Raw genomic sequence first — 71096 nt, forward strand, 5'->3', positions numbered from 1 at the left:
ACTAATTACTTGAGACGAGTAAACATTGTTTGATTACCTGTTTGCACCGAAAAGAGAATCAAATTGCAAATTTGTATATGAAAAAAAATAAAAAATCGTGGCGCTACTTGTTATAGTTTTGAAATCCGGTCCGACCCGGCGGGTCAATCTGGGACCCGGCCGACCTGGGGCTGGAATCAGACTGGGTTGAAGAAAAATAAAAAAAAATCATGACTTGGTGTGACCCGACCGACTCAACAAGTTGACCCAATAACCTGATTTTTTTATACATGTACGTATAAAATATGTCTTGGACCGAAATATATCTTGGACCGGACCGGTCATCGACTATGATACTTATAATCCCATATAATTGTGACTCTCTTTCACTCTTTACCACTCGAAATTAATATTATACATGTATGTATTTCTCCAATTTGATTACATTAATCGATTTGAAAATTGACTTTGACATGGGATGGTGACAACTCAGATGTTTACAACACGAGATGTTGGAATTGATGTGGAGGTGATAAGGACTGGAAACAAAAGAATCTGTGACTCTTATATCTTAAAACAAAAAGATAAGAACACCAGCCACACACGTGCAAAGGCCTGATTAAAAGTCTTACTGATCTACAATAGATACTTGGCATCCATGGCAGTAGTAGCCCATAGGTCCTATTATGCTATGCCTTCTCTAGCATGTCATAGGTCTTAACCAAAAGGCTTGCCAGGAGCTTGGTGGGGGCAAGAAGGCAGTACGAAGTATCTGCTTATTTTTCTATTTTAAAAAAATTTGATTAAAAGTATCTGATTATTTTTTTATTTAAAAAAAATATATTTTTTATTTTAAATTAATATTTTTTAGTATTTTTATATTATTCTAATGTACTAATATTAAAAATAATTTTAAAAAAATAATATATTTTTAAAAAAGATATTTTAAAAAACAACTCATAACACTTCCGAACAATATTGGTCGATTACCCCCTTGAATTACTATCTTAAAACCCAGTATTTTGTTGTTCTCGACTTTGTCTCTTCTTTAGGCTCGCCGACACCCACCTGAAATGGCACACAAGTTCTCTTATATTTTACAAATTATTCTAAAGTCAATTATGCATGAAGGTACTGCGTTTGGACAGATGCCAAGCCACAGTGCCGAATTAGATCAACCCACATCAGCGGACTGTGGGTACATTATGACATGTCACACAGAGCAAGATGTGGGAATTTGTTTTTGGAATCAAAGATAAGATATTGGATGCCTCATCATAATAATTTGTCACTAGTTTGATTACATCTTGAAGGGTTAATGGTCCAGATACATTTGCGGTGGAGGAGTTTCAGTGGATAAATATTACAAGTTTCTTGCTATATATTTAATTTAATCCATTTCCTCCGTGTGGTGGAGGGGTTTCTATTCAACATAGTCCTCCAAACAGTGTTTTTTTGTTGACCCAAGACAAGCATTGAGACCACCATTTCATGTGCTCTGAAAGAGTATTCAAAGTAAGAAATCGAAGTCCAAGCCAATGCCTAGGGGGTTATTTTAGGCGAACTATGGAGTATTTTGCGCTAGTTTAACTTTTATTTGCTATTGTTAAACCTATAGTTGCAGAAAAAGTTCCCCTAGCCATTAACAGCTAATGGAATCTAATGGTGTGCCCTGTTTTTATCACTTACCCTCTCTTTTACTATCTCATATATCTTTCCTTATTCAACACTGCATTTGGTGTTGTTGTTGCGGTTGAACTGTATTTTGTAGCAAATTCATAAGTTATTTAAGGTAAATATTCACTAACGATGAAGATGGATTAGCAACTGTGAGTCCTGTCTTGTCACCCTCCTGTCTTGCCCAAGATTGCACTTCTAGTCGGTCTATGAGACAACTAAATCATTATAATTTCCCATTTGGTTTGTAAATCTTAAAAGAAACTTGGGAGGAGCTATGATTTCCCGGGTTATGCATGCAAAATCGTCAGAGAGCTGGTAGACAAACCACTGAATTACCTTCCACTTCAACAAAATTAAAGCACGAAAGTCAATGGCTTACAGATTCCAACATGCAAATTTCTAATCATAAAGTTGACAACGCAAAATCAGGGACCTTTAACCACGGGTTTTGAAGTAAGTTAATATATATTTTTCCCCCTTGGGTTTGGTATACCAATCAGGCATGGAAGTCGTTGTCCAACACTCAACCTTGGTGCCTCTAATCAAACATTGAACAATTAATAATATATATATTCCTTGACCTTATGCAATTTAATTCAATTTTGTTAAACTAGTATTTCTTTTTTCATATGTGACTGGATTTGCGCATGCTCTAACCCGAATTAATGGGTAACATTTGGTATTATAATAGATATTTCATCTAAAAATAAATTAAAATAATATTTTTTTTAAATTTTTTAAATTTTATTTTTGACATCAGCATATTAAAATGATGTAAAAACATAACAAACATTGATTTTTTGTATAACGTTGTTTGGGTTGCGTTCCCAAACAACACCTTATTGTTTTATGCCTTATTGTCTTATACCTTATTTGTTTTTACGGTTGGAAATTGTTTTTGTAAAAAAATTAATTTTTTTATTGTTTTTAAATTATTTTGATGTACTAATATTAAAAATAATTTTTTTTAAAAAAATATATCATATTTTAATATGTTTTTTTAAAAAAATTAAAATATACATCTTTGCAGGCGTAGAAAGTGAATTCAGCTTTTGACATCTCCTATGCAACTTTAACTTTTTAAGAGGGCAAAATTTCAACTGAGGCAAAGTAGTGAAAATTTTGAAAGCTTCTTGAAATAGCGTACAATATGTAGTGCTCAACAAAAGTTGTTTTGGTTTCATACCATGTGTAGAAATTTGAATTTTGTACCTTCTCTTTATTAACCATTGTTGATCAGCTTTAAACATTTTTGAATCAGCAGCTTTTGTTCTCTTTCTTTAGTGTTCTTCTCTGGAAAAGGGAGTGTTATGAAAGCTGAATATACTGCCTAGAGAGAGATAAAAAGAAAGGGCTTCTAAGAAACAATAAAGACTGAATCTTGTCCTTAAAGGGTATCTTGCAGTTCTTGTATCCATTTATATTGTCTATGATTTACAGTGTTATCATTTGTTCTTGTGCATTGAAAAAAGAAAATTTATTGTCACACATGACGATACTTCTTCTGGAATAACTAGTAGGACTCCGGGGAGCTAAGCCTTAAGCCACTCTTAAACCAAGATCTTACCTTTAACTTGTAAGTAGATTCACATGTAGTCGCGCAACTACTGAAAAGACACAGAATCAAAGAGGAAATGAACAGTAAGGCTGATTTTGGGACAGTAATATCTAATAACTTGTTGGTTTGCTGGAAATTAGTCAATTGAGGTGGTTGCTAGCCAGCATGCATGATATATCAGGGCAATCTTGCGTTTTACCTTCTTGTCCCCTTTGGAAAGTTAGGGGAGCAAACAAAATATGATATAACTACATTAAATCTAATTTATTTATGCTAATCTCAAGAATTGCTCATGATAAAACTATACACTATGTACTTAATTATCTGATATTCGATTTGGATTATATAACAATGACAACATGGTTATTTGGAAAAAATAAAGAAAAAGGTAATATACAATTGAAGATCTATCTCACTTCAACTTGATGTCTGTAAGATCAAACCAAATTTGCTTGAACACCTTGATAATAAGGTCATGATATTCATCAGAATTGAGTGAAAGATAACAAGCGAGAAGGTCTTCTAAGTCCTTTGATGCCTTGATATTGTTCTCCACTATCATCTCCACCATCGATTCCCTGAAATCTTTCTGGGGATCAAAAGAAGATTTCACAACTGCCAAACTATCCGAAAGGCTTCTTCGCGACCGCGACGATGAACTTGTCGTCGATGACACACTCTTTCGACCATTATTATAAGCCTGGATTTTCTTATTTGAGATTCTTGGAGAATTGACTCTTAGCCTGACTCCTGGTGAAGTCACAGAATTTCTCCGGACAGAACTGGTCTTGTATTCTTTCACTGCAATGCTCTCTTCTTTTACAACCTTGACAGATAAAGAGGCATGAGCATTTGTTTCCTCGTATTTAGCTGGACTCCTTCTATACTTGGTTGGTTCTTGGGTTTCTTTCTTCTTGGTATCTTCAAGTTGATCATCAAATTTAGCAGGCTTTGTTACGATTGGAGGAAGATCAAGATCAGATATGCTATGAAACACTTTCGGATTATCTAAATTCCTAGCAGTAGACTTCTTATCCACACTGATAACAATGCCATCATTGTCAATAGAATCAAGTTTGCAGTCACAAGAGCTTGACCAAGACAACATTTTATCAAATGAGACGGTAGCAAGAGCACTGTCCGACTTGAATTCTGGTGGAAATGAGTCAGAGAAATCTGTCTCCTGGTCAAGAGAACCATCATAAAGAGAAGCTGAGTAGTCTGGAGGAGAATCTGATTTAGTCCAGAGCGTAGCACGGCAGTTACAACCTGCAGAGACATGCTTAGGAGAGGCCTTGATGGTTCTTCTCCTGTTTCTTTGATTCGATGATCTTCTTGGGGGGTCAGGAAAATTGGTGTACGTGGATTTTGAGTTTCTTGGAGAAGTGTGAGGTATTTGTTCACTTGAGATAAGCTCTCTAGTGATGTAGTATGATTTTCTTGGATAAGGATTGTATTGAGGATGTTTTGGTTTGGATGGTGGCTGCTGAGTTTCAGCAGCTGATGTAGCTTGTCTTTTCTTTATGGAATGAGTGGTGGTGTTATGGTTTCTTGTTTTGCCCATTTCTTTGAGCTTGTAAAACCAAGCATTAGGCATCATATCTGATAATCTGAACCTATTGTTGCCCATGAAAAACCCCTCCCTTCTCTTCTCCCAACTCGTTTTCTTTTCTGTGTTTCTGTGTTTGTGAGTGAAGATAGTGGCTAGTGGAACAGAAGAAATTGTTGGATTGTCTATGCCTCTGCTTTGGCTGAAACTCAGAGAGTGTGGAGAGGATAAATAAAGAGGGACGGATTGGAATTGAAGAGAGGGTGCTGTGGTCCATAAATGGTGAAAAAGTTGGCACTAAAGAAATGGGAATGGGGCCCAAGGGTTAATGACTTTCAGTGCCTTATTAAAATTAAATTAAAAATAAAAACTAAAATTACATGTGTCGTTTTCCAACAAAATCATTTAATATTTTAGATGTACAGTTAAATGACTTAAATATTTTTAAAAATAAAAAATTTAAAATTAAGGTCCAGAATTTTTTCAGTATTTTAATGTTTTGATTACACAATAAAATGATTATACTACTCTTGAAAGCAAAAACATAAAACTAATATCCACCGATTTTTTTTTAATTTTCATCATGTTTTTTTAATTGTAATTAATTTTTTAACAAGAATAAATGTAATTAAAAAATAAAAGTGGCACGCATCACTTAATGGGATGTCAATGTTTTTTTGGCGATGCGTGCAACGTCTCATGACGATCAAACATGACCTTCTGCATCAACGTTGCGTTATCCTTTTCCTGTTGTTAAGACACATGTGCACGACGGAACAATGGTTGAGCTCTGGTAGACTTTGTTTTTTACTTTTTCTTCATCTTTTCTCTCTCTTTACCTCAGATTTTACGCCAACTCTTTCAAATATTAAATGTATTATGTAAGTTTGTATTTGTATTAATTTTGGTCTTCATTCTTTTGATTGTTATATGTTTTTCTTTTAATGCTTTTTAAGTTGATATTTCTTTTCAATTTCATCCATCAACATTTTATTTCATTTAATTTTTTTATCCAATTTGATCCTTATTCTTTTGATTGCTATTTTGTTTAGGTTTTTTTTTATCATTTTCTTGATTTATTTTATTTTTCAATTTAGTCCCTCATTATTTTTTTTATTTAATTTTTATACCATATTTGGTTATTGTTTTGATTGTTACTTGCTTTGTTTTTTTTAAAAAAAAATGGATAATTAGGAGTTTTCTTCGTGATTTTTTTTTGTCTTTGTCTTTTATGGGGTAATAATGGTCTAATGACCTGAGTCATAAGTTTTGTTTAACTTTAGTTTTTTTTTATGTCCTTTTTATTAAAATTGATTTTGTTTTCAATTTTATTATTCAACATTAGGTTATTGGACCTTGAGCTTCGTGATTTTTTCCGCTTTTTTTTGTGAGGTTATCTCGATCTCATATCTCGAGTCGTGGGTTAGTCGAGATGTGGGTTAATCGAGATTACTCAAGTTTTTTATGTTAATTTTAATTGATTTTTTTTAATTTTTTTAATTATTTACTTTGCATGAGAATATTTAACTTTCATTGTTTTATTTAATTTTCTATGTGCGGGGTTTTCTAGTCTCACGAGCGGGCCGTGAATTTACGATTTTAACTTGAGTTAAGTGTTTTTGTTATTTTTTAAAATTAATATTTTTTCAGTTTGTCTTTCAACATTTACTTTGCTGGTAATTGAGCTTCAGATTTTTTTTATTTTTTTATGAGGTTATTTCATTCTTATTTAATTTTTGATTTGTTATTAAATAAAATCGTTGAAACTTTTTAAGAATATTTAGAGGGCATCTTTTCATAATATGGAAAGTGTTTTTTTATTAGTTGTTGGCCTTTTTTATTTTTTTTATTTAATCATATTATTAAATTATCTAAGATTATTGAATCAATGATCAAAGTTTTAGATTTTTTGTACTCTTTTAAAAATGCTATTATTTTCTAAGCTTTTTTATTTTCATATTAGGAAGAATGTAGCCTTGTCCATGGCATATCACGTGACATCTATCTGGTATATTACCAAAAAAAAAAAAACAAAAACAAATTCAAATCTGTATCGGGTTAGTATTTGATCCTTTGTTACCAGTTATTGATCACCAATTTAAACCCAGTGATATGTTTACTTTTATATTTGAATTATTGATGGGTCTCGTGCAGTGAACCTCTGGTTTGGAGAGAAACTAAACACACTCCAAGTATAGTTTACAGCAAATGGAGAAGCTATCTCGTTAACAAACAAGCTCTCAGTTGTATCATCTACGTTTGGATGGACACTCTGATGTTGTGTTGTTTATCAGTTTTGTTTGTTTTTATGAATGGATGTGAAGAGTAGAGACCATTGTTTTCACTAAAGTAAGCACTGAGGACATAGTTTGAAGTTGTATCATGATCATTGGCGGACATGAAAGAAACCTAAAAAGGCAAGACCTTACCTTACTTTTCAGGGCTTCAAAATAAGCACTGAGGACATATCTTGGGCTTACCTTACTAGAGGGCTTCAAATTTATTTATATTTTATAGGTCTTGAACATCACAATGGATTAAAGTAGCCCATGCATGCCTAAAGACGGCATGGACTGTTAACAGGGACTGCGCGTCCTAAAGACGGCGCACGCATAAACTTATGTTCCTTCTGCTTCGTCGGATTGCCGGTTGCAATTCTCCTTACTTTAAAATGTAAAATTGGTTTTCCGGGGCTACTCGCAGCACAGATTAGCTGCCTATGCATGATGTTGTGTACAGTGACTCGAACAGATTGGAGGCACCAGGCTAAAACGGCTGAGGAGCTAACTGCAGCTGTTGGAGATAATGATGATCATGGGGATGATTTGGAAACAGGTTTATTTTCAAGCGATAATTGAGTCTCCAAAATCAAGTGGGTGAATGGACATCATCTAACAAAGAAAGTTAAGAGGCTAGATTACGGCATACAACATGAGCTAAACATATTCCTTATGTTCAGAAACTACTGCAGGGAGATATTCATTGTTTTTGATAGTGGAAAAACACAAAGAATTACTCTGTTAGAAATGGTTGAATTATTTATTGATTCATGTCTTAGAAGCAGGATCATCATTTACCTCTTAACTGATACCACATTTGTATACGGAAAAGCAGAAAGCTACAGCTTCTAAATCCCACGAATTCCCTACAGACTATATAGTATACGGCACACGTTCATTGCCCACTATAACAAGGAAAATCAAGAAATATTTCCTTTTACTTCCAAAACAAATTAAAACAGCAAGAGCATGCATGAAATAATTCTTAGCATGCACGACGAGCAATTCAGCAATGTCGCCTTTGAAAACAAAGAGACAGAAAACAGAAACCGCAAATGATACTCAAAACTCCTTAATTGCTCCAAATTCATTTTCTGAATTTTAAATTAGAAAGACGAATTTCAGCATCACAATCCCTTTGATAATACAGTCAAAATATTGGCTGTGTTCACAGACGGTGGCATTGATCAAGAAAACTAGTGTGGTTAACAATAAGCTCGGATATTTGTATTAACGTTCAGACATTATTCGAATAATGAAAAAAACATAAAGCCCGGAATTGATTGACTTGGATTTGCAGCATTCTTCGAACTCCTACCATTCATCTTTGCAGAGAGTGTGTCCGACTTCCGATCTTTCTTTTACGAGAGAGGTCATTCAGATTTTGAAACGCTGCGGTCACTTCCTTTACTCCCTTTTAAGAATGTTTTTAAGATTCAGGTAGTAGTTGTGATTTAAAATGTTTTTATTTATAAATATATTAAAATAATATTTTTTTATTTTTTTAAAATTAATTTTTATATAGTGAATTAAAACAATCTGAAAATATAAAAAATATATTTTTTAGCAAAAAATACATTCAAAATTCAAGGGAAAATAATTTGCACTATGCTTCCAAATAGAGCCTAAATAATAACATGTCATGCTGCAACATCTTATTTTGATCCGACCACATCGACCAACCGATTTTTTTTTGGATCAAAACTTAATATGCTTTTGTTTTTATTTTTAAATGTATTAGTAGAAAAAATAGTAAAAAAGAATATACATGCAGTTCAATAATATACATACAAAACACATAATAAGAAAATAATATATATAACAGACCTATTATCCTACCACGTAATAAAGTAGGTTTGATTTGGATATTTTTTTTTTGTGCCTATCTAATTTTGTAGACTTGATTTGATTTGGACTTCTTACATGGTTATTAAATAATTTTAGCCCAAACAAGCAACATTACAAGAGGGGTTGTCCATGAATCAGATCTTAACCCAAGTTTTATGACTTACAAGAGGGGTTGTCCATGAATCAGATCTTAACCCAAGTTTTATAATTCAAGTCTAATAATGATTCGGATTCTTTAACATGTTTACTAAATACTAAATATAGATCAAATATGAATCTAACTTAATCCGGTTTGATAATGATCCGACCCAAAACTAATATTAATATTATTTTTAATAAAAAAATATTTTTAAAACATAAAAAAATCAAATATAAAAAATAAGAAATAACTATGGCACTGGTTTTAGAGTATTTATTTATGTGGTTGCTTCTAAGTTTGAAGCAGACCACAGAAAAAAACTGTTTGGTTAATTACTAAACATAATTTATTGTTTGTGGGATCCAGTATTTTTTACATTCAAAACGCAAGTTTACTGAAAGCAGCTTCAAGCTGCTTCTCCTTCTCCTGCCATCTTCACAATGGAGAGTGAATTAATTCACTCTTCAATGTTCATAGTCGAACAGGGTCTGGTCCAAACCTAAATGCATTGGACAGGGTCCGACCTAGTAAAAAAATCCAATTATTTTTTTATTTTTAATTGTTTTTTATTCAAAAAACTAGTATTTAACGTTATTCAATGACACTACATAAATTAGAAGGAGATTACATAATGACGTAGCATTTGCAGAATCTGATCGCAATTCCAATTTTATTCCTAATGATATTTTACTTGATATTGTTGCACGCTCAGGAAACCGTAAAAACTGTAGTCCTTGTTAGATGGATTTCGTACGTGATGAAATTGTAGATAGTTTAATGGAACAATAAAAAATATTTTATATAAAGTATTATTTATTTCATGATGTAACAGCAGTAGTTAAATCTACAATATTTAAATTAAAAACCATCATTAATATATATATCTTTTTTAGTTATTTTATAACCTCAATTTGAAAAGTATTCTTAACCAAACACATTAAACTACCTTTTGTTCAACCTCAATTTCAACCACAGTTTTAACCAAACATATATAAATATCAAACCAACCTCAACCAAAAATACTTTTTATAAAATAATTTTTTTTAAATTATAACCATAAAAATTACCACAATATCAAACATACATGAACTCTAAATAAGAAACGTTCGCGGGGCGTATAATTTTACAACTTTACATAAACAATCACGAACCTTCTTTCTTGGAAAAAACCCAAAAGTTTTTTTTTTTATATATCTCTAATGATTTTAACATCAAGTATATAACTTGCTTTGTTTTTCATTTTAAAGCTTGGAACAATCTCAACTTTGTTAGGTAATCATTTTCAGCAATGAATGAGTCATCCATATATAATGACATTTTTTTATTATTATTTTCAGCAATAAACATATCTTTCATGTAAAATGATAAGATGATAAAACTTATATTGGACTATTTAACATACACACAATGATGTTCTTCGATTATTATAAACCCGTCAGTAATGATGGCTCAATAAAATTAAAGATATTAATTTTTAAATGATTGTTTTAATTCATAGATAAATTTGTGAAGTCTGTAATTTTTGCATTTCTGATCTTTTACAACGAAACCAACTAATTGATCCATATAAATCTTTATATTTAATTTTCTATTGAGAAGTTCATCAAGTTTCAAATCCAAACTTACAATGATCACGAATTAAGGCAAACCTAACTATTGAACAAAAACTAATTAGATGTTGGGTTTGAAATTTAAATTAAGCTAGAGCTTCATTTTGAACAAAAACAAACTAACCTTCAAACATTACAATAAATAATCAAAGGAAAATAACGATCTTATCCCATTAATTCCCACCACCAGTCAACCGAAGGAAGATTGTCTTTGGAGAGACATGAACATCGCCATCTGCATTACTGGAGCAACACACAAGTTGCATATGAAAATCCAAATTCTGTTAATATATATTAGACTAATATTTAAGTTTATCATCATGAAAACATGTTAATTAAAGAATATTCAACAAAAACCTAAAGTTTATAAATATTTAAAACTATAAACATATAAAAGCATATTTAATCTTAAACATGCTTTCAATATAAAAAATAATAATAATAGAATTGTAGCATGCATACAAGGAAGTTTATAAATAACAAGAGATGTTTATAAGTAACAGAGATGCATTTGTTATAAGTTTTTTTTTTAAATGTAATTGTCATAATTCTTTTAATTATAATTGAGTTTTTTTTAAAAAAATATATATATAATGCCACAATGTTTGAAAAATATGGAGAAGACGTTGTCACCTATCATTCTCGTGATCTTCAGTTATAGTTAGATGTTAGAGCAATTAATAGACCCGATAGAAATTAGGTTTATAAAATATCTATAACATCGGCTAGAGAAATGAAGTTGGGTCGTAATGCTTCAACTTTAGACACACAACAGTTCAACCCAGACCAGTCAACGTTGAAACTTAAAGCGAGGGTCCTAAAATAAGTCATAAAGATAACAGTAAAATTAGAAAAAGAAAGGAAAGCCAGATAATAGGCGAAATTTGGAGAAAATGATGGAATATATAGCTTTATAATATCCCACTCCTCATCACAGTACTTTTAGCCCAGGATTTCTCACATCGACCTTCATCTTTATATGTGTAATGATGTATTTATTGTTATAAAATTAATATTGAAATTAATAAAATTTTGATATTTAATTTGTTTGGTATTATTGTGATTTTTGTTGTTTTTTAAATTAACATCTATATAACTAAAAAAGAATTACTAATTTTTCAACGGGATTACCGATGATTTTTTTTATTAGTCGATGATTTCATCGGAAATGTAGGTGAGTTACAAAATGGTTAAGAAGTCTTATTACCTATTTGAATCTTTCTAAATATCATCTCGCGTTGAAGATTCTCTAATGATAGTCATAAAGTAAGATCAGGAAAGGAACCCACCATGCAGCACTCACCATTATATCTTTTCAATAATGAACAGCTTTTCTTCACTGACAAATTTACTGCTGAAACAACTCTATATACATAGCTTCTGCCTACGCTCTTGTCTAAATTAGAACATTGATTGTGATAGTGAAAACTTTAAAGGTGGGCTGTCTTATAGCATCAACCATGGCCCCTTTCCCCTGATATATGGCTTTCCCTGACACATCCAGAACCCTGCTTTGTGTCTGCAGCATGTTTTACTGACTTGGAGATGGGTAGTTGGGACAAGTGTTCAAAGATGACGACGACGACAATGGTGAAAGTCAGCAATGTGGTGTCCTCTGGTATGCAACTCTTTTATCATTGTTCAAGAGGGAGATGCCATTTCTTTGGACATGCGGCCATGACTTGGCGATATGGAAATTAGAATTACGAGTGTGTATTGTATTGCGGTAGCTGTTGTGGTTGTGGTTTGAAAAAAGTTGTTTTATAAAAAGTACTTTTAGTTGAGGTTGGTTTGAAAAAATAGGTGTTTGGTTAAAACTATGGTTGAAATTGAAGTTGAAAAAAAAATAGTTTAATGTGTTTGGTTAAAAATGCTTTTGAAATTGAGGTTATAAAATAATTTTATAAAATATATATTAATATTGATGGTCTTTAATTTAAATATTATGGAGTTAACTATTGTTATTACATCGTGAAATAAATCATACTTTATATATATAAAAAAAAATTATTGTTTCATTAAACTATCTACAATTCCATTACGTACAAAATTCATCTGACAAAAACTATAAAATTAGGTAAAATATTATCAAGAATAAAATTGAGATTATAGTACAAGTAAATGTAATGCACCTTAAACTAAAAAAACAAAAAAAAAATTGTTGTTTACGTTCAGTGCGAGTGAAATTAATTAATTACACTGATTAAAAAAAACAAAAAAAACTATTCAGTGAACAGTGGAGCCATGCATCCATTGTTCACTGAACAGTGAAGCATGGTTCTTTTCTTGCAACGTGCAGGAAGCAGCTCCTAGCTGCTTCCTTTGTTCCTGCGTTTCAAACGCAGTATTGCATGGGCCCCATGTACAATAATAAGCAGTTGTTACTTAACCACACAACTTGCACAATTTAGCCGCAGGAAACGTGGACGCCACCACATAGCCAAACAGGTTCTATATCTGAGATCAACAACTATGATTTAGCTAATTAATTGTTTTCCTTATTTGTTTTGTTGGATGCCACTTCTTGAGCAATCTACTTAACTTGTAATTTAAGGGTTGATTTGTTTTGAGTAAAGTGTTTTATAGAATAATATTTTTCAGATTTTTCGTGTTTGTTTCAAGAAAATATTTTCTTGTGTTTATTTCTAGTAAAATATTTTATGGAAAAACCGGTTAATAAAAAACATTTTACAATTAATCTTCAAACTTAATTCATTTATTAGAAAATATTTTCAATTCATGAAATTTCATAAAATATTTTATGAATAGTAATCTTCTTACAATATCATTTATCTAATTATTTCAACCACCATCTACATCTCACAACTAACATTATTTCACCGCCATCTCACCACCACATCCTTTTTTCTTTATAATCACTACCTCCATCTCATTACTACCACTACCATCTCCTCCATAATCACCACCATCATCTCATAACCACCTCCTCTACAAACTATTATTATCTTATCACCATCATCATCTCACAACCACCTTCTTCTTCATAACATTATCTCACCACCACTTTCTTTTCCACCACAATCACCTTTAAAAAATAGTTTATATGTAAAATATATTATAAAAAAATATTGTAAAATATTAAAAAAAAAGACATTTAACATTTAAAATATCCAACACAAAACAAACATACTCTTGGTATTCATGATTTTGTTGAGATCAAAAGGAAAACAATATCCCGTGCCCTATATGCCATATCATTTGACAAGCGGATCATAACAGACAAAGGGTAGAACAAATTCCAACTAATGTAACAAAACTTGGAATCATGATATCAAACTAAAGAAAATATGTGGTATGATATTTAAGTTTTGTGGTTGCTAATATAATAATCACTGAAAGCTTATATGATCGTTAATTTTAGAGCTCATGAAATTAATTAAAATACATGTAAGTTAGCTTGAATATTCATATTAATAATAAAAAAAAAACCACTCACAAAAAAAAAAAAAAAGCCAAAAGAGTTTGGATATTTGGTCACCTTCCCTCGTATTAAAGTAATTAGGCTAATGCTTAGCCGGCAGGAACCCAGTGCACGCATGCATGAATTTGATATTTTGTAAAAGCAATTACTGTTTAAGAAATAATTTTGGGAACTAATCTTTTGATAAAAATAGAATTATTGTATACTTTGCACAAATATATGCATTATAATTGTAAAAAGCTTTGGCATGTCCTTCCTAATCAAATGGTTTCAATCATCATAAACAAGCCTGACATGATAGTTTTGAAACCTGATCTGGTGGGTCGATCCGGAATTGAAACCAAGTTAAGTTGAAGAAAAAATAAGAAAAGTTTATGACTTAGTATGACTTGGCGGGTTGTCCCGGCAAAACCCGGTCAAAAACCCGATTGTAACCTGTTAACTTTTTTTTTTTTTTATCAAAACGACGTCGTTTTGATTTTTTTAAAATAGAAATTGACCCGGACGACCTGGTCAAAACCCGGAACCCGAGCTTTGAACCAGACCGGGTTTAAAAATTATACCTGGAACTACTAGAAGGACAACATGAATTCCATCACTCTCTAGTAGAGATGTGAAAAAATTCATTTGACTATATAATCTATTGAATTTGCCTTGCATTATTATTTTGAAATTATACTATAAAACAAGATTCCCATCAATGCTTTAATTTAAAAAGAAATAACTTGATTAATACTCGATCACATCATTTCGATACACTAAACTCTAAAACTGTTCAGAATATCCTCTAATTGTTAGGATAAAAAAGAAAAAGAAAAAGAAAAAAGAGTACGATATTGACTGTCAGACTACCTATGTCCTATGATTTCCTTATCAACACGTAGCACCATCGGATGGATAAATTACCATCCACATGTCAGAATCCCAAAAGAATTTGGAGCAGTCAGTTTCTTAGGCAAACCAACACGCTCACATTAACATTCCCTTAAAAATTAAAGCCTTGGAGTCAATGCCTTACGTTAGTGCATTACATAACATGGTAGAAGTAGAAGTAGAAGTAGAAGTACAAAGAGAGAGAGAGAGAGATAGAGAGAGAGAGTTGCATCGTAGTTAGTGGATTCATTCAAGATTACTTTTTTTTTACTACTTTCTTTTCATGGATTCAAGATCTAGAGGATTAATCCATTGAAACTTCTTTGAAGACTTCTTCGCAGTCAATTCAAGAAACTAGAAAAATGGGTTTTGAGGAGTTTGACCTTTCGAGTTTCTTGAAAAACCCATAAAAAATATGAAAGGAAAAGATTGGTTTTTGGGTTTCTAAATGATTATCAAAGAATTGGGTTCTTAGCTCAAATGGGGGAGGGTGTAAGTGTTAATGCGGCAGCAATGCACACAGCTATGAACGCTGTGCAAGCACTTGGGAGAGGATTTGATGTGAACTATGATACAAGGTTGTTGTATTGTAAAGGAGTTACTGGGTCTAAAGTGGTGGAGATTGATCAGGAACATGCTAGAGATCTTTTGTTGTGTGGTGGGTTTGTAGTGCCTAATGTTTCTAGGGACATAAAAAACTCTTTGGTCCCAATTGGACGCCAGAGTTCAGGTGTTCGCACTTTTCAAGAGGTTGGTTAATTTTTTTATTTTTTTCTGGTTTTGATTTTGAAGTTCTGTTCTTTTCTTGTGTTGTAAGAATCCATGTTTAGTATTGGAGGCTTTGAGTATTAGGCTATAGTGGTATTGAATATAGCTTGAATTGAACTTGATCAATTTAGTTGCTTTTGCCACCAGTACCAAGTGGATGGAAAGTTTAGCTTGTCTCTTGGATCATTTCTGCAGTTTATTGGCACTTGGTTATTTCATGTGTCTAAAGCCTGGTTATTTGATATTTCCTTGGATTTTTTCTTATAGTGTTAATTGATGTTCCTTAGAGCATCAGTCAAGAGTCAAGACCTTGTGTTAGAGCTTTTGGGTTGTATCTTGACACAGGGCTATAACCATCTTTGAGTGCTCAAGTTTCTGCAGTGAATGATGTCTGGAGTTACAAAATGCAAACTGAAAATTAAGACATCAGCTCTATTGGTTGATTAGTAGTGTGGTTACGCTTGATTGTCTAGAGTTTGATGAGGTTTTTGGTTTTTAATCTTAAAAATGATTGAGATAAAATAACGCTCGCCAAACTTCTGTGGTGCTAAGAATTGACTGCTAAACGAATTGTATTGATATTTTCCCTACTTCAAATACTGATACAAGCTGTTTTAAATGATCGAAATCATTGTAGTTGTTCTAATGTTCTTCTCATGACGAATAATGCAGATGGTGGAGTACTTTAATCAAAAGGCCAACCTATCAGGAGGTCTTCCTCTTGGCTGCTTCAATTCTGCTTTTAGTTTTACTGGTTCAAAGCACATCGATGCTGCAGTTTCAAAGACCCTTTCTATGGATGGATATTATATCCCACTTGCCAAGGTCCAACTTATGAGATCCCCCTTAGTGTTGCATGAAAATGTTAAAAGGGCTGTTCCAACCTGTTGGGATCCTCCATCCTTGGCGAGGTATGAGTTTTAATTCTCTGAAGTATGAAGGAATATTTTTGCATCACAGCTTTAGTTGTCTAACAATTGCATCCTTCTTTTCCAGCTTCATTGAAAATTTTGGGACACACGTTATTACTTCTGTAACTATTGGTGGTAAGGATGTGATATATGTTAAACAACACCAGTCATCGCCTTTGTCAACCCTGGAGATTAAACACTATGTACAGGATATTGGAAATCAGAGGTTTTCTGACATGGAGGGTCATACGAGTTCAGGTCCTATGAAACTCAAGGATAAGGCTAGTCCCAGGATATTCCCTTATTTCTTTGTCTACCTTCCTTAACATTTCCTTACTTGGTCACCTGTAACTTAAAACAGATTATTCTTGATTTTGCAGGGTGGTGATTCTGGCATATTTAACAGCCAAGGAATATACCCTCAGCCAACTAGTGCGCCATATCTTACTGGCAAAGAAGTATAGAAATCATTCATTTTCTTTGCTTCTTAGCTATAATCACTCTTTCACCTCGCCGAGGTTATGATGTCAAATGTTCTATTTGTTGAACTGTTTTACGATGCCTTTTGTTGTCATTTTAACGCATATAATATTTTTTATAGGAAGATGCTTGATGGAAAGTAGTATTCCATCCAAACATAATTTTCCTGAACATGTTAACCATAATGCTTCAATTGAGCATACGAGGCTTTACTCCATATATTTGTCTTGTAGTTCCCATTCGAGTTCCTTATTTGAATTCTCTGTGTAGTACTCCAAATTAAACTATGCTTTCCTTTAAAAAGGTTTGCTTCCAGATGTCCTGAATTTTCCACATTTGTTCCATGTTTGGATTTTGTAATCCATTTGCTATTGCAATGATGTTTTCCAGGATGCAATGGTTGGATTTGGAATGAATTAACAAATGGTTTTTGGCTTTTTTTGTCTAGAAGGTTTACTTGCAATTGCTGTCATGATTTTTCAGGACAAAAGGATCGCTCTTTTGCAGTATTCTATCTCATTTTATTGCATTTGAGAAGTTGTCTCTGTTTGCCAACTCTGTATTTGCATGAATACAGTCTGAATACTTTTGTCAAGAAATCATCCCTGCGCTGTTAATCATTATTTATTCCTGAGGTTCAAAACCTTGCTTTGATGGATCAATTTGAAGCCTTAAACATTTTTTCGGTTATTCTTGTCTGTGCAGCATGTTACAGTCATTTTCTGCAGGAGGGGAGGAGATGATTTGGAACAAAATCATATTAAATGGGCAAGAACTGTACAGTCATCTCCTGATGTCATTGAGATGAGTTTTGTTCCTATCACAGATCTCCTTGTTGGGGCACCTGGAAAGGAGCATCTGTGTCGTGCTATTGCTCTATATCTTGAATGTAAGACAAGTAGACTGTTTAGTCAGAATCCTCTCCCTCTTATATGCTGTTTTTCTAGTAGGTAGTGCTACTCTTAACTGCCAGTCTTTTCTTTTTTTTAACAATTGTGCCCAGACAAACCTCAGATAGAAGAGCTCAGATATTTTCTGGAGTTCCAGATTCCTCGAATTTGGGCTCCAGTACAGGACAATTTTCCTGGCCACCAAAGAAAGGAACCTGTTTGCCCATCTTTGCAGTTCAGCATGATGGGGCAAAAGCTTTATGTCAGTCAGGAGCAGGTATAAATTCTTTTGTTGCCTTTCTATACATTTTTGTCCCGAGTGAAAGATGGCTCGATTATTTACATTATTTTGAGGAACAGCGTTAAAGAGTTTACTATGTACTGTTGTATTTCTTAAAATATATGTAGCAACTGAAATTTGTCAATAGTGTTCTACCACCAAACAATTTATTACTGTTAGTTGGATGCTCTGTAGAGGGGTCATGATTCTTCGGGTGTAACCATTGGTTGTCTAATTTAACCAAAAGACAATCCTACTAGCTAATGTAAAGGGTAAACCTTGACAAAACTTGGTTTTTGATTTTGACTTAAACTTGGCTACAGATATCAGTAGGACGCAAGCCTGTCACAGGTTTACGACTATGTATGGAAGGAGCCAAGCAGAATCGCCTGCGTATCCATCTTCAACACTTGGCATCTCTTCCTAAAATCCTTTTGCCATACTGGGACACCCATTTCGCAATTGGTGCTCCCAAGTGGCAGGGACCTGAGGAGCAGGACAGCCGATGGTTTGAACCAGTGAAATGGATGAATTTCTCTCATGTGAGCACTGCTCCAGTTGAGAACCCTGAAACTTTTATTGGTGACCAATCCGGTGTCAATATTGTCACTGGGGCTCAGCTTGGAGTGTGGGATTTTGGTTCAAGAAATGTCTTGTACATGAAACTTTTGTATTCTAGGATACCGGGCTGCACAATACGAAGATCCTTGTGGGACCACATGCCCAATGACAAGTCAAAGAAATTCCCCGCTGTAAATAATACCAACTCTGGTGACACAAGTTCAGCTTCAAGAGGAAATGTTGCAGGGAACAAGTTGGCTAAGTTTGTTGATATGTCCAAGATGAGAAAAGGGCCTCAAGATCCCCCAGGACATTGGCTAGTTACAGGTGGAAAGCTTGGTGTAGAGAAAGGCAGAATAGCTTTGAGAGTGAAATACTCCTTGCTGAATTATTGAGCTTAGCATTATGGTTTATATGCTGATGTGCAATGCTGTACTATATAGGCAGTGTTTTTGATGCAGAAGAACTCGTGGTCATCGTGTGTGTAAACTTTTGAAACATGATGATCTCGGTTGAATGGATGAGGATATGTAAGTAGATGGTATTTTAGGGTTTCTTCCAGTGTCGAAGGTCAAATCTGTATACTTGTAAGCTGTGAATTTTGTAGAGAAGTTCTCTTTGATAAGGGATGTAGGAATTGCCTCTAAATGTGATTGTTCATATGCCTACAGCATAATAGAGTTCTGAATTATTTTGTTTTCTAATCTTTTTCTCCTCTGAAGTATATTTTCGCCCTTACCGAATGCAATTGCCCTCATCTCATGAGTGTGCAGAGTTGCACCTGAGATTTGCCATGACGCTTGCAGGTCTGTTTAGCCATGTTATGCTTACAAATTAAGCATTTACTTAGATAATTGTTCGTGTTAAGGTTAAATTAACACTTTTGACTCTGTCTTTATATATATTATTGAGGACGTTGCTCCGACGTGATATATGTGACTTTGTGGGTTAAAGGAAATGAGATAACCGGTAAAAATATTGTTTGGTTTTAAAAAAATATTCTAAAATAATATTTATTTTTTAATATTTAGATGATAACATGTTGGATTGATATATGTTAACCTGCTAAATTCTAGAGCCGAGTCATGTACTCGACTATATTTAATAAAATTAATTTTGATTTAATTATATAATAAAAAAGTAGATGTTCATGGTAAAGAAACAAAAAAAAATAAAAAATAAAAACTTGCTAATGTTAAAAAAAGATTTCTATAATCTAATATAAAAATAAAGTAAAAGTTTAATAAAATAATATCTAAAATATATTTTTAATTAATTTAAAAATTTATTAAAATAACATATCAAATATATTTTAAAATAATTAAATTTAATTTTAATTATTGAAAAAAAACATAAGTAAAAAAATCAGATGCATGGGCCTTGATAGCCTAGCATGTCTAGGTCATCATAATAAGTCCAGGTGCAATGGCCTTCTAGCGCACGTATGACGTTTTTTTCTTTTCTTTTCAAATTGAATGAATGACACGTAGTCCATCAATTGCTTTTCAGAAGAAGCAGATGACAAGTTGTTTGGATGTCTAATTTCCAGTCACTAGTGAAGTGGCTAAAAAATTAAATTAGAGTTTTTTTGGACTAAAAGAACAAATTTTTTACATATTTTCACTTAAAAACACTCTTATAGACTTAATAAATAAATTCTTCAACATAAAAAATATTCTTTTACCCTTAATAACAAATTCCTCAACACAAAAAATCCCCAAGACAATTAAGTAATACAAAGTCAAATTGAAAAAAAAAAAATCTTTCAACCTCTTTAGTATTTCTAGTAATATGAAAGTCTAAAAACCATAGTTTTGAAACCTGGTCCGGCCCGGCGGGTCAACCCGGGGCTAGAACCGGGCCGGGTTGAAGAAAAAATAGGGGAAGAAAAAACTCGACGTGACCCGGCTGACCTGGCGACCTGGTTGATCCGGCAAGATCCGGTCAAAAACTCGGTTCTAAAACGATTTCGTTTTGATTTTTTTAAAAAAAAAATTGACCCGGGCGACCCGGTGACCCGGTTAAAACCCGGGACCCGGGCCTTGAACCGGGTTGGCCACTAGACCGGGTCTGAAAACTATGCTAAAAAACCATAATGATACTTTTCTGGTCAAGATGAAAACTTTGATATCAAAATTAACTATTTTTGTCAACAAAATCTGACCATTCAACATCTTTCTTTTTTTTCTATTGTTTTTTTTTATAGCTCTCTCTCATTTTTCATGCTGAATAACTGAAAAATAAATAAAATAAAATTTTAAACTAAAATATATAATTGTCAAACTAAAAAAAATAAAAGAAGAAATACTAAGTAAAATGTTTCAAAAAGGAATTGTCACCAAAATTTAAAAAAGGACTGCCGCTTTTAATTTTCCATCTTCAAACTTTTAATTTCTTACTAACAACAAAATTAAATTATTTTTTACAAACAAAATATTAATATAATATTGAGATATATTTTTTTTGAAATTATAATAACTTTATAAAAAATAAATTAAAATAAATTATCGAGTTTTCAATCACTATAATATTAAGAAATAAAATTAAAAAAAATTAAATATTAAAAAAAAAACTAAAAAGAATACAAAATACTTGTGAGCTGTTAAGAATGAATTCACCGGTTCTTTTAGGTTTTTTTTAATGAAATCAGTCGGAGGCATGCTTTTTCCAGTCAGTTCTTACATGTTTTTTTCCAGAGAAAACATGCCTGCTTTATTATAAAAGCAGGCCCTTTGTCAAATTTCTAAAAAGTGGATAAAGAACTGCTGAACTTATAATTAAGCACAGCATCAGGATCAAATAGAATCTTATTGAAGTCTTTTGCCGGGGCTCTGTGTTTATACCTCAACTGCGGTTTAGATGATTAGTTTTGGCTGAGTGCCGATCACTTTGAGCCGTAAAGTGTAAATATCAAGGGTAAAAGTAATTAAAACTGGTCTTCTTATTCCATACCATACCTTCTTTCATTTTTCTTTTTTTCTTTTACAATTCTGGGAATTAATTAGTATTCATACTGGCACTTGAAAGCCTTGGTGCCTTTGGGTACCTCAGCATAACCGGCCACACATATAACTACATGTTTTTTCAGCTTGAAAAACAAGTCTTGGTGGGCATTTAACTTTACTAGAATTGGCCTCCTTCGAAAGTTTGTCCAAATTGCCAATTCGCAGGCACAATATTGTAGCTGGTAACAGTCGTGCCATCACTTGCTGTGACTCTGAAGGAGAGGCTTTGGCCGTTGAGATATGAGTTGCTCTGCCAATCTTGGCCCCAATTCCTTGACATGGTTTGCCACCCAGTTCTAGATCCCTTGACAGACACAGCATGAACATCCCCTGCACCAGCCACATTGGTTATCAAGACCAGGTTGAAGTAAGAATGACCATTAATGGTGAACCTTATGCCTCCTTTCTTCACACATGGGACCCTGTCAAGAAACCACAAACAAATTAAAATGATGTTGTTTCAAATTGTCAAACATTAAGGAACAATAATAGAACTTCTGAATGGACTAGACTAAGGCACGGTCATGACTGATGCCATGACATTTTACTAATTGAGGATGTCTTGAAAATACCTTCTAAAGAGTACAGGAACAATCCCAGCTCGATATTGCGCGATTTTCAAGAAAGCTGGCTGCGCCAAATCAAAATGTTGTAGAGGGGGATTGCACCAACCACCATCGTCATTAGCCAAAGCATAATTAGGAGGACAAAAGTTGGTAGCTGTCACGGTGATGGTACTGGAATGGCACCATTTAGGATCATTGTTACAGCGTATCTGGAAGCATGCTCCACAGCTCAAGCCATTATTGAAAAGAGCAGTGCTTAGAGCTGCAGTGCTAGTTCCATACCCTTGGCTGTACAGGTTTCCATATCCACAAGCTCCCCCTGCAACCAGCACCACATGCATCTTATAGGAAACACAAGACCAAAGCATGAAGACTTGTTGTATGGAAATAATTGCAATATACAAGTACATCTCCTGTGATTAATTGTTCGATCTCGATCATGCACGCTTGGAATAAGCATTCACGTGTTCACATGTGATACACATATAACCTAGATCATCTAATGTGGCAACACTCTAATGTGCTTAGCTTACCCATTGTGCCAGACGCGTCACTGCCGCCGTAGAATGTGGCGTGACCAATCTGCCAGCCACCACGGTCTCCACAAGTGCCATGAAATAACAAGCTGAATACAAGAAATAACTGAAGGAATACAGAAAATTGCATTGCTTTAGTTGCCATTATATATGTTTTTGTGTTGTTACTGTGCAAAAGAAACAAGTAGTGGCAAGAAATAAAGCTTGATTAGAGGAAGGACACAAAGGCTAGCTCGAGCGTGGTAGGATATGAGAAATGGTGTTGGCTATTTATACAAGTGGGAAGTGCACTTGCTGAGGCAATTAGGAGTGGACTCTTGGGCTTTGTTTATTATTACAGCATGCAAGTTAGCGGTTGGACGTTAGAGCTATAATTAGAACCGACCTAACGGCTGGGGGCATTTAGCATCCACACATGCCTGTGAAGTTTGATGAGATTATTTATAATTATTATTTTTTCTAAAATAATAATAACAATAACAGCAAAATTGTGAGCAGAGTCCATGAAATGGTTGGCTTTGATTTGTATCCAAAATCTTTGATATTCCTGACAATCATGGAAGAGGTGTTTAGGAGGGTCACGGGGACGGAGGCAATAACATTATGGCTTATCCAAGCGTATCTAATCTAGTCTAGAAGAAGAAAAGATGTAGTTGACATGTCAGCTGACTATTGGATGGTTGACCACACATGTGAGCAACAGATTTGTTAGTTTAGCTAACACGAGATGACTTGCCCGCGCGCTGCCGCGGGCTTATAAAACAAATATACTTGATAGTGTTATAATTGTGAACCAGCGCTAGATAAGTAATAGAAATTAAAGGTATGATGGAGCAAATATTTCATGACGGAAAAAAAAAGTTGTGTTGGTGATCAAAAACTTAGAGACTGAACAAAATGATTTGTAGCAATCTACAGTGTTTTGTGAGGAAAGATACAGTGCTTTCGCCACATGATTTAGCTTTTCAGTTAATAAAAAGCAAAAAAAAAATACAAAGCTAAATTCTCTACCAACTTAATATTAAAAAAAAACCAACAAAGATAATTTTGGAAGGAAAAAAACCCATGAGAAAAAATATTGCAGTAATTGACAATTTTTTGTGAGGAAAATTAGAGCGTTTTTCCCAATAAAATAAACTAAAAAACTATTTAGAGAAATATTGTAGCAATCCACAGTGTTTTGTGAGAAAAACTACAACGCTTTCCTCATATGATTTAGCTTTATTGTAATTATAATTCTTAACCAACTCAATATTAAAAAAAAAATCAACAAAGATAATTTTGAAAAAAATCATTAAAAAATCACATGGGAAAACACTACAACAATTCACAGTGTTTTCAAGAAAAAAAATAACAAAGCTAAATTCTTAATCGGCTCAATATTAAAAAAAAATCAACATAGATAATTTTAGAAAAAAAACAAACACCAAAAAAGGGGGGAAAATCATGTTGGAAACACTGTAGCAATTCACAATGTTTTGTGATGAAAGCTACAGTGCTTCCCCACATGATTTAGCCTTATTTGTAATGACTTGTAATTGTAATTCACAAACAACTCAATATTAAAAAAATAAAATTGAAAAAGATAATTTGAAAAAAATTATAACAAAAAAAACTATGCGGAGAGACACCGTAGCAATCCACAATGTTTTATGAGCAAAGCTACAATACTTTCCCCACATGATTAAGCTTTATTACAAAGTTAAATTTTAACCAAATCAATATTTTAAAAAATAAAATTGACGAAAATGATTTTGGAAAAAAATATTACAAAAAAAAAACACAAAAGAAACTGGAAAAAAACTATGTGAGAAAAAACTGTATCAATCCATAGTGTTTTTTGAGGAAAAACTTGTATTTATTTGTAATTACAATTCTTAACCAGCTTAATATTTAAAAAATAAAATTGACGAAGATAATTTTAGGGAAAAACATAACGAAAACAGAAAAAAAACCATGTGAGAAAAAACACTGTAGCAACCAACAGTAATTTTCGAGGAAAGTTAAAGTGTTTTCCTCACATATTGTAAATGTAATTTTTAACCAGCTCAATATTAAAAAATAAAATTAAAAAAGATAATTTCGGAGAAAATCATTAAAAAAAACCATGCGGAGAAACACTGTAGCAATAAACAATGTTTTAAAGAAAAACAAATTACAAAACTAAATTCTCAATTAGCTTCATATTAAAAAAGATCAAAAAATATAATTTTAAAAAATAAAAAAATAAAATAAAAAAACATCGCAGCAATCCACAGTATTTTCAAGAAAAAAATTACAAAGCAAAAATTTTAACCAGGTCAATATTTAAAAAATAAAATCAACAAAATTAATTTTGGAAAAAACAAAAAAAAAATAAATGAAAAAAAAGAAAAATTAGGAAAGTTGAAAAAAAAAATTTGAAAACAAAAAAAAGGGAAAAGTAAAAAAAAAAAAAAAAAAAAAGAAGAAGAAGAAGAAGAAGAAGAAAAAGAAGAAGAAGAAAAGTGGGGAAGAATCACTGTGGATTACTGTTGTAATCCACAGTGAAATGTGTGTGGGGGAACAGTGATTCCCCCACACCATTTAGAGTATGTGTTAATTAATGTATTAATGGGTTGGCGCTGATATGCCGGCACACTAAATAAGACCTAGTTTATTTTGGCATTTTAAAAGTGTGTTTTTTTAAAATTAAAAAATTTTGTTATTTTTTTAAAATTTATATTTTTTAGTGTTTTTGGATTATTTTAATGTATTGATGTCAAAAATAATTTTTAAAAAATAAAAGGCATTATTTTGATGTATTTTCAAGTGAAAAGCACTTTGAAAAGTAATTACTATCACACTCTCAAACACCCCTGAGTCACGTGTCAAAGCTGAGGTGTATAAACTAGGTATCATGTGTCTAAAATATTTGGTCTTTATAGACTATAGCAGTGGCTTGCTAAATCACAATTTTGATTACTTGAAATTAAACAAGTATGTATATATATATATATATATAACCGGGTAAAATCTCTATCTAAAGTATTATTTCAAAAGAATAAGATAATTTTCTGATTCTTTCCTTAGATTTAATATATAGTGACTTGATTTATTTGAGAAAACAAGCCAAAATTAATGCTTTGTAAGAATGTGAATTTAGGCGTGTAATGCAAACAGTGGTGGAGCCAAGATTTTTTAAATGAGGAGGTAAATTACTAATAAATACTTAATATTATGTATTATGTAGACATTCATTATATAGAGAAATCAATTTGAAATATATGTACTACCTTATATCAAACAATATTAATTTAAGAATACTTTTAAAATGAGAAAACTTACGTTATAATTGTTCTTTTCGAGTTTTTATATTTTAAAACCATTTAATAATAACTTTATTACCAATCTCATCGAAAATATTTTTCTCAATATATATAATCAAACTATCATTCATCTATTATTAGTTTAGGGTGGGTTCAATACTTGTGTTTTCTAGATCTTCCAAGTACTAGTGAAGTTCTTGACAACAATTCTATACTAACATATGGTAGAGAGTAGCTAAAATCATAGCTTAAAAGGATTGCCATGACAAATTGATATTGTTGACTTATTGTTTTCTACAAGTGGGTTAAACATAAATGTTAAATATTTTTTTTATTTCTCTATTATATCCCTAATTTATTAAGTTGTCCTATACTTCATTTTTAATCACTAGTAAGTTCATCACTATCTATTTTCAATATGAAATTCATAGCAAAATACTTATCAATTCTTCAAAATCCATTTCAATTCATATCCATATGCATATAATATTACCTATACACATATTAATTCAACAAACCCTTAAATTATCATAAATCCTAACATTTTTAATAACTAATTGTAAAGGAATAAAACTAAAATTAAACAATGAAACAAATAAAAAAGATGAAGAAAAGTTACATAAAGCATAAAGCATAAAGCATGAGAGATTATTTGCTTAACTAATTAATAGCTTAGGACTTCAAGAGAAATTTTGCAAAAGAGAGAGAGACAATAATAGTAGCTCGAAAGAAAGAAAAAAGGCTCTTAGTTAATTAATGAAAGAAAGGGAAAGAAAGGGAAAAAGATTAGTGAAATGAACTGGACATATATATTATATATTAAATTATGTTGTAAGTTAACAATAGCTAACTTGGGTTAATTAGTTGCCATCATAGAAAATTAAACTTGTTAAAATATTATTAATATTATAATATAAAAAGTATTTTGAAAAAAAAAAAGATTAAGGGGGCAATTGCCCTCTCTTGCCCCTCCGTGGCTCCGCCATTGATTGCAAAGTAAGATTTGATGATTTGATACTTTGAAGAGTACATTTGATTTGTCTTCAAAGTGTTGTTGAAGAACTCTTATGGAACGTTTAGGCTTGATCCAACAAAGCTTCATTCTTTGTATACTTCAAACATAGATGAAAGAGGCCCGAGAATTTTTTAGAGAGCTTCCTTGCTTGAAGAGCTTGTCTTGAAGAAAATTTGTATCTCCAAGAATTCTTATTTTTTGTCTAGGGTGAGGCTATCTATTTATAGAGGTTTGTAGGGCTCTCATGTTCCTTTTTCAATGTCACATGATATTATTTTATTAGTTTATTTTTATTGATTGAATTTTATATTTATAATAAGATATCTTGAATATCTCATTCTATATGTCAACCTTTCATTGACCAAGAAATGTACGAAGGCTCATTTATTTTCCGTGTCATTTATTTCACTTTTATTTTATCTTTTCATGTAAAACTAAAAATAACACATGGTGAAATTTAATTGGTAGAAAATTTTGGTTTCTACACATATGGAGGTGAGAGGTTGTTTGGGAGTGTGGTAACGGTTACTTTTTAAAGTGTTTTTTGCTTAGAAATGTATTAAAATAATATTTTTATTATTATTATTTAAAAATTATTTTTATATCAGCATATCAAAACGATCTGAAAACATGCAAAAAAAAAATTAATTTGAAGCCAAAAAAAAAATTAATTTAAAATTTTTTCAAAAACATTTTTAAAATACAAAAACAAATTCCTCTTTATTATTACAATTTGAAGCAGCAAAACGGCTGGCATTCAACATTCAGCCATCTCAAAATGAGGGTACGATATATTCACTAGGCCACCTTCAACTGATGGCTGAATCCATGTATTAATATCAGTAGGCATGGCAAGACTCTGAGATTGCAGTCGAACCCTGGACATCAGCTTAACAAAACAAACTCTTAGTCTAGAAATACTCGCATGCTCTCATGGGGTTGTTTTTAAGGGTTGCTTGATATAATTACCAGTTTTTATATTTCCTAGATTGTTACTTGAAAATCATTCTCCTCACTGTATTCTCCTGTTTTCATTGTGGGATGGGTCATTTGAATTTTTTTTTTTATTTAATGAAAAGGTGATTCCTGGTCTATCCTTTTCCCCCTTGTTGGGATGGGACGAATTGAGTATTTTGAAAGCCTGACGTGCTGCATTATCTTGCAAGAACTGGGTCTTAATTAACCCAAAGAGAATTAATGGGTCTATCAATATGAATGGCGGCCTACATTGCTATATATCATAGGGCAAGCACGCCCTTACCAAACTTGGGTTATGTCCCGTGAGAATTCTTCCCAAGTTCCCAGCAATGCTAGCTAGCTAGCTTTGGGGAGATCAGACTTTAATTGTTAGAATTATTCCTGAGAGCCTGTATCTGAGCATGAGACTGACTGATTTGTTATTTCCTTCTGCATGCATTGATCCTAAAGATGGTCATAAAAGGATTGTTGATCTATATGATCTAACTTCTTCACATGATTTAGAGGCTTCTTTACGAGATGATTATATATAGCGGGCGTTTTTGGTTAAAACTTTCAAAAGCTTCTCATGATAAAAGGCTTGAGAATGCTGAAACAGAACAAATATAAGAGATACCGAATAAAGAAATGCAAGGAGGTTAGCCCATATATAGTCTTGATCCATGCCTTGAGCGCCAGTGCAAGTCAGCAACACTGATTTTGTTATTTTTATCTAAGAATACATGCCTGATCAGAACATTCCTGTGAAAATCGTGACCGTGCGCACTCTCCTTCGATTTTATTTTTCTTCCGAAAGAAAGAAAGAAGCTTCCCTATTCAAGACTAGATTAATTCTAATTTCTTTTATGTTAGTTCGGTTTCTAAGTTTACAACCTTATGATGTGGAGGGTTTTTAGACAGAAATGTTTGTTTCTTTAATTATTTTTATTTCTATTTAGTTTAGAGAGTTGTTTTGTGTTTTTATTCTTCCAGTTTAGTTTTGAAATTATTATTTTTTTGTTTAGTTTAGACTAGCATAAACATGGTTTTTAAATGTGTGTTTTAACAGACTAGTTGTGTGGTAAAATCTTCAGTTATAAGATTTGAATTAGGGTTCTGGGTGGTGATTCTATTTGGCAAGATTCTTTGTGTTGTGCTTGTTTTTATTTTCTGTATTGTTTCTGATTACGTCAATTAGTTAATTAGTATTAAAATCCAAGAATAACCATAACTAGAAGAAGTGATTGCAAAACAACAGATGCTCATGTCGAAAGAGATGAGGAGATTCCCTTTCAAGAAAAAAAAACATTTAAAAACTAGTGATAGAATATATACAAAGATAAATTATAGAATTAACACGATGATAAACTTATAGAAGTAATTTGAAGAATTATTTCATTGATTAGAAGAGATGAAAAAGAGAAAATTGAAGGAATTTATAGATAGCGATCACAAGACAAGTTTTCAAAACATGTTTTAGAAGCGAGAGTAGAGGAGGTAAGTTCTTTATCGAGATGAGTTTCATAAAGATTTTGATGATCCTACTTATTATAAAACAGATGTAATTGATATTCTTCATCAATTTATAATGCTTATTTTGATGTTAATTATATTCATAATAATAGTATAAATAATAAAAGTAATGACAATAATGATGTCATCGATCAATAGTGTCTTCATATATATGTTAGAAAATGAATGCAAAGAGAATATAAAAGATGTTCAATAAAAAAAAAATTATTAATTTAGGCTTGTGGACTTTTTATGTAATAAATTTACTATTACCATAAATATAGATTTGTTCAAGAATTATATTGATAAATTGATAAAATAAATTTGAGTTTGCAATTCTTTACTCTCTAGATGCTAATAAAAGTAAAATTATTTGTCAATTAATGTTTCTTACCAAATCCAAGTACTTGAGGACACGTATCAAGTTTACGGTACGTGTGCCATGCCCTTCACTCCTGCGGCGGCGCCCCTCATCTTCTTCGTGCATTAAAATCTCTCGCAATTATGTCTTGGGAACCGTGTTGAAGAAAAATTAGGCACGAGACTCGCCGCACAGTACACCTACTACTTGGCTATTGATGGTGTGACGATTTTTTTGAAACTATTAGTTTTGAAAAAAATAACACCAATGAAAAAAAAAATAGCACAGTCCGGAAAAAAAAAACACTATTATGACCTATATATTTAAAAAAAACACACACACAGGTGTTTTCTATTAATATATAATTTTAGAATATATATATATATATATATAGGAATAAATAAAATAAAGCATTATTTGGACAACAAATTAATTTGCTTGCTTTTAGATTCCCACCTCCATAAAATTAGAAAAAACCGAAAGAATATTTTGGGAGTTTGCGTTGTGTCATTGATTCCATCGGCAACTTCTTTTTATGATAGAATCGCCGAAAGAATATTCACACCAAATTTTTCTGTTCATTTTTCCTCAGTGGCTACATGGTACGATAACCTTATTTGTCAACATAATCTTCTATCACATATTCCATCAGAAATATATCATGGAATATTCCCTCGATAATTTTATCGTAAATATTCCATTAAAATATGAACAACCATTTTTATGAAAGATTCCATCGATAACCTTTTTGTAATTTTTTGATGAAATGTGACTTAAAATTGTTGACAAAAACACTATGAAATTTACTATTCTATTGGAATGTCACACTTTTTTTATGTTTAGTTGGTATAATCCAAAAATATACTTGGAATTATAATACTAAAATATCGTAACAACATCAACAATACTCACAACAACAACAATAATTTTGTTCAACAGTAATTATATTAAAATAGATTTCATAAATAAGAATTCTATTAAAATGAATCCCTCATCATTTTTTTTAAACATATTAAAATTCTTAAAGGGATGAAGGGGGGAAAAGATACTAAAATAGAAGTGCTCGGAGAGATAGAAAAATGCAAAGCCAAATATACATGTATTTCCTCTCATTTTCTATTAATTTCTTGTTCAACTTATGCTATTATTTCGTCTTTTAGTTATGCCTTTAGTTTAGTCATTTGTTCCTAAGCTCTATCGCGGACCATCTCATCAATAACTGATGATATCTAGCTTGGGCCAGAATGTAACGTGTCTACCCAACTATGTGGACGTTACATGTCTTTTACAAAAAAAAGTCAAAATTCATAATTCATAATAATAATGTAAATAAATATGAATTTTAATTAAAAAAAACTTACAATGAATTCTTCTACTCTACTATCAATAAGATTTTTTACTTTTTTCCCCATATTTGTCTTTTTTATATGAGTTTCCTCATACAACTTTATTAGAATTGGTTTATGTGCAAGCTATTTTTCTTGTAAAATAAATAGTATGTGAAAAAGTCTCACAAATGAAGACTAATTTAAAAATAAAATAAAATAATTAAATATGCAACAATGAACTCTTATTAGGTGTCTCACATGGTTCACAAAGGGAAACACTCCTTTAGTGTGCTTTCTCACCTAACCATGAGTTTTTTGTTTTTATTTTTGTTTTGAAAGTCGGATTGTAAGTGTATTTTAAATTCATCTGATGCCACAAATTCTTGAAGATTAATTTTTCAATTATCCTTTGTGATGTGCATTAATTTATAATTTTTCCACAATGCTACGTTATTAGAGCCAGTTTTGTTCATTGCATATTTATGGGCAGCATACTACAAAATCATGTAATCTAGTAAATATATTTGTTAAATAGAAATTATGCAAGGAAATAAATTATTATAATTTTATGATATTATAATATTTGGTTGTTTGATACTAACATAATTGCATTGTGGTTTTCCACATTTTCATGATCACCCTTATATATATTTTTCATGTTCCAGCAAGCTTTTTTTTCTTCTTAAAAGTCAATTCTTATAGTTTTTAGTTTTTAAAATTTTTAAAAACTATATAAAAATTACATATATTTATCTAAACTTAGACTTTCCCTACCAAACATTTACCATATTCACTCATTTAAGATGATCTTGAAGTTGACTCCATTCAAATAGTGATTTTTTAAAAAATAATTTTATCACAGATGTTATCGAATAAGCCACTTCAACATTAATAAACCTAAAAGTCAATTCATTGAAGTAATTTTTTTTTAATGCAAATTTAACCGAGCATGTAATATTTTGAATAAGTTGCATACTTTGGAATGGGATATATGGTTCTTATACTAATAGCCAACAATTGTGGGGAGTTACATGTTGTCAGCCTTGTTTCTCTATCTATTGCTATCCAATTACTTGGTTATTGTTATTATTATTTTCCTAATCAGAAGTTATTGCAATCTAGGTCGCGAGGACAGTTTTAGCATCTTATTTTTAGTGGGACTTTGCCTAGTGATAAAATTACAGAAATCAAAGAAAAAGGTGGAGCATGCTTTTCTAGTTGTGATTAATGCAGCGGCTACTACTATTTTCCATTCCAAAGCCATTTTAATTTCAACTATCAGAAATCCGCCATTCATGATTCCTTCTTTTCTTCTTGTATCTTGAATTTGGAGTTTTCCATGATGATCTTCTTTCTAAAATCCCATGCTTTTTTTTAAAATCTAATTTAATACAATAAAATAAAATAAAAATTGTAGTGTGGTCTCGATTCTCAGTCCTTAAATGGAGCCAACAACCAACTGTATACGAATCCAATTCCCTGCGTTCACACTCCTTACTTAATTCTTCTATATAAACACGACTTCTTGCTACCACATCACTCACTCCACTTCTCCTTCTCTCTCAAGCAAGACAGAAGAAAAGTTTTTTTAATTTAGCCTTCCCCAAATTATATCAACCATGGCTAGTGCTAAGTTAGTTTGTGCTCTCTTGCTATGCATAGTGCTCTCTGCCCCCATGCTGAACGTTGATGCCTTGTCATGTGGTGTTGTGGCTGGTGATTTAGCACAGTGCCTCACCTACCTGAAGAAAGGAGGGCGAGTTCCTCCGGCTTGTTGCAAAGGAGTTGTGGCTCTCAAAAGCGCTGCTAAAACCACTCAAGATCGCCAAGATGCTTGTAATTGCATGAAACAAACCGCCTCCAAAGTTGGTGGGGTTAATGCTGGCTTCGCGGCTGCTCTTCCTCGCCTGTGCAAAGTTAACATTGCCTATAAGATCAGCACCTCCACTAACTGCACCAGGTTAGGATTTCTTACAGCTAGTATTTTTATTTTACCCTTTTACATTAGTAATCCCATAAATGCTAGTAACAATATCCCGTTACTACTACTTACTGAGAGTTATGTGATATATATAAGCATTTTTTAAATAAAAAAAAACACTATTTTTTTTAATGTTTGTGTGACCAACAAAATATAACCAGTCAATCGTTATAATTATATTATTATCTTCTCTGCATGGAAGAATTTTCGTAAGAATTTCTATATGTTCTGTAACTTTTTACTCTTTACTACTTGAAAAGTGAGCAATATTTTCTTGCTACTAACGTTGCCTTCGATTCTTGTGTTTTAGCATCAAGTGAAGTGGATAGCTAGAGCTGCGATTTTCAACGGCCGAGGATTTTTAGGGTTCCATGAGTATAATAAAGTGGGTGCTTCTGTACTCTTGAAGGGTAGTCTCCACTTGATCAGCGAGTCTCCCATCCCTGTTATCTATGTCTTTCGATCCAAGTATCTTTTGTTTGGATGTCATATATGCCATTAAAAATAAATAAAAAATAAAAACTTATGCTCATCTTATCTCCCTGTCTCCCTTGTATTTCCCCTCCATATTTGCAGACTTAACCCTTCACTGTAAGTCCATAGCAAATCATACGGCCGGATAAAAGAATTGCATGCAGCAGCCACCGGAAACCAAATATAGTTTAAATTAACACATATACTGCTTTGAGCTACGTCATAATTCCTGAAAAATACCAGTTTTCCTTTTAGAGCTGCAGCTGTTCCAGTACTTGTAGGTGGGGCTGTTTAATAATCGAGCACCTTGAAAATTATTTTGACAAAATAATCGCCCAAAAAAGAAAATGATTTACAAAGAAATCTTAGGCACTAAATTATTATACAAGATGATGTATAAACTAATAAATCATAAACTGTTCATCCACAAATAATATATAAATAATTGTTCTTTTATAAAATAGCAATTAACTAACACATATTTACATTTCCCTCGATGATTATCCAAAAAAACACATATTTACATGGAATTTTGTATAGAAATTTATTTTTATATAGTATTACCCCTTCATGTGTTTAACTAACACATTAATTACCCCTTTATTGCTCAAAACACAAAATTATTTTTATATTTACATGAATATGATGAATAGGAGGTGCAATTAAATCCGTTGGTGTCGTTTTTTGGGTGGAAATGGTCATATTTCTGCAACATCTTTAATTTGCAGACCGAGCACTGGTCCTATTCGTGCCGTTATTTTGGAATAGACTCCTAATTCTCTTTTATCATTAATGTTTGGAATTTATTGCGAGATTCACTGTGCTTTAATTTTGGAACAGACAAGAGTGGGATGGTTCGCTCATCTTCTAAACCCGCCTCATGCATAAATGAAATTCGAGTTTACATTCTCAAAAAGGAAGGATCGAATTTAGATCACACTTTATATTAGCCATGACATGCTTCATAGCGTTGTTTAATAGATCATTCTTGATATGCACGCACCAATTTTAATAGTGTTGTCTGCAAGGGTAGTATTTTAGAGTTTTGCTGCCAAAGTAACCACACAAAAAAAAAAAAAACCCTCTACCCCTAATGAGATTTCCAACGTGAAAAAGGACATTAATGGATCGGTATTTTTTATACTTTATGAAAAATAAATTACGAGCTTAAATCTTTGTTTAGAAAGTCCAAAGATACAGTGATAATCTATTGAAAGTTGGTGAAGCTTGTGTTCACATCTAATAAAATATCATGTCAAATAACATGTGTCTAGCTTACTTTTAGACTCAATATCTTTAGATATGACTATAAGTCGAGCCCAAGTGAGCATAAGTTTAATAAGTTATCAAATTGCGAATATAAGCCTAGCAAGTTGTTAGACCCTATGTTTTTGGGGTTGGCACCGTGCCAAGCCCAAGTGGGTATGGGTCTAGCGAGTTGCAAAACTCGACACCTTTGAGCTTGGATGCATTTCGAGCTGAATTGGGCATGGGTTTAATGAATTGCTAAACTCATCACCCTTAAGCTTGGTTGCCAAGCCTAATTGGACATGGATCTAATGACCTTCTCGACCCATCAGCCTAAGGCTTGGTCACGTGCCAATCCTAGTTGGGCATGGTTCTTGTGTTATGCCGGACACAACATCCTAGGACTCGACTATGTGCAAATTCCAAGCAGATATGGATCTGGCAAGCTGCAAGACCCAGTGCTTTTAAGCTTGGTAATGCGTTGAGTCCAAGTGGATATAGGTCCGGTAAGCTGCCAGACTCAGTGTTCTTGGAATCAACTATATGCCAAGCCTAATTGGACATGGATCTAGCAAATTGTTAGACTCATCACATTTAGGCTTGGCTGCATGCCAAGCCACCTAATTAGATATAGGTTTGGCGACCATCTCAACCCATCAATTTTAGATTTGGCTAAGTGTCAAGCCCAATTCAACATGGATTTGACAAAATTTTAATTTTTACAAAATCATATATAAAGAGTCTGGCATGCCTATTATTTAATATTTTTAGCTCACAGGAGGTTTGATATGAATCGGTGGTTTGTGGAGGTTAAAAGAAGTAGGAGCGAGTTGTTGTTGGCAGCCTCCTCTTGTGTTTTGAGTTGAAAGAAAGGGAAGGTCATTAGTATTTCGGATGATTTTGATCATCACAGGCTACCTCTTTGTGTGTAATTGGCCTTTAAATGTAGAGAAAGGCTGGAATTATGGGCTGAAATTCTAGGGATGGCTGGAGAATCAATTTTGGGATTGCTAGAATTTTTTTGCTGAAATGCTGGAGAATCAATTGAAGGCAACAATTTGGGGCTGGAGTTCTGGAATCTCAGGTAGGATCTCTCCAGATAAATTGTCGCTTGAATGGTCTACGCTTTTAACTTTTCGAAGGATGGCCTGTGCTCTTGTTCATTTGCTTTAACCATCAGCTTCAACGTCTGACAGTGAGGATTGTTTCTGTTGGACTCATGGACTAATGTGTGGAAGGTCAAGAACTTTGAGAGGAGTAAGATCACATATTTGTTGGGGAATGTTGTCATTAAATATATTGAATAACAAACGAGTTACCATCAGCTTTGGCAAATTTTCAAAGAGCGTATTTTCTCATAGAGTTCTGCAAGGATGAAGGCAGGTTTCCAAGAAAGCTATTGATTTTGTAACCTAAATGGATAGAGTGAATACAAGAAACCAAATGATCTTAGAACTTCTCCAATCAAATTGTTGCTTTCCAGGTCCACATTAACCAATCTTCTCCAGTGCATCTAATTACACTCGGGAGATTTTCCTAGTAGAAGGTTCTCTGATAGATCAAGAACTTGCAAATTATTAAGCCTGCCAAACTTTTGAACAAGAAGGATGATAAAGATCCTGAATAGAAACAAAAATTAAACCTCGATGTATAATCGTGGAAGCTCGAATTGGGATTTTAATTATACACTTCATAAATAGCCATGGAGTGGCTTTTAGAGAGACTAATAGATGAAATGTTTGAAGCAAAATCTCAATACCAGTTCGGAATGATATCTGAAATTCCAGCATAAGAGAGAACCAAGAAGTAAAGAGAATTCTGCATTCAAGGCCATGTTAAGAACCCAGTTGCTGCTCTGCTTGGCCTAATTCTAACAACTTATAGTTTGAAAGGGAGGAATCCGATCCGGATTCCTGGTAAAAGCGAAAGCACTTGAGGAAAGGTTCATGGATTTTAGAATGGAGAGTTTGGCAAAATGAGTTTCTGATGTAAAACCACAAACAAAATTTAACTCCATTATGCAGTTCTTCCATATCAGCAAGTTGGCCAATACTTTTTCCCATAAAGACTAACACTGATTAATATTCATGTCCATAGCCGATGCTTTTTCCCATAAAGTTGTTGGGAGATAATTTTAATGCTTTTAAGTTGCAAAGGTTCCCCATGGTGCACGGAATCCTTAAATTGGATATAAAAAAAAATAAGGGTGAAATTATAAAATAAAATTATTTATGATTTAAAATAAAAACTTGTTAAGGTTAAAAAAATTGATAATTAAAAGAAGAGAGATTAAATTTGATAGGAAAAAAAGCAAATAAAGGTGAAATTGTAAAACAAAATCAATTGAAAAAATAATTCCAAACAAAAAAATAGCAATCAAAAGAATAAAAATCAAATTTAATAAATTATTCAAGATAAGAAAAATCATAATAAAAAAAAGGGATCAAATCTGAAGAAACAACAAATTAAAGGGTTGTTCTTGAATTTTTAAGAGGGTGGCGCGAAGATCTAGGTGGGTGAGAGAGAAAAAGGAGGAAAGATATTGTCATCGTCACTAAACCACCGCAAATCTTGGCACTTGCACTACCTCATCTGGTCTAGGACGCCGAGACCTTTCAAACGCCACCCGAGAAGGCGATGTTTTATGGTCGGACAGCTCCATACGCGCTGCATGAATGGCACGAGGGTCGTTCACACTCTGGCGCGTGCCGCTCATATGCCAACATGTTTTTCTAATTATATTTAATAAATATAATTTACAAAAATGCTCCTAAAAACACTTGAAAATTACAATAAAAACAAGGTAAAATAATGAAAAAAAGCCCTCTGATGAGAGTTCAATTGGTTTTATTTTTAAGAGTGTTAAAGTAATTACACTATTCTAAAAAAATTAAAAATACAAAAATGTATTTGGGTAGTAGGTATTAGATTATTTTATTCTAAGGTTAAATTAGTAATTTTACTATACAAAACAAAATTATCAATCTAACCCCTTATAATTTAAAAAAGATAATTGTGTCATAGTAAAAAAAAATAATCTTATCCTAGAGCTTAGGCCAAAAAACAAATTGCTTAAAAATATTTTTATGATTTTTTGATTGTTTTGATGTACTAATATCAAAACATGAATATATAAAAAAAGTACTTTGATGTATTTCTGAGCGAAAAGCATTTTGAAAAACCACTACTACCATACTCTCAAACACTCTTTTAATCCCTTAATCGTACTGTTAAATTAATTTGGTCTATTAAACCTGATCAAGCAATAACTCATATCTCATATTTTTGTGGCTTTTTAAAAATATAAGTATCCTCGAATCTTTTTTTTATGTTATATAAAAATAATCCCATTCGCGGCATCACACAAACCATTTATCTAGGCCATGTTTGTTTCCCGGAAAGTAGTTTCCAGGAAACCACTTTCCAAACTTTCCTGTGTTTGTTTGCCATTAGGAAAGGTGGTCAACGGAAAACACTTTCTGGTCAACGGAAAATACTTTCCAATCAACGAAAACACTTTCCGGTCAACGAAAAACACTTTCTAGTCAAAGAAAAATTTGGTTTGGTTTCCAGGAAAGTGTTTTCCCTTTTGGTTGTGTTTGTTTTCCGGAAAGTGGTTTCCGGGAAATCACTTTCCAAACTTTCCTGTGTTTGTTTGCCATTAGAAAAGTTGGTCAACGAAAAACACTTTCTGGTCAAAGGAAAATTTGGCTTGGTTTTCAGGAAAGTGTTTTCCTGGAAAATTTGGGCCGAAAACACTTTCCGGAAGTTGTGAAAAATTTAGAAATGTCATTATTTGCTGATTATATCAAATTTGATTCTCAAACTTTTGATTGCTATATATAATTTGTTTTGAATATTTATTTTTTAATTTCATCTCTTAAAATTTAATTTTTATATTAACTTTGGTCCTTATTTTTATAATTGCTATTTGCTTTTTCCTTATCATTTTTTTATTGAAATTTTTTATCTATCAAATTTGGTCCTCATTCTTTTGATTGTTACTTATTTTATCTGAAATAATTTATGAAATGTTAATTATTATTATTTTAATTTCTTTATCTTTCATTTTTTAATTTTTAGATTTGATCTCTATTATTTTGATTATTATTTATTTTATTTGAAATAATTTATGAAATTATATATTTTTTCAATTTCATTCTCATTCAACTTTTTAATTTGTAAGATTTGTTCCTCATTATTTTAATAAACTTGAGAAAAATAAAACATTAATAAGTTATTTTCCAGCTCATTTTCCATGACATAACCAAACACTGGAAAGTGTTTTCCAACTTATTTTTATTACACTACCAAATATCGTAAAATACTTTCCTGAAATTGACTTTCCCGGAATTCACTTTCTAACAAAAAATTACTTTCCAGCAAATAAACGGGGCCTAGTATTGAACTAAAATCCGAGTGGATCCAAAAGGAGTATGAAGGAACCGACCCATTGCTTGCCACCTTTAAAGATAACATCATCTTGATTTGGGCTTGCAATGTCTGGCCCATTCCTAATTGGAAAAGATCAACCATTGTAGAAAGATTGATTTTTCTTACCAAAGTCATTATCAAGGCAGTACGTTCTTATATTGTCAAAACAAGGTTAATGACTGACTTTAACACTAGTAACTTGGAGTTTGGAGTTTGTAATAATTATTTTTTAAAATATTTTTTATTTAAAAATATATTTAAATAATATTTTTTATTTTTTAAAATATTTTTTATATTAACACATGCGTAACAATCTAAAAATATATTAAAAAATTAATTTTAAATGAAAATAAATAAATTTTAATCCATCTAGATTTGGACTCGATATCAAACAGGTGTTTCAGGTTCGAACTGTTTTAAGACAGTGTAATTCCGAAATGAACAGTATAAAAGCGCTCATGTGGCCCCCACGACTCCCTACCATGATGTGAAGTTCCACGCTTACATGGCGCGTGATGGACTTGCTAAGTTTGATGTCAGTGGGACCCTCGTTGGCTTTTTAAATGGACTCAGCTGGCCGTTGATCTCTCCGCCACGAGCGAATCCGACGGGGACAAATTCTTGGAGTCAAGAACCTATCTTGATAGGTCTCTTTGACCACACTGAAACTTTAAAATTTCTTAAGAAAAATATATATTTAATTTTCCAAAGTTTGACTGAGCTGTCACTTCAATCGAGGCACTCCTCCCTCAACATCAAGGTGGCTTGTGAAATTACAATTAGGGGCGTGACACTCTCCAAATTTGCATGCCCCTCTTCTTACTTTCCACAATGACCAAAAAGTCCTCCTGGGTTGGTGAAGCCGAATTAAAGAGGAAGGTAATGCAAGAAAGAGGATTGGATATAATAAGTTCATGCATCTCACAAGCTCATTGTTAGAATAAATATCTGAAGTGATCAATGTATATCAAGTTGCCTTTGGATTGTAGTAGGTGGAAAGTTTATTACTCTAGCCATCTAAGACTACTCGACGAGTGTATAGAATGCGGTAGTTTTTGTTTTTTTAATAAGTTTTAAGAATATATTTATTTTAAAATAAAAAATATTTTAAAAATACACATTTAGTATGTGTTTGGAAATACGACCAGCTAAGCAGTTGGCTGTATTCTCAAACAAACTCTTAATATAATAAAAATGATATGATTTTTTCTTAAAATAAACTAAAGAAAGTATTATACTACCCATTTAGATTTTGAATTAAGTGGAAGACTTTATTGTAGTCTTTTAATAATGAATTAAATTTACTATATCTAACTAAATAGATTTATGTTTTCCTATTAACATAAGTTATGTTGACTTTACACAAACTTTTAGAATCTAGCCTAGTTGGTGAGTTAATTAATATATTTCTAAAGCTTATGTGAGTACATTGATTTGAATATAGATTATTTATTAAAACTCAACCAAGAAAATATGTAGCATGAGAAGACTAATCCCATGATCTTCATAGTGAAAAAGAAAGGGGGGGGGGGCATGGAAAGGGCAATTTACACAAATTCAATACAAAAAATAGATTGGATAATAACAACAACATAGAGGGTAAAGATGTCTAAGAGGAATGAGAGAAAATCTATCTTGGTAATAATCACATGTTAATGGAGTAGTTAAATCCTGGGTTTTGGTAGGTTTGACCACTGCCCTCATTGGCCCCGCCCCTCTCTCTTCTCTATTACATTAATATTCCTCAGCATCTCTTTAGCTACTTTTTTATTGATTAAAAAACCTCTCGCTCTCTGCCTTTTCTCATTTTGCTTTCTTTGACTTGTTAAGGGTTCTTGCTTTTCCTCATCAAAATCACACCTTTCCCATTTCTTCGCTTTTCTTATGTTCTGCTCTCCCAATACTCATCCCTTCCTCTTTCATGTTGGAACCTTTGCATGAGCTGGTGTTTAAAGGTTTGATATTTATTGTTGTTTTTTTGTTTCACTAAGAATTGTGATTGTTTTAAGTTTGGAGATGCTGGGCTCCTTTCGTTTTTGTTAATGGATTGTAAAGCAGTGACCTTTTTTGGTTCAATGTTTTTTTTTTTTCCTTCTTGATTTTCTGTTCTTTTTGTAAATTGCTATTTGTTTTTATGTGGAAAATTCTTGATAGGAGAATTGATATTTGAAATTTTGGGTGCTTATAGTTTTGAAAATTTCGGGGTGATTTTGGATCTGGGTGTTGGTAGTTTGGTTCAGTTGATGGGATGCTGATTTATATAGCCTTTTGTCTTATTTTGAAATTGCATTAATGGGGATTCTTTTTTTTAATCCTTTAGTAATTTAAGGTTGGAGGTCATTGTTGGGGAATATATTGACTAGTTGGCATTTTAGGAGATTTAAGGCATTTTGATTGTGTGTGGAGAGCTTAAAGTTGGATAATTCTTATTTCTTTTGGCAACACCCGTGTATGTTATACGAGGTTGATTGTGATTGCAAGGCAATTTTGGTGATTTGGTGTTGAATTTAGTGGGAATTTGATCTCCTTGTGATTAAGGGGTGTGTAAAATTCACCCACAGATCAACTTATTTCCTTTATGATTTTTCTTGCATTACTGTGTTTGTGATTAACCGAGGTGTAATTTGAGCTGTCATTGCTTTGAAAAGATGTAAATTTTATTGAAACATTGATGGAGGTCCTCGAATGTTCTTTATTATTATATCACACCTAGAATAAGCATGTATACATAGCATACATTGAAAATTAGCATTGTTGTCCCCTATAAAAGAACTGAAGGTTAGGGATTGTTTTCATTTTAGTTATCCGTTTGGATGATAATGCCACTTGGCATTGTTGTCAAACGTCGAAATTCCTGCAACTTGAGCCCTTGAATTATTTTTTTAATGTGAATGAATGAAAAATGAATCCTGTATTGAACACATGGATTCTTTTCCAAATATTTTATCAGCATTGAGAAGTTTGTGTTGATATGATGCTTCTTTTTTTTTGGCAGAAGCATAGAAGACTTCCTTACAGCTTTCAAAGATTGAATGTATTAAGATGGGCTGTTTCACAGTTTTGAAGAGCAAAAAGAAAAGGCCAGAGGCGTCAGTTTCCATCAAGCGTGTTAATCTTAAGGAGCAAATACCAACTACTCTGCCTGAGCCCCAGGTCCAAACTCGGTCATTGCAGTCAGCACCCCCTAGTTTCAGGACCAGAGCGAAGCCTGTTCAACCAGAAATCAAAGTAACTAGCAATAGGGCACGGGCGTTATCAGCTCCAGAAAGCCTTGATGCAGCGGAACAAGATGCTCTTGCATCATCTGAATGTGAAGAGCTTGAAGAGTCAAAAAACCGAGTTGGAAATGCAAAGGAACAACGGCTTCCAGGTCCACAACCCCTTCCACTCCCTTCACCTCAGGGTGGTGCTGTACTGAAGCCTATGAGTAGCTTTAAAGCAGTGAATTGCAGTGGCCCTCTCTATGCTTCTGGACCATTACCGCGTCCTCCAGGTGGAACACTGAGAAACTTTTCATATGAAGAAATTCTATCTGCTTGCCGCAATTTCTCTTCAGATCGATGTGTATCTGAAGGTCTTTCATCCATAATGTTCTGGGCTTCCTTTGGGGATGATGCTTCAAGTTCAAAGAGGTTCGAAGCTAGTGTTACTCGCCTTCATTCATCATCTCAGGTAGTGTATGAATTGACAGTTTATCATTGCACAGCCACAAAACAGCTTTCTTTTAGATCTTCTAGTTGACAATGGCTGATAGTTGAACTTTGAGGATTCCACACTTAACACTATGATTTTAAGTCTTAGCTTAAGAATACAACTAGAACTTAGATGCGTTATTTGCTTATAATTTTTGTACTTGAGAAGATATATGGAGTTTATTTATCATTTGCCTTTTCTTTTCAAACAATTGAAGTGTCTTGATATTTTAAAAGAAAAGGCAAAGATGCTAGAGCATTATAATGTTTGAGTATTTAAGCAAGACCCTTGTATTTGATCTTACAGGGTTTAAAAGAGTTTATAAACGAGGTTAATACCCTTGCATCTTTGCAACATCCAAACTTGTGCAAATTGCTTGGCTATCATGCACGTGATGGGTCTGACCAGAGAATGCTGGTGTATGAGAGGCTTTATCATGGAAGCTTGGATCGGCTGCTGTATGGAAGATCTGATGGGCCTCCCATTGACTGGAACACCAGGATGAAAATTGCCTTATGTGCTGCACAAGGTCTTACTTTTTTGCATGAAGAAGGACCTTTCCAGGTAAAATGCTACTTTGATCCAAACAAAGTGAATAACGAAACAACGTATTATATTATATGTAGCTCACAATACTATTCCAGACTTCCTGAAGAACGATTAGATTATCATTTTTTTCCCTTTTGTACTACTTATTTTTAATTGATTGAAATCTGTTCTATATATCCTGCTTTGTGAATGTGAAGTGGCAATTGAAATAAATCATCTGTTTGTTGCTATGATTCCTTCTTCTTCTTCTTTTCCTGAAGGGAAATATGTGGGAGACTGCACCGTGTTCAACACTTTTAGTTTTCCATGAGTTTTATGTTTGCTGAAGCTATCCTTCCATTTCAGGCAATGTACAATGAGTTCTCTACTGCCAACATACAAATCGACAAAGACTTCAGTGCAAAGCTTTCAGGATATGGTTGTGTTGGCCATATTCCTGAAACAGAGATCTCTAACAGTTCAGTGGTAAGCTCCTTTATCTCGCCTGCTTATATTTCTTCTTGTTTTGCATAAATTAGTGACAGTTTGCTTTACCTCCATACCTTGGCTTGGGGGCTGAGATGGCTTCCAGTTATTTGCAAGCTTTGATCTCTCAAGACTCTGGAAGCCTTTTTCTCTTTGTGGAGTTTAACACTTTTCTTTCTATTCACTTATACAGGCTGCAGCAAATCTCTCAGTGGAGACAGTAGAGAGAGGGTTATTGACTCCAAAGAGCAACGTTTGGAGCTTTGCAATTGTTCTTCTTGAACTACTCACTGGCCGGAAGAATCTTGATAGCCGTCATCCTAGGGAAGAGAGAAACTTAGTTAAGTGGACCCGGCCTTTTCTAGCTGATGACTGTCGACTATCGCTGATTATGGATCCTCAGTTAAAATGCCGTTTCCCAGCAAAAGCAGCCCGGACATTGGCTGACATTGCTCTAAGATGTCTTCAGAAGGATCCATTGGAAAGACTAACCATGAGAACCATTGTTGAGCATCTCAAAGTTATACAAGACATGAAATACTCCAGTCGCTTTCCTCTGCAAGAACCAGCTGCAGTTGCTGGAAAGCAAATGTCCAGATCACCTAGTCTTAATGGAATTATTACCCCAACACCAAGGTTAAGTTTCTCACAATCTCCGCCGTCAAGAGCCCGGCCATCCATTTCCCCGACTAGGCCTCGTGCTTTACCTCTCTCTCTTCCTCCTCGTGCATGTTCCTCAACTCTCTCTCTTGAGGAACTGGAACTGGAACTGGAACGGCAAGAAAGCAGGAAATCATCATCATCAGCTGTTCGAAGGCCAAGTGTTGAAGGATTTTGATTGTTAATATATGCATTTTTTCATTTTTTGAATGGCTTTTCTTTTTTACCCCTTTTGGTGATTCAACAGAACATATAGAAAGATAAAGATGTGGATCTTCCACCTTCCCATCCCCTAAGATGTTGAAAAAAGAGTGGATGCTAGCCTGTAGATAGAGTGCAAACCCTAGTTCAACTGGATTCAATCAGTTTCATTGTAATCAACAAAGCCATATACAATGATTAGTGTTCCAAACTCATGCCTCATGCTTGTTCATGCTCTTCAATGATTTGTTGATTACAAATCATTGCATGAACGTGCCCCCCATCAGTTTTGAATGAAATAGCAAAACTCCACTCCTTGGTCTCCGTTTATTGTTTGCCTGAAAAAGTTATCCATGAGATTCAAGGAGACAATGAGTATACTGTATGTGGTGAACATCTGCTAGGGAATGCAAACGCAATTGGAGTTTGATATCTTACAGGACATGAAGTAAACTAGTGGAAGAGAAATGAAGAGATTTCATGAGATGTGAATGGCAAGAGAAACAGCAGGGAAAATGAAATGTCAAACAAGTCTTTTGTACCTGTATTTTTTTTGTTTTTTGTTTTTTTTTGGCTCGCTCAATAACTCCGTACAGATTATTGTATCTGTGGACCCATGGAGCCCCCCTCCAAAGTTCCGCACTTCTAAACGTATGGGAAAAGGGAAAAAAAAAAATCGTGTACGTATTATACATAATATATAATGAATAAAGACCCTCAAAAAGGGGGGTGGGATGCTCATCTCACACGAAAAGAAGCTAGGAATTTGTTATTTTGTTATTATACAAAAAAGGAAAAAAAAAGAAGAAGAAAAAGAAAAAGGGCACTTTAGACAGGGTCATTTTGGCTTTGGTCTGGTCCGGGTTCATCATTCTCTTCACCTCCGCTCTCCTGCTCTGGTGCAGCCGTGGCAGGTTGACAATCATCATTAATTTTCCCTTCATTTTCCCCCGTTTGCGGTGGGACATGTGATGCTGAACTTGCTTGTTGCTCAGATAAACTTGCAAGACCATTCTGCTTCAAATATGTGTCCAATGGAAGGGTTGCTACTTGAAGAAAACTCGTCATGCTCATTCGGGATAACCCTGCTTGTGAGTCCTCTTCACGGTCAGGATGGCAGTTTAAATCTAGATGTCCCTTGCCTGAGTCAGCCAATTTGTTTGACAGATTATTGCTTTGGCCTTTGGATTCTAACTCATTCCCTGACCTGGCTTCATTATCCGAAGGATCTCTAGGTATTGATGCAAGCTTAGAGCTACTCTCTATTTCAGCTTCATCTTTGGGACCCACCAAATGCTGAGTCTTCTGGGCAATCTCTGCTTCACGCTCTGACTGACGCTTCTTTTTGCGCATCATTAAAGTTTTAAAACGGCGTTTTACTGTCATGCAGACATTACATGTGCATGTAGGCTTGTGCTTCCCCTTCCCGCTCGGGGGCTGGATACACACAATGCATGAACAGCCAGGACGGTGTCTAGGGTGTTTTGTTGTGGTTGCAACAACAGCAGTAGTGCTTTGCTCACCCACATCCCCGAGGATTGCAGCATTGGCCAGTGCATCCAGACCAGAAGATTCAAGTTCCTGGGCTGGCTGATGACTGCTAGTAATTTTCCGTTTCTTGAAATCTATATCAAATAATCAAGGCCACGGTGATATTAATATAATTCTTTTGAATGTAAGGATAAAACACGTGAGGATATTTTGCCACATTTGAAAACTAATACAAATCATGCGGATATTTATAAATTGATGGCTCATTATGCAGGTCACGCAACAATTTCATAAAGGACATGATAATAGACAAAACACACATGCACCAATACCACTATATATACTGAACCTTCTATTCTTTATTTCACTAATTAAATGACCATGCTTTCATGCATTTATCCCAGATAGATGGATGAAATTTTCTGTCAAAACTTATCAGTTTTGATATTTGAAATTGGCCTACTTAAAGTTGTAAAATTGCAGATACAAGACCGCACCAAAGAGCATGCAGAATCCTTAAAAAGGATTGCACATGTTGATGTATTTGGGAGGTTTTAGACCCAGAGAAATATGAAAACAGTGAAACGAAGTAATGACAACATGAACCTTGGACAGGTGATGAACTATCCATCCAACTTGGAATCTAGGAGAAGCAACCATATGGGGTCATGTAACATGAAGACTAGAATGATACTATGATCCACATAACTGTTACATAAACCAAGTTTATGTAGACAGTAGACCATACCAATCAAATTACCAGCAATAGGGTCCACTGAACCAGTCAATTTGATTGGTCTGGGCTACATTGACCAAGTCTATGCAACAATTCAGTATGATGCAGCTTAAACTCCTTTTTTGTTTCTTTCTTTCATGTCGATAAAAATGACCCTGTCGTGAATGATTAGAAGTTTAAGCTGCAATGACATGTAAGCTTCCAACAAAAGGAGAAAAGGGAATACTTGCTGGCATCATAGTTCATACCCTTGTTCAGTCTGAGAAGATTTTCCAATTCCCTTGGGGCTAATTCATCTGGAGCAGAACAAGAACACCTGAAGACACAAAATCATATTATAGTAAATCGAGTCTGGTACAAAGTGGGGAAAAATATAAAAACCAGCAATGACAAAGACATGTTGTTGACCTGCTTTGATCCCAGGCATTGTCCACACATGTCCACTTCGGTGGAAGAAGAACATCAACTGGCAGCCTTCGCCACTTGGAGCAGCTATCACACTGGGCCCATTGCTCTTGCCCCCTGACAACAGAGCATAGTATCTAAACTATTAGATGCATTTACATATATGTAAAACTAAAAGAAACATCAATCAAATTCCATCACAAATAACAGAAATATGCTATTTGAAAGGGGAAAAAAAAGGCCTGGAAAAAGGGAGGGGTTATGATTCCCCAGCAGAGGTTGAGTCAAAATTGAGGTCATTATAAACAAAGCAAATGTGGTGAATAGGTCCTTTGACACACAAAGTCCTGACCTTCTTCATAAATTAAATCTGGCATAACCAGAAGATCATTTTCATAACAAACTAGCAAGACATCCTGAATAGTTTCATTTTTCAACTTAGATATCTGTTGATAAATGATTCAGTAATAGCTGTTAATTATGATTCTTATCATTCAGTGATGTAAATTCCTGTCATCACTTGATTTTAAGTTTTAAATCTAAAAACTGACAGAAGGACGTGCATTTCAGACATAAATGAAAACCATCATTAAAAATGATATGCATTGTATCTAACACGGAACAGATCGATGATCTTGATTAGGAATTGATTTCATCTATATTTAAAGATCGAACTTGGTTTGCTCATCGTATAAGAGTTTCGAGACCCTGAGACAGAAGGTTAGTTCTTGTACCAGGACAGTATGTCAATCTGTGAGTGCATCACCTTCACATGCTAAATAAAAAGACTAATGATATAGCTGACAGTGATTCTTACCCAATTGAACGAACTATAAAGATACTCCTCTTCCCAAAAACTGGAGGTTCCTGCATGGAAAAACATGTATAATCATGAAATCAACTGAAAGGCTTTGTCACCAATAAATTGTATATTACATATTCCAGGGGTCAAATATGTGTTCAACAACAGTTAGACTTTCAGTAGAGAAGGCCCTGCAGTACAAATATGGCATATATTATTCATATCCGATACCAGTTCCAATTGCCAAATATCCATGCTTCTGTAAAACATATTTATCTATATGTAGCACTTTTGATTATCCACCATAAAGTATGTGCAGAAAAAGAAATTAATAGAATGTTAAATTAATTATTTGAGAATATTTTTCATCAGAAAGCAACCCTGGTGTGCATATGTTCATACATATATGTACAAGCGAAAGAGAAAATGAATGCATATATAGACGTGGGTATGGATATAACAACTATAAACTTCAGGGAGACTACTCACTTCATATTCTTCAAAATCATGATCCTCGATGGTGACAATACTAGGCTTGACACTTGGTGCTGGGCGAAGCAAATCCTGTGCCTCTTCCCATGTAAGTTTCAGCTCAAAAGCATCTAGGCTATCAATTAGTAGCCTCTTACTTTTAGACCCAATATTGCGTGTTCTTTTTCTCTCAGGAACCATCAATGATGGTAGCAGCAAGCCATCCCTTGTCCTGTCTTCTTGCTTCTCAGATTTATTCCAGCTAATATCACCACTAGCTGAATGCAAATGTTTGGACAATGCACTTAAGTGTGTGTCGGTGCTTCCCTTTAGTGACTGAAGAAGGCCAGAGTAACCACTTATTATAGGCAGGTTCTCAAAAACACCCGAAAAGTAACTTTCACTTGAAGGAACACCATTAGGAATGGCAGATGGTTGGGTGTCCTGCTTATTTAATAATTTATGCATTAATACTATATATTCAAGTTTGCTAACATAAAAGCTGACACTGGTTTTTACCTGCATTGCTATAGAGTTTGATGCTTTTCTAAACCCCATGACAAGTTTTCCTTCTGGGTCCATACGACTAAATGTTACTGCAATAGAAATGATGGACTATTTAAGTGTGACAGTAAATACACCACTATCTCCCATGAAACTATCTACAGTTGAGATTTTAGAACAAACTTAAACAGTGATTTGTGAAAGTAAAGATGCTTAGGGCAATTATAGCATAACAAATATCACATGGAACTATTTCGTCATATCTTAGAGGCACAACTGAAAAGCTCTCAAGTACGGATTATAATACAAAACAATTGAGATGTTATCTACTTTGTTCTAACAGAAATATGAAAACTAGAGAAAATAACATAAATATTTTGAAATAATGACAACATTCCCAGAAATCTATAAGGGGTTAAGAGATACCAGTATCTCCAGCTTGTAATTTCATGGACTGTATGCACGGAGTTACACCCTCCAAGACATACATCCTGCTGTTATTGTTAGGCCAAAATCTGAACTGAAATACCCACTCTTTACCCTTTACATCTTGAATCCGTAGAGGAAGACCCTCAGGTTGAGAGATGGGAGGGAAATAAGCCTGCACAGTGGTTCAATATCAACTTATACACAGCAAGTTTATCAACAAAATGACTTCTTAGGTGCAAACATTATGACCATCAAATATCATGGCAAAGCTAGAACAAGACTACACAAACTTACTTCAGCACATGCTTTAGGGAGAACCAAACGACCAATGCGACCAGCATCGCTCGCACTGAGAACCTTTTCAAACAATGGGACAATGGTGGAATTTGGACTTCAAAGATAACATGGTTAAGGATACCAGAGTCATCAGAAAAACTTGAAAAAGGTAAAAGCATAAGCAAAAAATACATGATACAGCAGGAAAAGAAAATAAATATGATATTGGATTTTGAAACAATAGAATGATGGATACTCTCCAGATATTTGCTGCAATTCTTGATCTGTAATCCTAGGCCAATAACGAGGAAGCAACTGATTCCGTCCCCGTCCTTCAGCAGGTGGCCTAGCAACGCGTATCTGTGAGACCATGCCAGCATTTGCATCCATAGAAAGGGCTGACTTTGGAGGCTTTGGCAATAGATGGCGAGACCTGGGTCCTTGTTGGAGTGGAGAGGATGCCTTACTCGGTACCCTTTCATCAACAACACCTCCAGGAAAGAGATTTGGATTTCCTAAAGAAGAACCCAGGCTCATACTCAAGTTTGTTTGCGCTAGTGATTCGTATAAATCTTTTGCTGCAGTAACTGTTCTATGAATCTCCGGTTTGGCAGTTTGACATGATGCATTGGATGCTTGGTTAAAATTCGAGAAAATTGTGCTTGCAATTTCTCCCACAGGAGGTAGTATATCCTCCTGTTTCATTTTCCTGTAAGACCCGTTTGTCTCATCACTCTGTAATTGAAGCAAATTCCTCGTGCCTATACCATCAATACAATTGCCTAACTGCATAAGCTTTGTTTCAGCTGCCAACTGGCTGTCGGCAGACGCAGAATGCAGTTCCCCAACGGTATCAACTTTTGGCTTGCCAAATCCATTAGGTTTTTCATCACCATTCATCTGCATAAAAAGATGATTCATTACACTCAAAATACCCAAATTCTGCCTGTGAGAACTGCAGGGCTTGAAACCAAGCATTGTCTAGCGATAGTGAAAACATGACCATTAGCAGGGCATATCCTAAAAGATTGTGCCATAAACAAACATAAGAAAATGTGGATCCAGATCAGCAGTTTCTTGACCACTAGATAGTTACTTCTTTTCACAAAGAGCTCTTTCTTGCCTTGATGACCCTATAGTTTTTATAATCCAGAGATGCATGCAGATGACAAGTGTCAACAGACCAAAAGTAAACCATATTGGAGCCATTCAAAAGAATATGTTTTTTTTCTGAGCATATTTAAACATGATGCAGGATGCTTCCTGTGCCAGTGTAGGGTGTAGTACACTAAGGTAAAGATAGAACAGAAAATCCTCTTTACAACAGACATCTATATGATGACAAAGATAAACAAATGCATATGAAAATTGATCTTACAGGACCAACTCCAGAAGTTCTAGAACAGCTTGTACAGTTCACACCACCACCATCAAGTAGCTCAAGCAGGGACCTGGAAGCAATGCATCCACAATGGAGACGCTGCCGACACCAAATTCAATTAGATTTATGCAACGAATCACTAAGATCAAGGCTATGAAAGAAACAAATCACCAACTTACCTTGCTGCATGAAGTGCACTCCCTCCACCCAGAATCCTTTGAGTGGAAAACTTCACAAAAAATCGATTGCTCATATGCAGACCTATATCAAACATGAATCCTCAATTATAACTATTGATTAAAATCATCATATAAAAGGAAGCCATGTTTTCCCATCATAACTTATTATATGACAGTCCATAAATGATGTACTAAAAATCCATTGTTGCCATATTTTCACTTTCATACAATTTATTAAAAAAAAAAAAAACTAATTCATTAGTCCTTGTAAGTATCATTAGGACAACCTTAGTTAGGCGCCTTGTTTTGAGCAATTCCTTCTCAATTTCTAAGTTTACAATGAAATTCAACCCTTATATTTAACAAGAAATTGGGGCGAAAACATTATCTCCGTGAATTCAACTCCAAAATAAGCCTTTTTCACGCACCTAATTTCATTGAAAAATAAAAGTAATTGAAATAGATGAATTGGAAATGATGGCACGCCATATTTAATAAAACTCCCAATAATGAGCAAAAAACAATGCCCACTGAAATATTAACATGACAAAAAATCCAAAAACGGAAAAATTGGACCCGGAAATAAATAGTAAATAAAACCGTTTAAAACAGTAACCCCAAACAAACGATAAATATCAAAACATTCTAAGAAAGAAAACTATAAATATCAAAGAATTAAGATAAATTTACCCGCAGTTATCGCAGAGAATGGCGAAATCACCAGATCGCAGTGCCCAGCCTTTTCTCCACCCGCCAGAATTTGACGTTGAGACTCCACAAGTTGCATTCATGCAACTCTTAATCGACGAGGACGAGGACGCCATTTTTAATTTATTTCAATTAATCTACAAAATTAGCACAATCAAATCTCCAAGATTAAAATTAAATCCCTAAAATCAATCACGTTTAGTTAGTTCTAATTCAACTTGTTAATAAAACAAGTAAAAAAAAAACTAACCTCGTATTAAGACAGGAGGCAGAGTACTACAGCTGGTTACGTCTGTTGACTGTTATAAAGAGACGACGACGACGACATGTTGTTTGGGAGTTGAAGTACTGTATGGTATTGATCGAGTTGAGATTTATTAAGACAGTGAATTAAGTGCGTGGATCAGGAGAGAAGTCGGTTACCGGTGACAGGAAGGAGGTATTGACGACGGGGGCTTTAATTTTTTTCTGGTGGAGAGAGAAGAAGAAGATGTGCATGCAAAGTAACAAAATAACAGTGGAAGGGGGAGAGAGAGAGAGGGTGAGTTTGGAAAACAAAAACGATGCATGCATTGCACGATGATGTTCCTTCAAGACTCGGCGAACTCGCCCACCTTATTAATTTCTCTCTCTTTTTTTATCTTCTTTTTCCCTATTTACCCCTCTTGTTTTTTGTATATCAATTCCCCTTTATTTTTTCATTATTACTTTTTAAGACTTCCTGAATAATAAATCTTTTGCTCAATTTCAATACGCTAGAACTCACTCACCATACAACAAAATGAATATAATGATCTGATAGTTAATTTTAAACCTCATAAAATTAGTTAAGATATACATAAATTAATTTAGATATCCATATTAATAAAAAAAATTAAATATTATCAAATCTATTCCATGCCAGATTTTAACTAATTATCAGTAATTTAACATTTTCAATCTGAAATTATTAATTTATAATTTTATACAACCTATTATTTACTTCCTTATCAAATTTTAGTCTGACTTTTTCTTTGCTAAAAAGTTTTTAATTATTATAGCGGATTGTATGTGTAAGTGAGATATCGATTATCAATTATATATTTACAAGGAAACTTCTTTATAAATGCTTGATTTGATAATATTTTTATTTTATTTTAGTGGTGATTACGATTGTGATTTCAAAAAAAACAAATTAGCAACTTGCTTCATAGTTGATTCACTGGAAACCTCTTTTTTTTAAAAATGTGTGGATCTTTTCTTGTTATGATATCCACAAACCAATAGTTTTTATATACCAAGACAAATTTATCTTTTTAATTAATTTTTTTAATAAATTACCTATACTTCTATTGATATGGTTTTAAAATATATTTTTTATTATATTACTTTCAATTTTAAATAATAATAATAATGATAATAATATAAGAAATAAACTCAAGCTAATACCTCATCATTTATATTATATTATTGTATTAACAAAAAAAATCAAAAGAGAAAAAGGCTCACATAGCTCTATTTATTAAAATAGTACTTTATATTTTTTTTCTTTGATTTTTTTAATTAATGTTTTTTTTATTTTATCTTTTAATATTAATTTTTTTATTGCATTACTCACTCTCTTTACATGAATCACGAATTTAAAGGGTTAGCCCAGTTGCCTCAATTTTTTTTCTTAACTATTTTTTTTTAAAATTCATCATTTAATATTGAATTGATCGAGAATTAACTTCATGATTTGATTTGTTTGTTTTTTATTAGGTTATTTCGGCCTCATGACCCGAGAATAGTGCTTAATGGTTTAACCCGAGTTGACTTGGATCATTTTTTATGTTTTTTTTTAATTGATTTTTTTTCAATTTCATCATTCAACATTAGTTTCGTTGGGAATTGAGCTTCATAATATATTTTGATTTGCTTTATATGGGGATATTTTGGTTTCAAGATCAAAGTCGTAGGTTTTGGCATTTTTACCCTAGTTAAATCGTGTCGTTTTTTTTTAAGAGGTTATCTCAATCTCATAACCTGAATTATGATTCTTTCAAAATTAGATTTGCTTTTTATTGGGTTGTCCTTGTCTCATGACCTAAGTCTCGGTTTTGGCAAATTAACCTGGTTAATTCAATTATTTTTTTAATTGATTTTTTTCTCAATTTTATTATTTAATATTGTGTTTGATTGGGAATTATACTTCATCATTTGTTTTTGTTTGCTTTTTATTAGGTTATCTCGGCCTCATGACCTAAGAATAGTGCTTAATAGGTTAACTTAGGTTGACTTAGCTCAATTTTTTGTGTCATTTTTAATAATAAAAAATTTACAAGTTTCATCGTTCAACATTGGGTCCGACAAGGTCGATTAAGAATTGAGCTTTGTAATTTTATTTTGATTTGCTCTCTATGGGGTTATACCAGTCTCATGACTAGAGTCAAGGATTTGACAGGTTAACCTGAGTTAAAGTATGTCATTTTTTATTTTCTTTCTATGAGATTATCTCAAACTCATGAGTCGAGTTGTGGGTTTCACGAATTGACTTGGGTCATTTTATTTATTTTTTAATTGATTTCTATTTTTAATCTCATCCTTCAACATTGAACTGATTAAAAGTTAGGAATTGAAATTCGTAATTTTTTTCGATTAGTTTTCTATGAGGTTATCTCAGTTTTATATCTTTAGTTGCGGGTTTAACAAGTTAACTTGAGTTATTTTTTAATTAATTTTTTTTCAATTTCATCATTCAATATTGGATTGATTGGAAATTAGGCTTTATAATTTGTTTTAATTTGATATATACGAGGTTATTATAGTCTCATAATCCGAGTCGCAAATTCGACATGTTAACCCGGGTTTACCAAGTTAATCTAATATGTTGTTATCTTAATATTAAAAAAAAAAGATATCATCTTGAAAATATTTTAGTCAAATTACGTTTTTACAGGTCATCCAGATTGTTTTTAGATGTGCAAAGTTAACCCTCAAATGATTTAATTTTTTTTCCACTAGAAAAATAGAATTAGAAACATCTAAATATTTTTTTTACATTCAAGAAAAGTTTGTCTCGATCCACAGGATAGCGCGGGTTAATAATCTAGTTATAAATTAAAAGATGTGGTGATTTTATTATTCATTATCTCACAAAACACTATTCATTTCAACTTTTTTTTTTCCTCTGTTTTTTTTCTAAATCTATATTTATATTCTTAGTTTTATACTTCAACATTTATTTTATTGAAGATTGAGCTTTGTAATTTATTGTGGTTTTTTTATACATGGTTAACTTAGTCTTATAACTCGTGTCATGAGTTTGACGAGTTAACTTTATGGACTCGAGTTTTTTTTTTAAAATTTATATATTTTTTTAGTTTTATCATTCAACATTGGGTTGATTGAAAATTATGCTTTTATGATTTATTTTGATTTGCTCTCTATAAGGTTATCCTGGTCTCATGACTTGAGTTGTGTGTTTAGCATGTTGACTCAAGTTTTTTTTTTCTTTTTTTAATTGGTATTTTTTTGAATTTTATCCTTCAATATAGAGTTGATTATGAATTAGGTTTCATAATTTATCTTGTTTTTCTTTTATGAAGTTATCTTGGTTTTATGACTTAGATTACGTGTTATGTGAGTTAACCCGTATAAACTGAGATTGTTTTATTGTGTTTTGCTTTTAGATTGATTTTTTTTTAATTTCAACCTTCAACAACGTGTTTAATGCAAATTAGGCTTCATAATTTGTTTTAATTTACTTTCTATGGGGTTATCATAGATTCATGATCTAAATTGTAAGTTTAGCAAGTTAACCTAAGTTGACTTAAATTATTTTTTTGCTTACTTCATATGAGATTATCTTGATCTCACGACCTGAGTCACGGTTTTGGTAGGTTAACTCAAGTTAATTTTTTTTTATTTTTTTAATTTCATCCTTCAACATCTAGTTGATTTAGAATTAGGCTTCAATTTTTTATTTTTTTTACTTTCTATAGATTTATCTTGGTCTTATTACTCGGGTTACGAGTTTGACGAGTTAACCTTGTTTGACTTGAGTTATTTTTTTAATCTTTTTTAATTTCATCCTTCAATATTAGGATTGTTTATCTTGAGTTATAAGTTAACTTGAGTTTTTTTGTTCTTTTTTTTAGTTAATTTTTTTTTCAATTTCATTCTTCAATACTTTGTTGATTAATTTGGAATTAAGGTTCATTTTTTGCTTTTGCTTTCTATAAGGTTATTCTAGTCTTATCACTTGGGTCGTGAGTTTTGGTGGTTGACTCAAGATTTTTTTTTAATTTTTTTTTAATTTCATTATTTAACATTGAATTGATTGAGAATTAAACTTCATAATTTGTTTTGATTTTTTTTATATGGAGTTATCCAAGTCACATGACCCGGGTTGTGGCTTTGACAGGTTAATCCGAGTTTACTCGAGTTGTTTGTTTTTTTGGTTTTTTTTAATTATTTTTTTTCAATTTCATCCTTCAACATTGATTTAATTGGGAAGTGAGTTTTATATCTGGTTTTGATTTGCTTTCTAAGAGGTTATATCAGTCTCATGATCTGAGTCGCGGATTTAAAAGATTAACTCAGGTAGATCTAATATATTTTTATCTCAATATTTTAGTAAAAAAATGTCGTCTTTAATTTTTTTAGTCAAATTATATTTTTAACAGTTTTTCAAATTCTTTGGACCCATTAAATTATCCCATTTAATTTTTTTTATTAAAAAACACATTAATAACACTTTAATATCTTTTTACGTTAAAAATAGGAGGAGCTTAAATAAATAGGAGGAGCTGGGAAAAAAATTGTACAATTATCTAGTTTGTTAAATAAAAGCTGTGCTGGTGGAAGGAGCTGAAATAAAAGAATATAAAAATACGGCGGCAGGACAGCACCGTAAAGTGCGCCACTAATAAGTCGCTTTTCTATCCAATTGCATATATCGCATGCAAGAAGCATACATGTATCTCTAAAATTACCAAAATCACCTAAAAGTCTAATGTTTTCTACGTACCCATGCCATTGTAACTGTCAACGACCAGTATTCTTCAGCCGTTGAATCTTTTTTTCGTTTTTAAAAATATTTGTGAAAATGATATTTATGACGGTATATTTATGAGATGATGATGTTAGAGTACCTGTAAGTGCGGGGTCACCTACTACACTGATAGAGAGACGCTAACTCACGCGCCTCAAGATATGACCCGTCACGTCTGACAGCTGACCGTGCTCGTCGATACACGCGTGTCCACTGCCCCTATTATTTTTTATTCCTGATCTTCCACGTCGTCGTCGCGAATACGGTTGACCCTTGGTTCGGACAAGTGGTATCTGCTGTCGTGAATGAAAGAGAATGTTTTGGCTGATAAGCGAAGGACGAGGGATTGAACCTTATGCGAATTATTATTTTACATAAATTATTATATTATTGTGAATTGTTATGATTATTAAAATTTAAATAGTAAATAATAATGTGAGGAATAAGCTCACTTTATTGCTAAAACTAAATCTACAAACAAAAATTGTTATTCAAATTAGTTAAAGTAAGTTAGGATTAGAGAATTCACAACATTCTTGAGTCCAATCTAAGTTACATTGAATTTGATAGTTCTAAAAAAGAAAATTGATCTTAGATATTCGAATGTAGGACAATGCTATTTCTCTTCCTATTTTTGTTAAAATTAATTTCCTTTAGAACTAGTGTCATGTTAATTGGAAGAGATTTTACACAAGTTTATAAATTAATGATTAGTCGAGTTTAATTATAATTGCGTTTCAAATGATGTTTCACTAAGTTTTGAATTTTATTTATTTTTTTGGATCGTTTTGATGTGATGATATTAAAGATAATTTTTTTAAAATAAAAGATTTTTTCTGATACATTTCCGAATTTAAAACACTTTAAAAAACAATTGTTATCATACTTACAATTATTATCTTAGTAGATATTTTAATGCAAGAAAAATTGAAATCATAGATATTTTATATGCCATTAAACCCATTGGGCATGCAATTGATCTAGCTTGTAAGATCAATAGTTGCAAGCGTGCAACTCAAGATGCTATCACTCATCCTTCAAATGCGTACCAAATTCTTCTAGATCTTTTTTGTCAATTATATATATATATAATTGACAAAAGAGATCTAGAAGAATTTGGTATGTAATTAAATGCATGTTAATCATTATATTCGTTCTCTCTTTCTTCTTCTTTTTTTCTTTTTTTTTCTTGACAAGCTTCGCTCAATCCATGTCGTGGATCTATAATTGATTATTCCTCGAATGTTCTCTAGGTTTTCTCATTGAGAAAACAATGTTTTTGAAAGTTCTTCCCATTGGCATCAAACTATTTTACTAACGTCTTATTGTGCATTTGAAGTGCTGCAATTTGGGGTGTTCTATGTAAAATGGTTTTGTGCACGAAGTATGTTTCTTGACAATTTGACATCATATATAAGCATACTTTTTTTATGGACAACCTAGCATTTTAAAAACCTTCAAACAAAAACCCTGAGGGGTGTAGCTCAACTGGTCAGGCTCTAGATTTGCTTCCTAGAGGTTATTAGGTTGAGTCTCACAAGCCTCAGAGCCATTGGATGCTTACATGGTTGTTAACTTCAGGGCCCGTAAGATTAGTCAAGGTGCACGCAAGTTGGTCCGGACATCTACATTAATTAAAAAAAAACCTTCAAACAAAAAGAAAAAAAGCTTAGTCGTTTGGATAAGAGATATTTCAAGAGCATAAAGTTGTTTTTATTCACACTCGATGAGTTACTTATATATGTAAATGTTAGAATCTCATGTTAAATAAATGCTTTGACACCACCTCCAAACACCCTTTATAAGATACTCCTTGAGGCAATTAAAAAAAAAACGAGATCTACTAGGATATTAATTAATTAGCCTCTATAACAAGGTACATTTGATGCCAGATTTCAACAGACCTCCAAAAAGCTAGCTAGCTCAGCCCATTAACTCCATATCACACAAAGGCCCAGTCCAAGTTTTGAGCTTCTTCCCTTATCTCCCACCGTCACCTTTCTTTCTGTTAACTTTTTTCTTTCTTTGTTTTTTGGATTTCAAGAGAAAATGGAATGGAAGAAGAATGCTCAAACAGAGAGAGAGAAAAAAAAGAAGCTCCATTTCATTTCATTTATTATTCTCTTCCCAAACTAGAAAAAAACTTCCATTATTATGGTGTGAACTACAATCTTAACTCCCTCTTCACCTTAGTGCATCTTCCTCTAGTAATCCTGCGACCATGAGTATAGAATTAAGATGACCTCACATAAATAAAAATAAAAAAAAAACACGAAGACCAAATCTAAAAAAATTAAATATCGAAAAATTAAATTAAAAAAAATTAAATTTATAAAAGAATCTAAAAAGAAAGACCAAAATTCACTCATGTCAACCTTCAAAACTAGTAATCTTGGTCGTAAGGCCAAAACTAACCCTATAAAAGAAAAAAAAAAACTGAAGCAAAATCCTCCATAAAAAAACCACTTGGGGATGAATTGAAAAAACAAATATAATAAAAAAGGATCCTAAACAAAATAAACACCTATAAAAAGAATGGAGACCAAAATTGATATAAAAATAAATTTTAAGTTAAATGGTAAGGATGAAATTGAAAAATAAATTCAATTAGTAATAGGAGAAAAATCAAAAGAATGAGGATCAAATTTGATATAAAAATCAAATAAAACCAAATGATTATGGACGAAATTGAGGGAAAAATAATTTAAAAGAAGATAAAAAAACATAAAACAATAAAAAAATAAAGATAAAAAAATAGAAGTAAGAAAAAACTAATATCGAATGATGAAATTTTTATTTTTATTTTTATTTTTTTAAAATAAAAAATAAAGTCGAATGATGAAATTAGAAAATGAAAGAAGCAAAAGAAAGGATATTTACCCATGCTAACCTTTCAAATCCATAACCCGGGTCATTGGACTAGAAGCACCATACATGAAAAACGGCAAAGCTCAATCCCCAATAAATCAAATACTGAAGGATAAAATCATGAAAAAAATCAATTATACAAAAGAATCTAAAAAAATTGTAATTAAAGGAATAAATGTGAAGATTAAAATAAAAAATAAATTAGAGGGCAACCATAAATTTTCTATTAAAGGGTTAAATTGAAAAGAAAAATAACTTTAACAAGAAAGGAAAAAATCAAAATAATGAGGACCAAATTGAAAAAAAATAATACACCATAAACTTGAACTAAAGGACTAAATAGAAAATAAATAAAATTGTTACAAAAAGGCCAAGGGAAAAAAATTAAAAATCAAAAGAATAAGGACTGGAGTTAAAATATCAAAAATTTGAATTTTTCGAGGGAGGAGAGAGGGAAAAAAAAAGGAAAGGTCCACCGAAGATAAAACGGCCAACCGCTGCCGACATGCAACCACTAGGAGGAAGAGGACATGACAACACTTTATACAAAACAGTGGATGGACAATTTTGATTGTCAAGAGGCACCACCCGCATTAGCGAGTGTAACGCATGTGCCAATAACTTTTTGAATTTAAATATTAATTAATCATTTTAAAAATACCAAATTGCCCTCCATGATTATGGAATTAACAAAAAAAATATGCGTGAAAAGACCCAAAAGGCCCCTAGACTAATGGTTTATTTTTTCTTGATTACAAAAGGTAAAAATGTCTTTTTACGGTATTTAAAAAAAGACCTAAATACCCTTAGTTAACAACAATAAATTTATTAACTTTAAAGGTAATAAAGTCATTTTACTATTCCTAAAAATAGAGAAAAGTCACATGTACCCCTAGTCAAATTTGTAATGACTAATAGACCATTTGAAAAAGACTGAATTGCCCCCAACTCATTAGCCTTTGTTGTTTTTCTTGGAAAGGTAAAAAAATTCATTACACTGTAGCAATGAATGATAAATTTAGTCTAGTAGTGTAATGTTTTCCACAGTATTTTTGCTACTAAATTTAGAGTTTCTGTTCATTTATAGTAAAAAGACAATTAAAAAAAAAAACCAAACTAAACAGAGAAGAAAATCACATGGCTAATCTCAAATTCACTTGCAAAAAAATACCTTTTGGTCTACCTATTTCCCTTTGCTTCTTTTACAGTCACTTTAGTTTCTGATAATTTAGTTTTAGTCCAAAAATCCATTTATTTGTTTTTCAATTCCTGAGTTTAAGGGATGAGAGAGAAAGTTGTTGAAAAATGAAGAAATAAAAAAATTTGTATGTTGGTCACATTCCGACAATGAAAAAAAGTCAATCTTGATGTCAACGAGTTTTATTTGATAAAAAGAATTACATTGAGGTGTTATTTAGCCCTCATCTTGCCAAAAAAAGTAGAATGTGGTTGATAAATATTTTGTTTTAGTTTAATTTTGTGTTTTGGATCAATTTATGGGTATTTTAAGTTAAGAAATCGGTTCATTGAGATTATAAAAGTGATTTTTATTGTGTTTTTTATATATATAAAAGTAGGTTGAAGACTTTTTTTTAGGTCTAAGATATCCCGGTCCAATTTTTTAGCCATTCTCGGTGGCTGGATTTTGGGCAAGCAAGTGATGCACCAATTGCTTTATTTTTTATATAAAAATAGAAATTATAGATGATATGACAACATGTTGTCTAACAAAATAAAAATCCCAAGCGTGCATCTAGTTTTCTTTTTGTTGCGTCAGGCATGCAAGTTTCATCTCTTTGACTTAGGTGCCTGACCCTTTTCTATGATATTTTTTCACATTTTATTTTAATTGAAATACACTATACAAAAATAATGTTTAGCATGATATTTTAATTATTATTCAATTTTTTCATGGTTCTTAGATATATATTATAGGTTTTAATGGGAATGCTAACAATTTGTTTTTCAATTATTATTAGCCTAACATTAAAAAAAAATAGAATTTTTATGTATATTAATATGAAACTCAATTTCTAAACAACCTAATATTGAAGGAAAAAATTAAAAAAAAAACTAAATAAAGAAAAAGATTGGGTTGTTGAAGGGTGAAACTGGAAAGAAATTAATCAAAAAAGAATGTAAAAAAATAAACTAAGTCAACCTACCAAATTCATGATCTGGGTTATGAGATCGAGTTAACCTAATAAAAGCAAATAAAAAAACATTACAAAACCCAAATTTTCACCTAACCCAACGTTGACGGAAGAAATCGAAAAAATCAATTAGAAAAAGTGAAAAAAAAAACCCAAGTAAACCCTGGTTAACCTATAAAACCCACGATCTTGGTCATAAAATTAGGATAAATTTATAGAAATTGAAAAAAAGTTATGAAACTCCATTTCCAATATATCTAATGTTGAAATCAAGAAGAAGAAGAAAACTAAATTAACGAGATCGATGTATAACCTAAGAAAAAAAGATTTGAAAAAAATTATGAATCACAATTTCCAAACACAATATAATATTGAAGAATAAAATTAAAAAAAACAAAAAACAAAACAGTATTATAATAATGAATATTATCTAGTAAGTGTGGACGAGCAATTCGTTAAAAGGTGGTGGATTCCCCCCTGTCTTTTGTTCCATTCTGAAGTTCATGAATTTTTGAAGTCTTATTTCTGCCGTGAATCAATTTATTAAAAGGCCGCTAGCCATTTTTTATTAACATAATGGCACCAAGCTCTTATTGCAGCCCGCGCTACTCAATCATCTGGTTTATTTTTGGTAGCAACAATTAAGAATTGTTTTCTCCTACTTGCTGCATCTAAAACCAAATCACACACTTCTGATTAAAAAAGGGGCAATTCTAGTAAGATTTGTAATATGAATACCCTTACGCCACACTCTTTAGTTTTTTTTTTTGTTTTTTTTTTAATAATTAATAATTTGCGGATGACCAAGAGGGTGGATGTTATTGTTCCAGGAGGCTGTAGTCATAAGCCATGAAGGAAGTCATTAGTTTAGCCCTGTAGCCATTCAACTTCAAGCAGAGCTAAATACTATCGCTTTATTCGTGCCTCCTCCTTGTTTGAAAGAGATCATGCTTTATTCCTTAAAAAAAAATAAACATGCTCTCCTCCTTTAACAACACCCTCCTCTCACACAAAAGTAAGAATTTCGCTTTCCTGGGCTCACTAAAAATAGGCCTCATTCATAACATTCAAGGGCCCGTTGTTTTTAGTTCAGGCCCGTAAACAGACCAAATCCAAACTGAGCCTCAGAGAAATGTCTGGTCCATGTAAAATTTGAATACGTTTGGCCCATAAATAGCCCATTGTTTAGTGTCGCTATACAGGCCGACAGGACAGCAGCGAATTTGGTAGCGTAGCGCCTCGTACCTTCCTTCTTCCAATCTCACACATGACAAACAGAGACAGACAAGCCAACCTGCAAAAATCCAAAACCCTATTAGATTTCCAGTTTTTAAAATTTCTCAAAATGCATGTACTAGGATTTTGCTAATTTGAAAAAAAAAAGTAACAATAAAGCAAAGATCTGTAATTCTTTTCTCTTCAGCGATGGATAGAAATGGGATTTTGAGACTACTTTGGCTGCTCTTCTTGCTTTTTTCTGATGCTTCTAACACTTCTTTTCTTTCCAAGATTCGACAATTGGTTGCTCTCAAAGACGACAGCAACTCCGTCCAAATCCAAGTAAATTTTCTCTCTCTGTTTGTTTGTTTGTTTTTTTTGGTTTTTTAGAGAGTAATTTAATCATGTTTTATTTTTATTTTTTTGTTTGATTTTATTAAGGTACCTCCATCGCCAAGTCCAGATCCTGCTAATGCACTGAATACGACAAACACTGAGGAAAATTCTGTTTTGAAAGCTGATAGTTCGACAAGCATTAATAATAGTAGTAGCAGTAATAAAAGTGATAATAATAACACGGGAATTGTGGGTCCAATCTCGATTCCGGGGAATCAAACGGATAGTGAAGCTGAAAAAAATAACGATGAAAAAAAGAAAGTGAGTGAAGAGAAGGATCATCATAAGACGGATTCGGAATCGGAGGTTGGCGGGGAGAATTGTACGAAAGTGGGTATTAAGAGGTGCACGGACCGCAAGTCGATGTCTGCTTGCATTCTTGGGTTTGATAATGGTAATGACTTTTTATATATTGCGATGTTGTTTTGTTTTCAGCTGTTTAGTTTCCATTTCTAGTTGCAATGTTTAGTTTATTATATGAAATTGATAGTTTAATGATGCATATTATGTGTGCTGCTAGTTGCGAGTGAATGGTTTCGAATATGTGCGGTTTTAGGAGTGTGAGTGATGAAAATGGAAATGAAATGAACTTTTTGTATCGTGATATGCTGAGCCCAAACGATGAATGTAATCAGGACCTTTTGGTGGTATAGAACTTGATTCGTAAAGTGGGATAGTAGAAGAGAATCAATCTTGGATTACTATGTCTGGCATTATCTTTGGATTGGGTCTTGTAGCTACATCAACATTTAAGATAGGTGGCAGGCAATTTTGTTATATTTGTGCTGGTTGCAACTGATCACTGTAGTAGTGTAGTTACTCTGGTCGCATTCACTTTTTTTTTCTAATAAAAAATAAGGACCATATGTGAACATTGGTATTGACAATACAAACTGTTTTACAGTCCATCAGTTGGTGCAGTTTGCAGACATGCATAATTTAAAAGATATGTAAATCTAGTTCCTTGATCTCATGAAAATGGGAAGTCAATTTTAAAAGGGGGCAACATTGATATTTCCAGAGAAACAATTTGGAGCTTCCTGGATATAGGAATTCATGGTAGCATGAGTATTGCTTGTGGAGTACATGCTTTCAGACTTCTATCATTGACATTGATAGCCAAGTATTTCTTGGTTCATGTAAAGTCATCAAGTAGGATTATGGTATTAGAATTGCATATTCACCCTTTCTATTTTTAAATGCAAATTCATTTATACTTTTCAAGTTGCATTAAACTCATTGGAATTCTAAAATCTCATATAATTCCTGTTATATTTGTTTAACTTTGTCTTAGCATTTTTGTTGCGATTCAATATAGCTTTTTCTCAAGGTCACCTCACCTTCCTATCTGATTACTTGTTTCTGAAGAGCTATTGCTGGAGTGGCTGTGTACAAATTCATATGTGATGTTGAATAGCTCAAGGGAATTAGTCGTTGATTACTATGCAATTATGTTGAAATTTAAAATTATCAAATTGTTTGCTTGGTAGTAAAGAAACAGTATGTTAAGGGTAGACAACGATGTGGTATTTTTGGTAGGTTCAACTGTTTGCTACAGTAGTGTTTTATTTTGTTTTATATTATTTTTTAGAATCGTACTGTAGATATTTTGTTGTGATAGCTTTCACTCGTTCTTATTTTAAATAAGTGATAGTATGTAAACTGTGGAATTGCAAATCCAAACTATTTTACGTTTAATCCATCAATTAGTTAGTGGAACATTTATATTATTATATATGCTTATTGTAAATGAAGTATTCAGCACACCTCCGCCTCCATTGGAACAATAAAAGAGTAATAAATGTATGAAGCCTACACTCGAAGTGCTTGCTTTACTCTGTGCATACATTATTGAGGCATTTACCTTGATTAGTTTGTGGTCAATGTTGTCTGATGACTTAGGATATCAGAATAATGGCATATTTCCAAAAGGAGACTCATTTGTCTATTCTTAAACAAAGTCTTCATATTTCAAATTTGCATCAAGCCCATTGAGATTGTAAAAGATCTCTTGTAACTCCTATGTGTAGTCTCATGATAGCCATGGGCATAACCATGTAATACTTTCATTAATTCAAGATATCTAGTTAAAATTCATTTCCCCCTTATTACCATGTTCTATGTTTAAGTGACTCCAGTTGTGTGTATTTTCATTGATTTTCAGAAGCCCTTATGGCGGCCTTTCTTTCCTCTTTTTTAACTATTTACAAGTTTGGGCACCGAAACCTTAGCTGGAAATTATGACTCTTGGATTTTAATGGCTATTTTGTCATGGCATGAAGAGTTTCATGCTATAACTCACAACCCCTGAAGCTATTTGATTGATTTATAATACATAACTGCCGACCCTTTTTTCTGGAACAAAAGAAAATATTAAGTCCCAGATATTTCTTCTTAACTTCAATTACTGGCCTCCCCATTTGAGTAGGAGTACCACCTATGGATTATAGGGGTTGGTGACAACACCAACAAGCACTTACTTGGTTTTGTCAACAGATGCTAGAAATGTTTTTAAGTCTTGGTATCAAGATGAGATTTGAGCACATGCTCGATTGAAAGCTATCTTATTGGAACTTATGAAGGACAAGTGTCATCACAAGCACCTTAGGAGGTGCTTAAGAAATTCCCAATCTACTGCTTACTGTCATCTTGCTCTTGGGCTGAGCCACTTCTACTTTAAATCAGACATGGTGCATCAAATTCAGCCTGTGATCTGCCTTGTCCAGATCCCAATCCTCGTATAGACAGGTTTAGTCCTCTGTCATTGCTCAGAAGCAGCATTTCTTTGGTTTAGGATATTATACTTCCTTGGTGGCTGCACATTGTGGATAGTATGGCGCCAGAAATTGCTTCTCTCCATTCATGAATCAATTGTTCCTTAAAAAAAATAATATTTAAAAGTTATGATATTTTCAACAATTCAGATTCTTTCCATTTCTCTTATTGTTACACTCTAGAAGGCTGCTTTGTGGAGACAGGAGAATTGTTATTTTTGTTTCTTTGCCCTTAAAGCTTGGCTTCTTATGAAATTGATAAGCCTCAGGCATCTTTCTTATAGATGTTGAGCAATTTAGCTATTGATAATCCATAAGTTGCAGGTCTCTCTTAGGGACAGCTGGTGTGCCTTGGCATTTCCACTTGTGGTGGATACTCTTGCTGTTTCTGCTTCATAAGGAATATTTAAGTGTATCATGTTTTATTGCCATGGAAACTAGTAGATTATACCTTTTGTTTACAGTTCTCTGCATGCAAAACAGACTTAAACTCAGAACATAAAATATCTAGCGTACAAGCTAAGACAAACACATTTCTGCATGGTCATCTCACAATTTCTGGACAGTGATAGTATATGTGACTGCGACATGCGACCTGGATCAATGGACACTAACCATAATCATTATATACTTGTTAACATGTGTCATTGGCTAGTCTCCTCTTGTTAACCATATCAGGTGGTGAGTTTTTGTCTGCAGTTTCAAATACTTTATTGTTGCTTATGCTATTATATGCAGTAGTGTATCAGCCAATATTTATCAATAAGCTAAAGCAAGTGCTTTTGGTTGCAAGGGCTGTGTTCAGATAGCATTTTACTTTGCAACCTTTTGGTTACAATTGCCTGTCCAACATTTTTTTTTTCGACCTCTCTTGCAAGTAGTTAAAGCCACGCGGTGGAAGAACTTCTTTTAATTACGTGTTACACATTTTCTAACCCACTTAGAAAGTTATGTTGTTATATGTTCAGGGGTACTCAATGTTACTATTTTTATGTGATCCATCATCTAATGTCTCTTTCTCTTTGTAGAATCCCAAAGGTGGATTGTTCTTATACAAAATTCCGGGGAACGTGATTTGTCAGTGGATGTGCATGCCCCAAATTCTGTTGACAATTCTTTGGTTGAACTAGGGAAACACCAAACTAAAAAGGTGTGGATCCTTTTCCTGCTTTTTCGTGTTGTTTCTATGGTCTGACTTAAAACCGGCATAAGATATGGAATACTTTTAAAAAAACTAGAAACAATAAAAGCAAAACAGAGTAAGAAAATGAAGTTAGGTTAAGCTTCTTTCTGTAACATGCCTTTGGCACAGGTAAGAGCAGTTTCGAAATTCAGCAAGAACTCATGAGGTGTTACTGGCTCTTGTCTCCACTAGCTTGACTGAATGCATTATTATATATAATGGCTGGAAAGACATGACTGAGAAAATTATAGAGATACAGGATTAAATTTACTAGAAACTGTAGAAAAATCGGATGGAGCAAGGGTAAAACATACTACTAAATTGGGATATTTTCTTGCTGGTTGGGTTTGTGTTGTGATGTTTCATGTAGGTGACCTAAAAATTGTTCATGTGCGTCGCCTTTAGCAATTTACAGGTGCATTCCTCCTTTTTAAGAGAGTTTCACTGTTTACTTTTCAGATCATTTTGACTGTTGGTGAAAACACAGAGGTGATATTAAATGCTAAAAACGGGGAATGTGTTCTACACTTGGATCCTCTTGAATCTCATGGAAACTTTTTCTTGCACTTCCCATCTTATGACCAGCTAATTACCCCCATCAATGGTGCTTACTTCCTAATTGTTACAGCAGTAGTCTTTGGAGGGACATTCACTTGCTGCATGTTTAGGAAGAGGAGACGGGAGGCTGGAACTGCTTATCAGGAGCTTGAAATGGCTATGCCAGAATCTGGTGTTGCAAATATTGTCGAAACAGCAGAAGGCTGGGATAATGATTGGGATGATAATTGGGATGAAGAAAATGCAATAAAGTCACCAGCTGCATGTCACTCAGCGAGTGTCTCAGCAAACGGCCTTACCTCTAGGAGTCTAAACAAAGATGGATGGGAAAATGATTGGGATGACTAGGACTTTTGCAGGGAGAAGGGAAAGAGGAAAGTTCTTCCTCCCCCAGGTTTTGGACAAGGAGGGGAACAAGAAAATCAATAGATATACAAAACTTAGGAGATACGAAAATTTGATTGTAAATCATGACACGAGTGATTTTGGCATTTGTAGTTTCATTTAACAGTGAGAGTCCAGAGAGGAAATGAAAACACAAAGATGATGTAATCTTTCTGCTTTTTGTGAAATGTAAATTGTTTTTGGCTAGCATTTTGTTTTTGTGCAATCTGATTTCTTTAACAAGCACCCTGAAATGTATTTCATTGCAAGCTCTGTTTTTCTTCATTGGAGGGGAACCCAGTCCTTTGTTTTCGGTCCAGCATATGAAGGGAAACAACACAGGAGTTGGGACATATAAAAAGGCCTAAAAGGGCAGTTGATCAACACAGGAAGACGATCAAGGATGATCTCCTTTTATTTGTCATATTTGTGGCATGAAGCCAACTGGGTGTAGCAGAATCAGTGCCATATATACAGAGGTCGAGACCCAGAAGCAGGAAAAGAAGCGGTGCCTGCCATTCAGTCCAAAAATGCAACTCCCCACTCGTACTAGGTATGTTCCAGTCATGGATTGTGGATATGGTTGTGCTTTTTACCTTTTTCTCTAACCAGCAGGTCCCAGGAATTAGAGTCGCATCAAGAACAGGCAGCCCAAAATCTCACTGTTCTCCACATCATCTTTTGATTGAACCGTGGACAAAAGTTTCTCCCTGTCGTCCGTTCAACTATTCTGATTCGAAGTCAAATTTCAGGCTAACAGTGGCGAGCATGCTGATTGACTTGGATCGGTACACTAAACACTCTCTTGTCAAAATGTCCCGTTTGTGTATTGCATTTTCTATCTCAAACCTTTCTTTTTGTTATTATTTAACAGTCATGTTCTTTTTATGGGTTTTCATATATGAAAATTAAATCTCTTATCACTTGGATCCATCTTAAATAGACTATTCACTAGTGACTGTAACGCCCAAAAAATAAATACAAATCTTTAGGCGTTGTTAATTATTTTTTTATCATCAAAAAATATTTCAACTGTGGAACAAAAATAGTCGATAATTACACTTGCCAGTATATAAGATTGCTTACAAAATTAAAAATTAAATTGAAAGGCTAAGAAATAGATATATATTAAGATATATGATCTCGTGTTGTGAGTATTTATTTAATTTTTATTTCATTTAATTAGATATCAGGTATTTTTTATAACAAAATTAATAATTTATATCCTATTGAAACTAAATAATATGCTAGTATAATCTTTCCTCTATTTAATAAAAAAAAGTTTGAACAATCTAAAATTAAAATAAGAAACGTAACCTTTACATCCAGCTTTTTTTAAGCATAATATTTGACCAAAAATAATAAAAACAATGTCGTTCTAGTATTTTCTGTATTTTCTTAAATATTAAGTTGATAATATTTTAGATTGACCTGGGTTAAATCAGGCTAATTCACCACATCCACGATTGTTGTTTAATAACTTTATCTTTTGAAAATAATTTTTATTTTAATCACATAATAATAAAAATATACACATGCAAGAAAATGATTGAATAAGATTTAAGGAAAAAACATTAAAAAAAAAACCATAATGGAGGATTGTAAAGAATAAGTGCTTGTTAATATAAAAAAAAAACCAATATTATAATCTCATTTGAAAACAAAGTAAAAATTAAATTGTATTTAATAAAATAAAATCTGAATATATTCGAGTATTTAATAAAATAATATCTCAAATATATTTTTATTAAATTTATTATAATGAATTTCAATAAAAATTTAAAACACATTGGGTAGGGTTTTGTTTAGCACGAATTTCAAATTAAATTAAGTTGTAGTTATCCTTACGTAACTCTATTGACTAAGCAAGTCCAAACATGACCCAGTTAAACTATAAAAAACTTATTTTGACTTTAATTATTTTTTTTCAAACAATTTCCATTTCAACTTTTTTTTTAAAAAATATTAAAACGATAATGTTTTGGATAGACCTGAATCAATCCAATTTAACCTACTAAATATATAATATAGGTCATGTATTCAAATA

At 32.9% G+C, this 71096-nt stretch overlaps 7 protein-coding genes across 8 annotated transcripts; 4 read left to right on the forward strand and 3 right to left on the reverse strand.

Moving 5' to 3' along the window:
• Positions 1–3530: 3530 nt before the first annotated feature.
• On the reverse strand, positions 3531–5034 carry LOC7468083 (transcription repressor OFP1). Its single transcript, XM_002309144.4, has one exon. It carries the CDS (start codon positions 4845–4847, stop codon positions 3630–3632), a length of 1218 nt encoding a protein of 405 aa, XP_002309180.1. The 5' UTR covers positions 4848–5034; the 3' UTR covers positions 3531–3629.
• A 10070-nt stretch (positions 5035–15104) lies between these two features.
• Positions 15105–19551, forward strand: LOC7468084 (MACPF domain-containing protein CAD1). The gene is made up of 7 exons (XM_024604248.2): positions 15105–15707; positions 16398–16636; positions 16722–16917; positions 17017–17094; positions 17822–18005; positions 18120–18283; positions 18610–19551. The coding sequence occupies exons 1-7, from the start codon at positions 15438–15440 to the stop codon at positions 19240–19242; spliced, it is 1764 nt and encodes a 587-aa protein (XP_024460016.1). The 5' UTR covers positions 15105–15437; the 3' UTR covers positions 19243–19551.
• A 2219-nt stretch (positions 19552–21770) lies between these two features.
• Positions 21771–23184, reverse strand: LOC7468085 (expansin-A8). Its single transcript, XM_002309145.4, has 3 exons — positions 22952–23184; positions 22425–22737; positions 21771–22274 (listed from the first exon to the last, which is right to left on the reverse strand). The coding sequence occupies exons 1-3, from the start codon at positions 23097–23099 to the stop codon at positions 21971–21973; spliced, it is 765 nt and encodes a 254-aa protein (XP_002309181.2). The 5' UTR covers positions 23100–23184; the 3' UTR covers positions 21771–21970.
• Positions 23185–32942: 9758 nt separating this feature from the next.
• On the forward strand, positions 32943–33927 carry LOC7484626 (non-specific lipid-transfer protein Cor a 8.0101). The gene is made up of 2 exons (XM_002308214.3): positions 32943–33374; positions 33706–33927. Exons 1-2 carry the CDS (start codon positions 33034–33036, stop codon positions 33713–33715), a joined length of 351 nt encoding a protein of 116 aa, XP_002308250.1. The 5' UTR covers positions 32943–33033; the 3' UTR covers positions 33716–33927.
• A 7378-nt stretch (positions 33928–41305) lies between these two features.
• Positions 41306–45449, forward strand: LOC18100014 (probable serine/threonine-protein kinase PBL1). Its single transcript, XM_006381193.3, has 5 exons — positions 41306–41506; positions 42547–43223; positions 43551–43808; positions 44139–44258; positions 44452–45449. Exons 2-5 carry the CDS (start codon positions 42594–42596, stop codon positions 45094–45096), a joined length of 1653 nt encoding a protein of 550 aa, XP_006381255.1. The 5' UTR covers positions 41306–41506; positions 42547–42593; the 3' UTR covers positions 45097–45449.
• A 337-nt stretch (positions 45450–45786) lies between these two features.
• On the reverse strand, positions 45787–53089 carry LOC7468088 (B3 domain-containing transcription repressor VAL2). 2 transcript variants are annotated; one of them, XM_052453541.1, is made up of 13 exons: positions 52752–53089; positions 52484–52638; positions 51794–51875; positions 51612–51713; positions 50490–51133; positions 50252–50348; positions 49955–50129; positions 49544–49620; positions 49043–49360; positions 48569–48618; positions 47755–47868; positions 47595–47662; positions 45787–46744 (listed from the first exon to the last, which is right to left on the reverse strand). In XM_052453541.1, the coding sequence occupies exons 2-13, from the start codon at positions 52615–52617 to the stop codon at positions 45948–45950; spliced, it is 2658 nt and encodes an 885-aa protein (XP_052309501.1). In that variant the 5' UTR covers positions 52618–52638; positions 52752–53089; the 3' UTR covers positions 45787–45947. The 2 variants fall into 2 exon arrangements, with proteins under 2 accessions (XP_052309501.1, XP_024460273.1); XM_024604505.2 differs by having other exon boundaries at positions 49043–49468; positions 52752–53088.
• Positions 53090–63757: 10668 nt separating this feature from the next.
• On the forward strand, positions 63758–69259 carry LOC7468089 (uncharacterized). The gene is made up of 4 exons (XM_002308218.4): positions 63758–64096; positions 64196–64544; positions 67953–68074; positions 68567–69259. The coding sequence occupies exons 1-4, from the start codon at positions 63962–63964 to the stop codon at positions 69011–69013; spliced, it is 1053 nt and encodes a 350-aa protein (XP_002308254.2). The 5' UTR covers positions 63758–63961; the 3' UTR covers positions 69014–69259.
• Positions 69260–71096: the final 1837 nt, after the last annotated feature.

The sequence above is a fragment of the Populus trichocarpa genome, chromosome 6, assembly GCF_000002775.5.
Source record: "Populus trichocarpa isolate Nisqually-1 chromosome 6, P.trichocarpa_v4.1, whole genome shotgun sequence".
In the NCBI taxonomy this organism is placed as follows: Eukaryota; Viridiplantae; Streptophyta; class Magnoliopsida; order Malpighiales; family Salicaceae; genus Populus; species Populus trichocarpa.

Bases quoted from the DNA above. Each gene is read 5' to 3' on its own strand.
- LOC7468083 (XM_002309144.4), bottom strand. From the start codon at position 4,847: ATGGGCAACAATAGGTTCAGATTATCAGATATGATGCCTAATGCTTGG.
- LOC7468084 (XM_024604248.2), top strand. From the start codon at position 15,438: ATGGGGGAGGGTGTAAGTGTTAATGCGGCAGCAATGCACACAGCTATG. The intron at 16,918-17,016 runs GCTAGTCCCAGG...TTGATTTTGCAG, and splicing joins CTATGAAACTCAAGGATAAG to GGTGGTGATTCTGGCATATT. The intron at 18,006-18,119 runs GTAAGACAAGTA...AATTGTGCCCAG, and splicing joins TATTGCTCTATATCTTGAAT to ACAAACCTCAGATAGAAGAG.
- LOC7468085 (XM_002309145.4), bottom strand. From the start codon at position 23,099: ATGGCAACTAAAGCAATGCAATTTTCTGTATTCCTTCAGTTATTTCTT. The intron at 22,738-22,951 runs GTAAGCTAAGCA...TGCTGGTTGCAG, and splicing joins TGACGCGTCTGGCACAATGG to GGGGAGCTTGTGGATATGGA. The intron at 22,275-22,424 runs GTATTTTCAAGA...GTTTCTTGACAG, and splicing joins GTTCCTGTACTCTTTAGAAG to GGTCCCATGTGTGAAGAAAG.
- LOC7484626 (XM_002308214.3), top strand. From the start codon at position 33,034: ATGGCTAGTGCTAAGTTAGTTTGTGCTCTCTTGCTATGCATAGTGCTC.
- LOC18100014 (XM_006381193.3), top strand. From the start codon at position 42,594: ATGGGCTGTTTCACAGTTTTGAAGAGCAAAAAGAAAAGGCCAGAGGCG. The intron at 43,224-43,550 runs GTAGTGTATGAA...TTGATCTTACAG, and splicing joins GCCTTCATTCATCATCTCAG to GGTTTAAAAGAGTTTATAAA. The intron at 44,259-44,451 runs GTAAGCTCCTTT...TCACTTATACAG, and splicing joins AGATCTCTAACAGTTCAGTG to GCTGCAGCAAATCTCTCAGT.
- LOC7468088 (XM_024604505.2), bottom strand. From the start codon at position 52,617: ATGGCGTCCTCGTCCTCGTCGATTAAGAGTTGCATGAATGCAACTTGT. The intron at 51,134-51,611 runs GTAAGATCAATT...CTTTTTATGCAG, and splicing joins GAACTTCTGGAGTTGGTCCT to ATGAATGGTGATGAAAAACC. The intron at 50,130-50,251 runs GTAAGTTTGTGT...ACCACTGTGCAG, and splicing joins TCCCTAAAGCATGTGCTGAA to GCTTATTTCCCTCCCATCTC.
- LOC7468089 (XM_002308218.4), top strand. From the start codon at position 63,962: ATGGATAGAAATGGGATTTTGAGACTACTTTGGCTGCTCTTCTTGCTT. The intron at 64,097-64,195 runs GTAAATTTTCTC...GATTTTATTAAG, and splicing joins GCAACTCCGTCCAAATCCAA to GTACCTCCATCGCCAAGTCC. The intron at 68,075-68,566 runs GTGTGGATCCTT...TTTACTTTTCAG, and splicing joins GGAAACACCAAACTAAAAAG to ATCATTTTGACTGTTGGTGA.